The sequence below is a fragment of the Pongo abelii genome, chromosome 5, assembly GCF_028885655.2.
Source record: "Pongo abelii isolate AG06213 chromosome 5, NHGRI_mPonAbe1-v2.0_pri, whole genome shotgun sequence".
NCBI classification, from domain to species: domain Eukaryota; kingdom Metazoa; phylum Chordata; class Mammalia; order Primates; family Hominidae; genus Pongo; species Pongo abelii.
The window spans coordinates 86,094,267-86,166,355 of NC_071990.2; the positions used below are offsets into that span (position 1 = coordinate 86,094,267).

Here is a 72,089-nt window from a genome sequence, read left to right on the forward strand (position 1 = left end):
GAAGACACAGTGTGTCAGAACAGAAACAAATGAACAAGGGTAAGAACCCATGAACCAATGAGCAAGCACAGAGCAACAGAAGTGGGGCATGAGGGAAACACGATCAAAAACCCCACTGCTTAATAAAAATCTATTACATTTGGGTGCACCTTAAATTTCTAAAGTGTGTTCTCACCTTTCATCACAATTTAGATCCATTCTCATCATTAACCCTAAAGGCCCTGGCAACTTGAGGCCATTCCCTTTTGGCAAACTACAGTAGAGGCAAACTATTGTTAAGTGGTTAGTTTTATCAAGTAAGCTGATACCTGGGTGGGATGTGTTTCAGAAAAAAAAGGTCATCAGGTTCAGGGGCAGAAGTGTGACAGACATGTCAGGCACTAAATAAAAGTTTGTTGGATGGATGGATGGATGGATGGATGGATGGATGGATGGATAAACGGATGGATCGATGGATTAACAAACAAATGGAGGGACTTGTGAGAACAACTCCAGGAAGACAGAAGGCTGCTGAAGCTTTCAATGACATAATAAAGTGTTTAATGAGCTCTGTGTTGGACCATGACTTACACAGGTTTGCCTTTTAAAAACTAGAATAGGTTTAACTGTTCATTACCAAAATTATCAGGTAATCAGAACAATGTGTGTTCAGTCTCACAATGACTTCATGTCATTATGTGTTTATGTGTGTGTGTGTGTGTGTATGTGTGTATGTGCTAATGATCTCGATCTATGTGTAAATATATTGCTATTTCTGGATTGATTTGTAATTATAGTCACGAGTAACTTAATAACAAGAATATATCCTGAGAAATGTATTGTTGGGTGATTTTGCCATTGTGTGAACATCAGAGTGTACCTACACAAACTCAGATGTTATTGCTTGCTACACACGTAGGCTATATGGCATACCCTATTGCTCCTAGGCTACAAATATGTGCAGCATGTTACTGTACTTAATGCTGTAGGCAATTATAACACAACAAGTATTTGTGCATCTAAACATATCTAAGCAAAAAGGTACAGTAAAAATAGGATATAAGAGATAATAAAGGGTACCTTTATATAGGGCACTTATCACAAAAGGAGCTTGAAGGACTGGAAGTTGCTCTAAGTCGGTGAGTGAGTGGTGAGTGAATGTGAAGGCCTGGGGCATTACTATACACTACTGTAGACTACTGTATAAACACTATACACTTAGGCTACACCAAATTCGTCTTTTTAAAATTTCTTCAATAATAAATTAACCTTAGCTTGCTGTAACTGTTTTACTTTATGAGCTTTTTAATTTATTTGACTTTTGGACTCTTGTAATAACACAGCTTCAAACACAAACATATCGTACAACTATTCAAAAATATTTTCTTTCTTTATAAGCCTATTTTATACGCATTTTTTCTGTTTTTAGTTTCTTTTGTTTTTACTCTTTAAACTTTTTGCTAAAAACTAAGACACACACACACACACATCAACCTAGGCCAACACGAGGTTGGGATCATCAGTATCACTGTCTCCACCTCCCATCTTGTCCCACTGGAAGGTCTTCAGGGGCAATAACATGCAAGGAGCTGTTTCCTCCTATGATAACAATACCTTCTTCTGGAATACCTCCTGAAGGACCTGCCCAAGGCTGTTTACAGTTAGCTTTTCTTATAAGTAGAAGGAATACACTCTAAAATAATGATTAAAAAATAGAGTATAGTAATTTTACGGGACCACCTCATATATGCCGTCCATTATTAACCAAAACTTCATTATGCAGCACATGATTATATAGTACTATTGCTGGATTTATTTGTAAGTACATTTGTTACTCCTTGGAAGATGATTAAGCTACCACCATATTTCAGAAAGTTACCTCTAACTTGATGGCCTTTAAGAATACTTTTATAGCTGGTCCCCTTGCTATTAATTAAGCTAAGAATATTTTTAACCTTATAATCATATAAATTCAAAAAGACACTGAGCACTATACTTCTGTACTCTGGGTAGATGATACAACAGATTTCAAGGCAATGTAGCCAATGCTGGGCACCTGGGGGTTTCGGTTCTAGTTCTGGATGTGTGAGTTGGGGCAGATGGCTTAGCCTATCTAGATCGTAGTGTCCTCACAAGTAGAATCCTGTGGAGTGTATTAGAATAACTTCTTAAATAATATTAAGAAATATTTCCGTATAGCAAAAAAGTAATATAACAAACACCATGTGCCTAAAGCCCAAACTTTACAAATGTACTGGTACCCCTGTGAACCAGACTCATTCCAAAAGGCTCAGAATTATAAGGGGAGGCCCAGGATGAAGCCTGCCCTGCAGAGCAAAGGCACACATACCTATGGCTGGAAATTGCAGATACAGGATTCTAGACAGAGATCTCCCATGTGGAATTACATTTTTGCAAAGGCATAGACACTTACCCAAGAGGTAAAATAAAAGATGTATGTGCTGGTCCATTCTAAGAGAGATACAAATACCTTCTTCTGGAATACCTCCTGAAGGACCTGCCCAAAGCTGTTTACAGCTAACTTTTTTTTATAAGTAGAAGGAATACACTCTAAAATAATGCTTAAAAAGTAGAATATAGTAATCTTATGGGACCACCTCATATATGCCATCCATTATTAACCAAAACTTCATTATGCAGCACATGATTATATAGTACTATTGCTGGATTTATTTGTAAGTATATTTGTTACTCCTTGGAAGATGATTAAGCTACCACCATATTTCAGAAAGTTACCTCACTGAGGTAAAACTTACTAAAGGTTATCCAAAATATGTTTCACCACCTTATGCCCAACAATGTCCAGGCTTTAAAAGAAAAGGCTAAATATTCCCTAAGATTGGTAGAGAGGATCCCTTTGGAGAGCATTTTTAGAGTGCTAAGCCTCCTCCACTTGCCATGGGTGGTAGGTCCCCTCCAACCTATTCCCATGTGAGGGCCACTTGACAAGATTCCCTGGAGCCTGGAGGACACAGTGGCTGATAATACCTGGAGGTGCCAGGAGGGGAGGAGTTTTCAAGATAGGGCAGCACTACCTCTGACCATAGGGAGATATAGTTCCTAAAGCCAGAAGGAACCCCATGTAAGATAGCAAGCTTGCAACATCCAAAAAACAACTCCACCCAAAATGTCTATCTGCCGGGCTAGAGGGTCTGTGTGGGGTGTACCACCAGAGGCAGGAGTGGCAGACAGTGTCAGAGAAAGGTACAGAGACAGGTTCCCTCAGGGAGTAGAGGTCTCCAAATAGCTCCAGATGTGTTCCCACATCACACGGTCATCTGCCACTGCAAGAGGGCATCATCCCAAACTGCAAACTGAGCCAGTTATGTACCTTGAAGATCAAGGACAGCACAGAGCAGGTCAGAGAAGTGTAGAAGAGGCTGATGTCTGAGCCTGTCTAGTCCAAGCCAGGCAAGGGCAGGGACGTTTTCATTTGAATGAGAAATTAAAGCTTTTGTTTAGATCACTCTGGACATTTTAAGGGCTTTTAAAGGAAGCTATAAATTAATACCTAAAAGCGACATCAAAATTTATGGGATCTGCTCAAAAAATCAATAAAGGGTTGGGAAGTGAGATTTCCACATGGCATATGTGAAAGAAGTGGCATGAGAACATAAAATTATTTTTAATGACACCCGCCCCACAAAGGCCAAATATTACATAAATATTTTGCCATATTGGCTTAGATCCTCCTTTTAAAAAAAAAAATAAGGCATTACAGATACAGTAAAAGTCCCTCCTTCCCATTACCACTTACCTCCCTCCCTTGCCAGGTGCAACCTCTATTCTAAAGTTGGTGTGTACAGTTCCTGCCTATGTTTTTATATTCTTCCAATGTAATTATGTATTTGAAAACAGTATATAGTACGTGCTGGAAATTTTTAGCATGATATCTACAGTCCTTTCTAACTATAATTCTATGATAGTGTGTGACTTTTTTATTTTAGTAAAATAATAAAAGTGAAGGGACTTTTCCAATTCCCTCTCTCTACACCTGTGCCTCACTGATCATGAAATACTGCAGCTCATGGAGTGATTGATATACAGAGGTCTGTCTATCCTTAAAAAAAAAAAAAAAAATTATTAAGAGATGGGGTCTCACTCTGTCACCCAGGTTGGACTGCGGTGGCACAATCATAGCTCACTGCTGCCTCAAACTTCTGGGCTCAAGAGGTAACTGCTGCCTCAGCCTCCCGAATAGCTGGGATTACAGGCATAAGCCACCCCGCTCAGCTGCGCTGTGCTAAATTAAAGGAAGCAAAGCAAGAGGGTTGCAGTGGGAAACAGCGCCCGGTGCAGATGCAGCAGATATCCAGCAGAGGGCGATATCATCTAATAAAAGTGCATATGCCTGGGTGGTTGCTTCGAATAATTGAGCCACTGTATACTTTTAAGATAACATTTTAAGTTCTAGAAGATAATATTCTTAGAAAACACAAGCCTGGTCATATGAATTATTTGCCCAAGGTGACAAAGCTAGTTAATATTTACTACTTCTGCCTTCCAGTCCAGTGCTCTGGTAAGTCTGTCGGCTGCCCTGCAAATGATTCAACAGATGTAAGAAATCAAATTGGTCTAAATCAAATCACAGATAATATTTGCATTTTTTATTAAATGTGTTATGATTTTTTGGTGCCAGTTTTAAGCCTGCAACATGCTCAACAGGGCACTTTAGTCACCATCAAGATGATTTCAGAGTTTGAGGAAAGAACAAGAAACAAAGAATTTGCAAGTGGATAAAATTATTTAAAAATTATAAAATCATACTGACGCAGGAATATTTTTAACCCAAAAAACAAACTTTAAGTTCCAATTCTTTACATTTGTTCTAAGCATATGTTGATAATGTTTTATATGACATTTTTAGAATGATATCAAATGTGCATTCTATTGACTACCCAGTTGGGATAGAAATATTAGTCAGATTAGGACAGTTTATGCTGAAGTTACAAAGAAAGCTCATCATCTCATAGCCAAAACGATAAAGCAGGAGTCAGAAAACAAGGCCAGAACCTGCTTTTGCAAACAAAGTTTTACTGAAACACAGATACACCCATTTGTTTGCATATTATCTGAGGCTGCCTTTGAGTTTCAATAGCAGTTGAATAGTTGCCACACATACTTCAATGTCAGTGGCCTCTTGGCCCATAAAGCCTAAAATGTACACTACTTGTCTGTCTTAGTCTATTCGTGCTGCTGTAATAGAATACCACAGGTTGGATAATTTATAAACAGAAATGTATTGGCCCGCAGTTCTGGAGGAACTGGATCTTGATATTGGGAAGTCCAATATCAAGGCATGACAGGTTTGGCCATTCCGACTCTATGATGACACATGGAACACTGCATCCTCTGGAGGGAGAATGCTTGGCTTCACATGACAGAAAGGCAAAGACACCAAAAGGGGGCCAAACTTGCGTTTTTATCACAGCATTAATCCCACCCATGCGGGTGGCACCTTCATGACCTAATTGCCTCTTAAAGATCAAGCTTCACAATACAGTTGCAATGGCAGTTAAATTTCGACATGAGTTTGGAGGTGGACAAACATGCAAACCATAGCACTGATCTTTTATATAAAAAGTTTGCCAATCCCTTCTATAATGCAGTGCTGTCCAATAAAACTTTCTATGGTGACAAAAATGTTCTATATCTATACAGTCCAATACGGTAGTCACTAGCCACATATGGCTATTGAGCACTTGAAATATGACTAGCAGTTACCAAAGTGGGAATGGATAGTGAGTAAACAACTAACCATGTTTGCCAATTACTGTATGTCTTAAGCTCCAAGATTATCCTCTGATATTGGTTCGCTAGGATTTCATAAATAGGTATGTGTTCTTTGTATTCATTCCTTAATATTGAATAGTAACTAAGGAATAGAATTTTTAATTTCAATTAATTTACATTTAAATGAATTAAAAGACAGGAGCTTTGAGGAACTAATAGCCTAATGGCATTCATTAATCTCTTGGCATCCCACACTGTTTTTTTACAAAAACAGGCTGCGGGGCAGATTTGCCTAAGGGCAGTATTTCATTGACCCTTGCTTTATAGTGTTGATACTGAGATGTTGGGCTTTCTTTGTGACTTCAACATAAACTACCCTATTCTGACTCATACATTTCTACAGCTCCCCACGTCCTTCAGAAAGACCATAACTCAAAAATTCTTTTAAGGAAAAATCAGAGAACGCACAACCCACCATGTAAAGTTGTCCTTCATTTCTTTGTCTTCCATTTATCTCTTCTAACCATTATTTATGTATCACTTAGGAATACTTTGACTGCAAGTAACAGAACAATGGCCTAAACAATCAGGGATTGTTTTTTTCATATAACAAGAAGTTTGGAAGTAGACAACTTCTGGCATCAGTTCAGCAGTTCAGCAATGTCAGAGCTGGTATCTCTACAATTCTCCTGAACTTTCTGTCGTGGTTATAAAATGGCTGCTGCCACATTTAAGGCAGAAAGAAGTGGAACTAGGTATTTTACTAAATACATCTGTCTCTTTTATAAGGAAAGAAAAAGATTTCTAGAAGACACTCTGGATATAAAGCCTTACCTTATTGGTATCTGGGAACAACCAGCACTGAGTCGTATGACCACCAGAGACATAAAATAGTCTGGGAAAGCAGGAAACCACTTTCCAATAATGGTTGTCACCTAGGGCTGGGCACACTGCCCCCATAAAGGTGGAAATAAATATTGAGTAAACAACTAATCATGTTAGCCAATTATAGCATCTTAAGCAAAAAGATTATCCTTTGATGTTAGTTTTCTAGGGTCTCGTGAATAGGTATGTGTTCTTTGCATCCATTCCTTAATTCAATGATTATTTTCTGATACCTATTGGATGTCAGGCATTGGACAAGCTGTCAGGAAGGGGCAGATTATGAGGCTGGAAATGATTATCTAGAATATGCAGGGTCTATGTAAAAGTATAAATGGAAAGTTTTATGAAGTATCATAAAGACTTATGCCCAATATGCCACAAGTTTACATTTTTACTTGAGAGTTTCAGTACATTAAACCTGCAAGCTCTTCATGAGTGACCTAGCTTACTATGACATTTATTGCAGATTCAATAATATAGTTCTTCTGGGGCCAGGTGCAGAGGCTCATGCCTGTAATCCCAGCACTTTGGGAGGCTGAGGTGGGTGGATCATGAAGTCAAGAGATCAAGACCATCCTGACCAATCTAGTGAAACCCCGTCTCTACTAAAAAAAAAAAAAAAAATACAAAAATTAACTGGGCATGGTGGTACGTGCCTGTAGTCCCAGCTACTCAGGAGGCTGAGGGAGGAGAATCACTTCAACCCGGGAGGCGGAGGTTGCAGTGACCCGAGATCGCACCACTGCATGCCAGCCTGGCCAGCCTGGGCAACAAGAGCAAAACTCCATCTCAAAAAAAAAAAAAAAAAAAAATATATATATATATACACATATATAGTTCTTCTGGGTGATATTTTTAAATCTTCTAATAGGTACAAATCTCAGTGACTCAGATGTGTAAGAAATATACTAGAGCTTTTGCTACTTTTCTATGTAAATATTCCATTCTGCTGAAGTAGCAGAAACTTCATGTCAGTGATTTGTAGTTCTCTAGATCTGTGCCTAAATCCAGGAGGTGGGTAGACACCTGAAAGAGGGAAATAGTCTGTCCATTGATGGCATTTGTACACACCAGCATCCATTAGGATTGTATTCTGTCAGCCTGTCTGCTTGTTGAAGACAACCAACCTCGTGGTCCCTTTGGGACAATGCACAGCTTGGTGGCCTCTCTATCTGGTGAAGTCTTTCTGCCGCTCCCCTACATTATGGAGTTTAACTGACTGTGGGGCTGCTAAGTCCCCTTCAGGCCCAACAGTCTCTGTGGTGATTTACTCTGAAGTTCTGCCACCTTCATAGCCTCTAGCAGGAAAACTGGGTACAGCCCCCTCCTTCATGTTCTTGAATTCTACAGTTCAAACTGAGGGCTTTGCTGCCATCTGGGACTCAGGGAGGAGGAGGGGCATGAGACCTCTCTCTATGAGCCCACTTCTGTCTCTGTTCTCAAAGCTTCCCCTTTTCTTCTCCCCTGGAAATGCTCAGCAGGTTATGTGTTGCTGTCAGCTTTTCTACATATATTTATTGTAGAAAGTGTTTTCCATCCCAAATCATTCAAATTCCCATCAGAGTCATCACCAAAAGAGACAGAAGTCCTCACCAAAAAAGAGACAGAGTCATCACCAAAAGAGACAGAAGAAACTATGGACGTATGTGAGAATGTATGCAAAATGCAGGAAGCAGAAAATAAAGCAACCTTGTCAAACTGTCCCTCTCCTCCTGCAGGGATCTGCCTCATCACCAAAGCAAATCAGAGGACTGTCGCTCCTTTCCACAGTAGCACCACCTGCACTTCTGAGATCTTGCTTCCCCTTGAAATTATCCTTCACTGTCATATGAAAGCAAGCATATAAATATACACAATGAGTTGTGGGTGAATCACACTCTAAGCTAAGTGACAAATGAATTTATAAATTATGCCTTAATGAATGAAAAGGGGCTGGGAGGCTGAGGAGCTGGAGAGAAGTTGGCCAGACAGACAGGTGAAACTCTTAGGCACAGAATACTCTTCGACACAAGTACACATTGGCACTTTGTGTGTTTAAGGAATTATAAGGCCGGGTGTGGTGGTTCATGCCTGTAATCCTAGCACTTTGGGAGGCCAAGGTGGGAGAATTGCTTAAGTCCAGAGGTTTGAGATAAGCCTGGGCACATAGCAAAACCCTGTCTCTACAAAAAAAATTTTTAAATTAGTAGGGTGTGGTGGTGCGTGTCTATAGTCTCAGCTACTCAGGCAGCTGAGATGGGAAGACTGATTGAGTCCAGAAGGTCAAGGCTGCGGTGAGCTATGGCCATGTCACTGCACTCCAGCCTGTCTCAAAAAAGGAGAAACACTGTCCCCCCAACAAAATTATTATAAGTCATTTCACAGGCAGTTAATTCTTGTTATATTCAGTAGTTTTATTCTGTAAAGTCTCACAAACACTGAATGAGTAAATACTGAACCATTGCTCCTAGGGGAAATACAAGTTTAGATTCCTGAGAGCGACTGGTCACAACATTTTCATTAACTGGTCAATCCATGCCCTTCTTTTATTTATATTTCTGTCTAAAGACACCTTATTTAATACATATATAGTTGATCCATGAACATTGAACTCACAGCCAACAGCACCATAGCTCATGCCTGAATGAAGCTTATCTAACATGTATATATTTCCATAAGGCACACCACAGCCTTCTTGCACTTAGAAACTCTTGACAGCACTTTGGCACTGTACTTGCAGGCCATTTTAAACAGCCAAGTCACCAACAAAAAGCACAAAATATGGAAAACATGGTACTAAGTAGACCTCAAAAAAGACATTTTTATAGCATAAGAGCTGAAAATAAGAAGGCAGAGTGTCAGCTTGTTTGACCTCAGTGGAAACATGAACATCAGATGACTCAGATGTTTCACATATGCAGGCACGTGCTCATGGATGACAGCCAAAGCACCACGAATATTGATTTGAGGGTTAAATAAATAAATTTTAGTGAGTAGGCAGATTTGCAAATTTCAAATCCATGAATAGTAAGGATCAACTATAGCTGGAGCAAAGAGTAGGTGCCAGTGTGCACAACTGCTTTAGGGTATAAAGCCAGACAGGCCAGAAAACAAGTTATCAAGGGCCTGTGTGTCAAGCTCTTGAGCACACCCTCCCTCAGGGTGGTTGTTTGGAAGGAGCAGCTTGGAGGCAAGGACAGTGAAGTGAGTCACTAACTTCAATGATTCAATTCCCTAGTATGAGGAACATGGACGCTGCTGGTGACCAGTAGGGAGACATTATTTTGAGTTTACCTAATTAATACCATTCATACATACTCTGAATTCATCAGAATGCTAGGGGAGAAAACTAAAAGAAGGGTCAATATCCCTTTATATGTGGCCATTACATAACTAGCACATTCCGCATTTATGAAGAAAATACTGTGTCCAGCAGCACAAGCAGAAGTCGCAACTGCCCATGTGGGCCACAGTACTGAACAGCTTTAACAGTGAAGGCAGTAGTAAAGCTGGTGGCTGCCCAGGGTGGACCACTCAGGAAGCCTGCCAGAGGACCAGAGATGGTGTGTGGCCCCACAGATTCTTTGGGTAGGACTTAAGGGGTTTCTGATATCCCTGTGATTGTTACCCTGTCCTGATTGTCCTCCCCAGACTCAAACCTGGGGAAGAAAAGGATACCCTGTAAATCATCACAAATCAGTTAGCAACTTCTACAGGACTTTTTAGGGGTTGCCATTTAGCACTTCACATCTCAGTAAATACATTTTAAAGCTTTTTAATTCCTGGAAAAAGTTATTTTTTTCCTGGAAAACAACTGTTTTCTACAAGGTTCATTAGGTTTTAATTTTAAGCTTAAAAAAATGCCAGCCAAAGCTGTATCATTTTTGGAAATTGCTTTCCATTTTCAAATCTTAGGTATGTAATCTTAACAGCTCTAGATTTCAAATTATTTATCTGTAACCTAAAAACGTTGTTGTAGGTGCTGTCTTAACTCTCTTTGTTTCTGGAATTCTAGAATTTCTACTCTTTGAAGCTTAGAACTTTTGACAAGGTCCACATCACATTTGAAACAACCATTCAAATCCTGAGTCTATAATTTTCATTGACAGATGAGAATGGATTCTCATATGAAGCCTCATAGAACTCAGATTGATCTTTGTAATAGCTGGAGGCTATTGAAAAATGTATTGCTGGACTTTGGAAGAGGTAGATATAGAATATTGCCAAACTGGCTGAGAGAAATTTGTATTAATAGGTAGGAAGTGATAACAGCCTAGGGAAAAATGGAAAAGAGGGATGGAAAGCCCTTCTCAAAGCATCCACTCAAATGAAATAGACTCTGACTGCAGAAAATTCACAACTCCTGACTGATTTGATTCAGCATCTTAACATCGGAGCCCACCCCTTCTCACTGCAGGACACATTCCCTGAGGATGGAGCAGAGGGAGTGGCCAAGCCTGGACTCTGTCTTTGGCTAAACTGGAAGACAGACAAGAAGGACTGGTTTAAGTGCTACTCATTTGGTTGAGAACATAGTAACTAGAGATGGTAGGAAAGAGGCCAATCAAAATAATCTTTGCTTAGATTCATGAATGAATAACCTAATCTGTTTTTTATCAACATAAAACAAAAGCTAGACATGGTAGTTAAAGAATTGTGCACAAGAGTTCAAAATGTAGTTGGGAGGTTCTTGAGCTACCTGCTGTCTTGAAAGAAAATAACCAAGAAATTGGCCTTTTGGACAGATCACACAGCAGCATCACTGACACAGCCACACCCCAGTGAAGGGGCTCAAGGTGGCCTCTCCTCTGTAGAGTGGAGCAAAGATGGGTATATCAGACCCCTGTCCTACTGCTGGAACACACTTGGCAGATAAAGTTATGCAAGTAAAAGTAGCAATTACAAACATTATGGGAAAAAAAATAAAACCTAATGCCTGAAAGTCTATGGAACACAGAATAGAAACCATAGCCTGCTTCAGATAATATGTGTCTTATATTATCGAAGCTGAATTTTCAAAAGGATTTTAATGTGTATTTTATAAGTGGGAACCTAGATTCAGCCTTACAAAAATTCCAGTTAGACAACTACATCCCTGAGACCATCTCATTTTGAAGGGGCAAGGAAGGGTTTGAATTAATGAAATAAATCATATGGTAATGCAATTTTATTATTTTTTGACATAGACAACAAAAAAATTAATTTCATAGGCAGTTTTCAGTAAAGGTTTATAATAAGTCCCTGAATTTTTTAAATTTTTAATTTAATTTTACATATTTGTGGGGTACATGTGATATTTAAATACATTTATATAATGTGTAATGATCAAATCAGGATCATTGGCATATCTGTCACCTCAGATGTTTTTTGTATCGGGAACATTCAAAATCCTCTCTTCTTGCAATTTTGAAATATATAATAAATTATTGTAATTATATTCACCCTATTATACTATCAAATACTAGAACTTATTTCTTTTATCTAACTATAGTTTTATACACATTAACCAACGCTTCCCTGTAGAAATCCCTGAAATATAAAAATTACTGGAATAAGCACATACATATACTTTTTTGTTATGAAGATATTTCATAGATATCAACAGATTCTTTCAAAGGAGCTCAGAATGCAAAAGGGTAACAATCCTTAATGATAGTGGCAGTGAACCATCATCTCCAAAAAATATTAATAATAAAATATTAATAAAATATTTTAATTAATAATAAAATATTAATAAGGGGAGTCAGTGTTTTCAAGAATTGAGATAACCAGAGAGAGATGATCCTGTGAATGTGAGAAAACAGTGTTTGGTGGCTCATTTGTAGCATTTTATCAACTAGTTATCCAGTGTTGAACTACCCAGAGAGTGGGACCCCAGCTAATCCAGAGAGATCTACTGATAGCAGAGATTTGAGTAAAATCACATTAGGGACCCAGTTCATGATGATAAGATCTGTACAAATTAAGGTGCTGATAAGTAGAATCTCGAGATCCCCATTGTAGAAAAGAATGAAAGCCCTGACAGTGATGTAAACCAGCTGAATTTTCAAAAGGATTCTAATGTGCACTTTATAAGTGAGAATCTGGATTCAGCCTTATAAAAAATCCAGTTAGACAACCACACCCCTCAGGCCATCTCACTTTGAAGGGGAAGGAAGGAGTTGAATTAAAGAAATGAATCATATAGTGATGCGTCATTGCTCCGCTCTACAGAAGAGAGGCCACCTCAAGCCCCTACACTGGGGTGTGGCTGTGTCTGTGATGCTGCCATGTGATCTGTCCAAAAGGCCAATTTCTTGGTCATTTTCTTTCAAGATACCAGGTATCTCAAGAAGATTGGCTTTTTTCTGCAGCCACATGGACGTAAATGAAAACATCTTTTCTTGTCAGGAAGACAGGCACCTTATAGGTAATCAATAAGTGATGAGATGATGGTGGTGGTGGTGTCATTTATTTAAAGAGGGATAAAAGTGGATGGCTCAATTATTTTCACCCATTACAAGTCCTCCTCACCCCATCCAAATCTTATTCACATCAAATACTTTCTTCACAAGGACTTCTCACAGAATAATAGAATTAAATATCATTAACACTGAAAGGAATGTTAGACGTTATTGACTCCAATGCCCTTGTTTTAACAGATGTGGAAAGAGTTAAAATGAACCTTCTCAGAGTTAAAGGCAGGGCTGGACTTCCACATAACTCTCCTTCCTCTGCATTCTTCTAAATCTGTAGTCTTTACAGTTCACCAGGAAATTGCTCACATTCTGTTTTGTGACGCCTTTTCTAACAAGCAGGTGTTTAGGTCTTCTGCTTTCATGTCATCCTGTGTGGTTAAGTCTTATTCTCAACATCTAGGTTAGGTTTTCTAACAGCTTTGTTCAGAGCATCAAATAACTGTGTACTAACCTGATTTAATTCCCAGCTCCTGAGGGACACCGCCAAGCTTATGAAGCATTTGATTTTTTTTTTATTATTATTATACTTTAAGTTTTAGGGTACATGTGCACAATGTGCAGGTTAGTTACATATGTATACATGTGCCATGCTGGTGCACTGCACCCATTAACTCGTCATTTAGCATTAGGTATATCTCCTAATGCTATCCCTTCCCCCTCCCCCCACCTCACAACAGTCCCCAGAGTGTGATGTTCCCTTTCCTGTGTCCATGTGTTCTCATTGTTCAATTCCCATCTATGAGTAAGAACATGCAGTGTTTGGTTTTTTGTCCTTGCGATAGTTTACTGAGAATGATGATTTCCAATTTCATCCGTGTCCCTACAAAGGACATGAACTCATCATTTTTTATGGCTGCATAGTATTCCATGGTGTATATGTGACACATTTTCTTAATCCAGTCTATCATTGTTGGACATTTGGGTTGGTTCCAAGTCTTTGCTATTGTGAATAGTGCTGCAATAAACATACGTGTGCATGTGTCTTTATAGCAGCATGATTTATTGTCCTTTGGGTATATACTTAGTAATAGGATGGCTGGGTCAAATGGTATTTCTAGTTCTAGGTCCCTGAGGAATCGCCACACTGACTTCCACAATGGTTGAACTAGTTTACATTCCCACCAACAGTGTAAAACTGTTCCTATTCCTCCACATCCTCTCCAGCACCTGTAGTTTCCTGACTTTTTAATGATTGCCATTCTAACTGGTGTGAGATGGTATCTCATTGTGGTTTCAAAAGCAATGGCAACAAAAGCCAAAATTGACAAATGGGATCTAATTAAACTAAAGAGCTTCTGCACAGCAAAAGAAACTACCATCAGAGTGAACAGGCAACCTACAAAATGGGAGAAAATTTTCACAACCTCCTCATCTGACAAAGGGCTAATATCCAGAATCTACAATGAACACAAACAAATTTACAAGAAAAAAACAAACAACCCCATCAAAAAGTGGGCAAAGGATATGAACAGACACTTCTCAAAAGAAGACATTTATGCAGCCAAAAGACACATGAAAAAATGCTCATCATCACTGGCCATCAGAGAAATGCAAATCAAAACCACAATGAGAAGCATTTGATTTTTATCAAGAACGTTTATTCAGAATTCCAGATCCTCAGATATATTCCTATTAGTATGAGTCACTAAACTACTTTGCAATTATGTGTAATGTAAATGTAAATTTGGATGCATCATATTTGACTTTAATAAGACTAAACATCTAATAGACCAAATATTTTTTAAATCTTTATGACACTATTAGTAGTTGCTAAAATTACAAATTTTGTTCATACATAGAGGTTGCTTTCCACCTCACTTCTGTAGCACCAAAATTCTTCCCTTTATTCAAGCAAAGCTATGATGTGTCTCAACTGCAAGGGAATTATGATACCTGTCAATGCTAACACTTTTTTGTTTTTCTGAGATGGAGTCTCACTCTGTTCACCCAGGCTGGAGTGCAGTGGCACTATCTCGGCCCACTGCAACTCCCCCCTCCCAGGTTCAAGCAATTCTCCTGCCTCAGCCTCCCAAGTAGCTGGGTCTACAGGCATGAGCCACCATGCCCAGCTAATTTTTTTGTATTTTTAATAGAGACAGGGTTTCACCATGTTGGTGAGGCTGATTTTGAACTCCTAACCTCAAATGATCTGCCTGCCTTGGCCTCCCAAAGAGCTGAAATTACAGACCTGAGCCACCACACCCAACCCCAGATGCTAACACTTTTTAAAGAGTTTGTTTATTGCTTTTTTCCCCCATTATGAATGCAATTGCTGCCTTCTAACAACATGGATTGCTGGGCCAGACACCTAGTGAGCACTCTGAATCAAAAAAGGGCCAAGTCTCCATGTTCCCAGACACCAAGAGTCCTTTGCCTGATACCTTCACTTTTTGACTGAAAGCTCATTATTTTCATTCATTCATTCAGTCCGTTTTTCAACAAATAATTACTTTGCAGAATGCTTTTATTCTCATTTTAGAGTTAAAAGTAGCATCAGCAGGTAAAAATGACACAAAATTTTAGCTCTATAGAAATAAGAACTTCCCAGAATTCAAAGGTATCAAAAAAATCAAATGGTCATATTCAGACACAACCAAATAGAGGGTTATTCTGCAAACCACCAATCTGACCCTTCAAAAAGAACAATGTCAGCCAGGCACGGTGGCTCATGCCTGCAATCCCAGCACTTTGGGAGGCCAAAGCAGGCGGATCACAAGGTCAGGAGATCGAGACCATCCTGGCTAACATGGTGAAACCCCGTCTCTACTAAAAATACAAAAAATTAGCCGGGCGCGGTGGGGGGCGCCTGTAGTCCCACCTACTTGGGAGGCTGAGGCAGGAGAATGGCGTGAACCCGTGAGGTGGAGCTTGCAGTGAACTGAGATGGCGCCACTGCACTCCAGCCTGGGCAAGAGTGCGAGACTCTGTCTCAAAAAAAAAAAAAAAAAAAAAAAGATCAATGTCAGGAATGAAAAAAATTAACAAGCAGAGAAAATGTTCTATATTAAAGGAAACTACAATAGCTAGGTTAACTACAGACTAGATTAAAGGAACTACAACACAAAATATTTTACTGAATCCTGGCTTTTTTTAAAAATGCTATAAAGGGCATTATTGGTACAATTAGAGAAATTTGAATGTAGACTTACAGTTCACATTAGATAATAGAAATATATCAATGTTATATTTTCTAAGATTGATAATGAGTAATTGGGTCACCCAAGGTCCCTCGTGGGAGATAGGATTAGAACACAGCAGTTTGTCTCCAGAGCCATCTTAATAGTTTCCAGTCACTAAAGGTGTTTAAACAAAGACTAGCATCACCTGGTAATGATTGTAAGGTAAGATTCAAACAACGAATGGGATGGAAGTGAAGGGATAAGCTCTTCAAAAATGTTAATATTGTAAAAGACACTCCCCAACCTCAAAAAAAAAAAAAAAAAAAAAACAGGAAACAGTTCTACCTTAAGGAAAATAAGAAGGCTGGGCATGGTGGCTCATGCCTGTAATCCCAGCACTTTGGGAGGCCGAAGTGGGTGGATCACCTGAGGTCAGGAGTTCAAGACCAGCCTGGCCAACATGATGAAATCCCGTCTCTACTAAAAATACAAAAATTAGCCAGGCGTGGTGGTAGGCCCTGTAATCCCAGCTAGTAGGGAGGCTGAGGCAGGAGAACCGCTTGAACCTGGGAGGTGGAAGTTGCAGTGAGCCAAGATCATGCCATTGCACTCCAGCCTGCGAAATAAAAGTGAAACTCCGTCTCAAAAAAAAAAAAAGGAAAGGAAAGAAAAGAAAAATAAGAAACAAGACAAACTCTCAAGCCGTGAATCAAATGATCTTTATGGCCCTGTATCAGGGACTCCACTAGAGGGAAGTGATCACACAGCCTTCTGGGTTGGCTAGGACATACTCCCACGTACCTCGATTCAAATATTTGCATCAGAATCACAAGGTAAAAGAGTTGCTCTAGAAGTCAAGAAAAAGTACTGACACTTGAAATAACTCCCTTAAGATATATGTTACTTTCTTTGACCAAAACGACTAATGGGTCCTTCATTTTATTCCAAATTATTCTGGTTAGGTAAGAGCTACACAGACAACACCAGGCACAAGTCTCAAGCCAAAGGCATCTTCCCACCCCATCTTTGGGCACCCCTCTTTGCTGTTCTAAGTACTCCTAAGTAAAGTTTATGGGAGACCATTGATTTGGACTGAGTTCCTGCCTTACGCCTCAACAGATCAACCCAAAATGGAGTCACTCATGCTAAAGTTCCCAGTCACCAAACTGAAACTAAGTTGCTTATCTGGCCTTCAAAAAATCAGGAGAAAGATAATAGCCAAATCTCCAAACAGTCCAGTTTTAGCCAACACGATAAGGAAGTCCCCTCTGCTTTAACTCTTACAAGAAAAGTAACCTGAAATAACTTGTAAACCAATCCTCTTTGTATTATGCTGATTCTTTGCTGCTGCTCAAGCTAACTGATGAAATTCAACTGTTCTGCCATCCGATGGCATGCTCATCTGTTCTTTAGATAAGATGCTGCCCGATTCATGAATCAGTAATAAAGGCCAATTAGATCTTTAAACTAAATGTGTTAAAATTTTGTTTCTTAACAGTATTAGGCTGCAGTTCTCAGCAAACATTAATTAAGCTGCCTCTGAGAGCCAGACACTGTTCCAGGCTCTGAGGATGCAAAGGTAAGAGTGTTGGTGTGAGCTTTTGTATCCTTGAGACCAGCTTTTTTCATTTATGTTCAAAGGAATAGAAAACTATTTTATTTATTTTTTTCCTTATTTTCTTTTTTCAACTTTTATTTTAGAATGAGGCCAGCTTTTGAGCACATAAAATATTTTTCTAGGCCAGGTGTGGTGGCTCAAGCCTGTAATCCCAGCATTTTGGGAGGCTGAGGCGGGTGGATCACCTGAGGTCACGAGTTCAAGACCAGCCTGGACAACATGGTGAAATCCCATCTCTACTAAAAATACAAAAATTAGCCAGGCATGGTGGTGGGTGCCTGTAATCCCAGCTACTCGGGAGGCTGAGGCAGGAGAATCACTTGAACCTGGGAGGCAGAGGTTGCAGTGAGCCAAGATTGCACCATTGCACTCCAGCCTGGGCAAGAAGAGTAAACAACTCCGTCTCACAAAAAAAAAAAAAAAGACTTTTCTAGAGTCTACCTTTATTAAGAATTAATATTAAGTTTACTAAAACTACAAATTCGAAAAGTTTTTTCTTAAGCTTTCAAATTAAAACCCTATTATTCTATTTATAATTTGGTAAATTTTAATTTTCACAAAAATAAACTTTGATCTACATTTGGTCCCATTTGTAAACACAATTTATTAACTCTCTTTAATATTTTAAACTGAATTTACAAAAGAAATATATTCAAATTTCTGCGTTCTTCAAATGTCTACCAAGCAAATGCTTCCCAAGTATTCAATTTTAGTAAAGTCTAATAAAATTAAATGTCTGAATGTAGTTAATCTTATGTTCTTTTAAACATTGCCATGCTATTTGTAAACAGTAAAATTCTGAATGAAAAATTATAAATCCAGCCAGGCACAGAAAGACAAACCTCACATATTCTCACTCGTCTGTGGGGGATAAAAATTAAAACAATTGAACTCATGGAGATAGAGAATAGAAAGATGGTTACCAGAGGCTGGGAAGGATATCGGGGGAGAGGGGGAATAGGGAGGAGGGATGGTTAATGGGTACAAAATAATGTTAGAAGGAATAAATAAGACCTATTATTTGCTAGCACAACACGGTGACTATAGTAAAAAATAATTTAATTGTTCATTTAAAAATAACTAAAAGAGTACAATTCAATTGTTTGAAATACAAAGATAAATGCTTGAGGTGATAACTACCCCATTTACCCTGATGTGATTATTATGCACTGCATTCCTATCTCAAAACATCTTAAGTAACCAATAAATATATACACCTATGATGTACCCAAAAAGTTAAAATAAAACATTTTTCTAAAAAAATTATAAATCCAAAATCAACTAATGTTTAAAATTTGGATTAGAAAGTTAATTGGATAGATACACTTGTATACTAAATTATTGTAAACATTAACACATTTTAAATACCAAACATACACAGATTTTTATTTTTCTCTCTTTGTTAGTTTTTAAAGGTGTGATATTATTCTGTTGCCCAGGCTGGAGTGCAATGGTGCAATCATAGCTCAGTGCAGCCTCAGACTCCTGAGCTCAAGCAATCCTCCTGCCTCAGCCTCCCACATAGCTAGGACTCCACGCCCAGCTAATTTTTTAAAATTTTTTGTAGAGATGAGGAGGTTCTCACTATGTTGCCCAGGTTGGTCTTGAACTCTTGACCTCAAGCAATCCTCTCACCTTGGCCTCCCAAAGTGCTGCAATTACATGCCTGAGCCACCACTGCCTGGCCCAGATTTTTCTAGTAATTTTTCTGTAGCCAGACAGACAGACTGAGACCCTTTTGCAACTCTTTAACAAGGGGAATTTCATGCTGGTATCTGACAACTCCCCACCCAGATTGCTCATCTACTTGATTCAATATTCATAATAATATGTTTCCCATCTATCAGGCTGTCTTAGGTTTGGAAAAGTTATCTGATGGATTCTGCAAATCTGTGCTGGAGGATCACAACACTGAAATCATGCTGATAACAGAAGGACCTACTCCCTGCATGCTCCAAAGGTCCCTAACTACCTGCTTTTCCATGCCCAGAGCCCAGGCCCTCCATTCACTACCACCCCTGACTTTTGCTTCCAAGCTGTCCTGTCCACATACAAATGGGAATGGTCCTCTCATAATCTCATAATGTTGACATTGCCAAAAAAGTGTTAATATGTGGTCACTCTCAAGGGTTTGAGCATTGTCTTGGTCAGTTCAGAATGCTATAACAAATATACCATAGACAGCTGGGCATAGTGGCTCACACCTCTGGTCCCAGCTACTCAGGAGGCTGTGGCAGAGGATGGCTTGAGCCTGGGAATTCGAGTCCAGAATGAGCAACATAGTGAGACCCTATCTCTTAAAAATTTTATTATCTATAGCGTGTAGTGTGTGTAACACTGCATTGCATGTAACACTTCACACTACAGATACATAATTTTTTTTGAGATGGAGTCTCACTCTATTGCCCAGGCTGGAGTGCAGTGGCATGATCATGGCTCACCACAACCTCTGCCTCCCAGGTTCAAGTGATTCTCTTGCCTCAGCCTCCCAACTAGCTGGGATTACAGGCATGCGCCACCACACCTGGCTAATTTTGTATTTTTAGTAGAGATGGGGTTTCACCATGTTGCCTAGGCTGGTCTCAAACTCCTAACCTCAGGTGATCCACCCACCTTGGCCTCCCAAAGTGCTGGGATTATGGGCATAAGCCACCCCACCCGGCCTAGATATACAATTTTTAAGATACAGGGTCTCACCATGTGTATGTGTATAAGTGTATATATGTATACACATGTACCATAGATTGGGTGGTTTAAACAATAATTATTTCTAACAGTTCTAAAGACTGGGAAGTCCAGACTGAGGTGCTCGCAGATCCCATGTCTGCTAAGGGTCCACTTCCGAGTGTGCCAATGACAACCTTCTCCTGGTATCCTCACTTAAGGGAGAGCAGAGAGACAGGGGAAGGAAGCTTTTATCTGTTTCTGGTAAGGGTGCTAATCCCATTTGTGAGGGCCTCACCTTTATGACCTAACCACCTCCCAAAGGCCCTACTACCTCTAAATACCATCACGCTGGAGATTAGCCTTTAACAAATGAATTTTGGGGAACACAAACTTTCAGTCCATAGCTAGTATCTTAATTGATTACTCCTAAATAGACATGGCAAACTGACAGTCCATGAGACAACTTAAGTTGAAGACATATTTATTGGCCCAAGTAATGTTGATCTAATGCTTTAAAATTAGGATATTTCGCAGAGAATCAGGACATCCCACATCTCTTGAAAACTTAGACTATTGAAATCTGTAAACCACTATTTCTGCATGGCAAAAACTGGCTGGAGGTGAGCAGCAATTTTCTTCTTGGAAAGACACTGCCCTCCTCTATTTATCCAGGCCCATCACCTGCTTCACTCCAACTCTCCTCTCTATTTACACTGCCCTACTGGAACAGGGTTTGAGTTTTTCCATGTTTCTTAATGAAGGCAAGGTCAATGGTAGAAATTTCAGACATCATAGATATTTTTGATAAAGTTCTCAAAGCTGTTAATAATCACACCGCCACTGTCTACTAATGCTTATGGGTGAGATCAGCCTGCATCACAGTTTCAAAAGCCATGCAGTTCTGACCATCACTTTAAGAATGACACATAATCATTCCCAGCACTTTGGGAGGATGTAATCCCAGCACTTTGGGAGGATGAGGTGGGTGGATCACAAGGTCAGGAGTTCGAGACCATCTGGCTAACACAATGAAACCCCATCTGTACTAAAAACAGAAAAAAAAAAAAAAAAATTAGCCAGGCATGGTGGCGGGCACCTGTAGTCCCAGCTACTCAGGAGGCTGAGGCAGGAGAATGGCATGAACCCAGGAGGAAGAGCTTGCAGTGAGCCTAGATAGAGCCACTGCACTCCAGCCTGGGCAACAGAGCAAGACCCTGTCACAAAAAAAAAAAAAAAAAGAATGACACATATTATTACTCAAAATATTATATTCAAACTGCAAATATTCTTTGAAGCAGAAGATTAAAGATGAATGAACCTGAGCCGAATAGGAACAGCTCCAGTCTCCAGCTCCCAGTGTGAGCGACACAGAAAATGGGTGATTTCTGCATTTCCCACTGAGGCACCGGGTTCATCTCACTGGGGCTTGTCGGACAGTGGGTGCAGGACAGTGGGTACAGCCCACCGAGCGTGAGCTGAAGCAGGGCGAGGCATCGCCTTACCTGGGAAGCGCAAGGGGTCAGGGAATTCCCTTTTCTAGCCAAGGGAAGCTGTGACAGACGGCACCTGGAAAATCGGGTCACTCCCACCCTAATACTGTGCTTTTCCAATGGTCTTAGCAAACGGCACACCAGGAGATTATATCCCACGCCTGGCTCAGAGGGTCCCACACCCATGGAGCCTCGCTCATTGCTAGCACAGCAGTCTGAGATAGAACTGCAAGGTGGCAGCGAGGCTGGGGGATGGGTGCCCACCACTGCTGAGGCTTGAGTAGGCAAACAAAGCAGCCAGGAAGCTCGAACTGGATGGAGCACACCGCAGCTCAAGAAGGCCTGCCTGCTACCATAGACTCCACCTCTACGGGCAGGGCATAGCCTAACAAAAGGCAGCAGAAACCTCTGCAGACTTAAATGTCCCCGTCTGACAGCTTTGAAGAGAGTAGTGGTTCTCCAAACATGGAGTTTGAGATCTGAGAATAGACAGACTGCCTCCTCAAGTGGGTCCCTGACCTCCAAGTAGCCTAACTGGGAGGCACCCCCCAGTAGAGGCAGACAGACACCTCACACGGCTGGGTACCCCTCTGAGATGAAGCTTCCAGAGGAATGATCAGGCAGCAACATTTGCTGTTCAGGAATATTCACTGTTCTGCAGCCTCCGCTGCTGACACCCAGGCAAACAGGGTCTGCAGTGAACCTCCAGCAAACTCCAACAGACCTGCAGCTGAGGGTCCTGACTGTTAGAAGGAAAACTAACAAACACAAAGGACATCCACACCAAAACCCTATCTGTACGTCACCATCATAAAAGACCAAAGGAAGATAAAACCACAAAGATGGGGAAAAAACAGAGCAGAAAATATGAAAATTCTAAAAATCAGAGCACCTCTCCCCCTTCAAAGGAACGCAGCTCCTCACCAGCAAAGGAACAAAGCTGGAAGGAGAATGACTTTGACAAGTTGAAAGAAGAAGGCTTCAGATGATCAAACTTCTCTGAGCTAAAGGAGGAAGTTCAAACCCATCGCAAAGAAGCTAAAAACCTTGAAAAAAGATTAGACGAATGGTTAACTAGAATAATCAGTGTAGAGAAGTTCTTAAATGACCTGATGGAGCTGAAAACCATGGCACAAGAATTACATGATAAATGCACAAGCTTCAGTAGCCAATTGGATCAACTAAAAGAAAGGGTATCAGTGATTGAAGATCAAACTAATGAAATGAAGTGACAAGAGAAGTTTAGAGAAAAAGAATAAAAACAAACGAACAAAGCCTCCAAGAAATATGGGACTATGTGAAAAGACCAAATCTACATCTGACTGGTGTACCTGAAAGAGATGGGTAGAATGGAACCAAGTTGGAAAACACTCTTCAAGAGATTATCCGGGAGAACTTTCCCAAACTAGCAAGGCAGGCCAACATTCAAATTCAGGAAATACAGAGAACACCACAAAGATACTCCTCGAGAAGAGCAACTCCAAGACACATAATTGTCAGATTCACCAAAGTTGAAATGAAGGAAAAAATGTTAAGGGCAGCCAGAGAGAAAGGTCGGGTTACCCACAAAGGGAAGCCCATCACACTAACAGCGGATCTCTCGGCGGAAACTCTACAAGCCAGAAGAGAGTAGGGGCCAATATTCAATATTCTTAAAGAAAAGAATTTTCAACCCAGAATTTCATATCCAGCCAAACTAAGCTTCATAAGTGAAGGAGAAATAAAATCCTTTACAGACAAGCAAATGCTGAGAGATTTTGTCACCACCAGGACTGCCCTAAAAGAGCTCCTGAAGGAAGCACTAAACATGGAAAGGAACAACAGCTACCAGCCACTGCAAAAACATGCCAAATTGTAAAGACCATCAAGGCTAGGAAGAAACTGCATCAACTAACAAGCAAAATAACCAGCTAACATCATAATGACAGGATCAAATTCACACATAACAATATTAACCTTAAATGTAAATGGGCTAAATGCTCCAATTAAAAGACACAGACTGGCAAATTGGATAAAGAGTCAAGACCCATCAGTGTGCTGTATTCAGAAAACACATCTCACGTGCAGAGACACACATAGGCTCAAAATCAAAGGATGGAGGAAGATCTACGAAGCAAATGGAAAACAAAAAAAGGCAGGGGTTGCAATCCTAGTCTCTGATAAAACAGACTTTAAACCAACAAAGATCAAGAGACAAAGAAGGCCATTACATAATAGTAAAGGAATCAATTCAACAAGAAGAGCTAACTATCCTAAACATACATGCACCCAATACAAGAGCACCCAGATTCATAAAGCAAGTCCTTAGAGACTTAAAAGGAGACTTAGACTCCCACATAATAATAATGGGAGACTTTAATACCCCACTGTCAACATTAGACAGATCAACGAGACAGAAAGTTAAAAAGGATATCCAGGAATTGAACTCAGCTCTGCACCAAGCAGACCTGATAGACATCTACAGAACTCTCCACCCCAAATCAACAGAATATACATTCTTCTCTGCACCACATCACACTTATTCCAAAATTGACCACATAGTTGGAAGTAAAGCACTCCTCAGCAAATGTAAAAGAACAGAAATTATAACAGTCTCTCAGACCACAGTGCAATCAAACTAGAACTCAGGATTAAGAAACTCACTCAAAACTGCTCCAGTTTTTATATCCAGATATAATATCCAGAATCTACAAAGAACTCAAACACTTCTCAAAAGAAGACATTTATGCAGCCAACAGACACATGAAAAAATGCTCATCAAAACTGGTCATCAGAGAAATGCAAATCAAAACCACAGTGAGATACCATCTCACACCAGTTTAAATGGCGATCATTAAAAAGTCAGGAAACTACAGGTGCTGGAGAGGATGTGGAGAAATAGGAGCATTTTGACATTGTTGGTGGGACTATAAACTAGTTCAACCATTATGGAAGTCAGTGTGGTGATTCCTCAAGGATCTAGAACTAGAAATACCATTTGACCCAGCCATCCCATTACTGGGTATATACCCAAGGGATTATAAATCATGCTGCTATAAAAACACATGCACACGTATGTTTATTGCAGCACTATTCACAATAGCAAAGACTTGGAACCAACCCAAATGTCCATCAATGATAGACTGGATTAAGAAAATGTGGCACATATACACCATGGAATACTATGCAGCCATAACAAAGGATGAGTTCATGTCCTTTGTAGGGACATGGATGAAACTGGAAATCATCATTCTCAGCAAACTATTGCAAGGACAGAAAACAAAACACCACATGTTCTCACTCATAGGTGGGAATTAAACAATGAGAACACTTGGACACAGGAAGGGGAACATCATACACTGGGGCCTGTCATGGGGTGGGGTGAGGGGGGAGGGATAGCATTAGGAGATACACCTAATGTAAATTACGAGTTAATGGGTGTAGCACACCAACATGGCACATTTATACATATGTAACAAACCTGCACGTTGTGTACATGTACCCTAGAACTTAAAGTATAAAAAAAAAAAGAAGAAAACCACAGGAACAGAAAACCAAACACCGCATGTTCTCACTGATAAGTGGGAGCTGAACAATGAGAACATATGGACACAGGGAGGGGAACAACACACACCAGGGCCTGTCGGGGGTTGAGAGTAAGGGGAGGGAGAACATTAGGACAAATACATAATGCATGTGGGGCTTAAAACCTAGATAATGGGTTGATAGGTGCAGCAAACCACTATGGCACATCTATACCTATGTAACAAACCTGCATGTTCTGCATGTGTATCCCAAAATTTAAAAAAAAAAAAAAAAAGAAGTGTGTTTGGAAAAAAAAAAAAGGTGACTAGGTTAAAAAAAAAAAAAAAAATGAATGAAACTTGGGTATCATCTAATCCAATCTCTTCTTTTTATCAATGTTTGAATCAAGGCCCAGAAAGACAAAGTAACTTGACTGAAGTAACTTATTTTTGTACTTCTTGTATTTTACTGGGTTCATTCATTTATTCTTAGATTGCTTCAAACAATTCAAGAAAACTGGTACTTGAGAAATTAAAATATGTTGAAAAAATAATTTTTTTACCTGAATTTAGAATAAAAGAAAAGGAAGAGGAAACTCAACAAAGGTAGACACTCATTAGACCTCTAGTTCTGGCCTACCTAAAATATTTTTATGTAAGTGAGAACTGACATCAAAGAAAAAATTAAAAGAGCAACATTACCATTATTTTGGACATGACCTTGAAATGTCAGTAAATGAATTCTCTACATTTAAGCCTTCAAGCTCCAATTTACATACTTAGCCAACAGACTTGTTTAAAGGTAAGATTTTATTTTAATTTGTTCAATCTCAGTGACAAACTTGTAGCCTAAAAGCATCCTAGCCTGATTTTCATATAATCTAGCCATTAACTTAATTCACTGGCTTTAAACTTATGCCATAGTCCTCATGTGATTGATGTTTATAAATTTGCACTAGTTGGCCAGGCGCAGTGGTTCACGCCTGTAATCCCAGTAGTTTGGGAAGCCAAGATGGGCAGATTGCTTGAGTCCAGGAGTTTGAGACCATCCTTGGCAACATGGCAAAACCCTGTCTCTACAAAAAATACAAAAATTAGCCAGGTGTGATGGCTAGCACCTTTAGTCCCAGCTACTCAGGAGGCTGAGGTGGGAGGATTGCCTGAGCCCAGGAAGTCAAGGCTGCAGTCAGCCATGATCACACTACTGCACTCCAGCCTCAGCGACAGAGCAAGAACCTGTCTCAAAACAAACAAACAAACAAAATTGCACTAGTTTACTGATCAGTTTGCCAGTTAGTTATTTGCATGCCAAACTCACTTTCTTACTGCTACTTGACCCTCAGTTCTACTGCCTCTCCTTTCTGGGTTTCAACCTTTCTCTCTCTCTTGGACTGTAGACATCAACTCAACTCATCTACCCAGGAAATTCCTTGCTATGGGCCACCGGTTGTAGTGACCTCACTTTTGAAAGAATGCAAAGAAAGGAGGTTTCAGAGACATGAACAAATATATACTCAGGATATATTATGTGCCAGACAGGAGGCCATGCACTTCCACATATTATCTCAAACTCTCGGTAGAGAATTAAAGAAATGAAAAATACATCCTTGTAGGATGGGGCATTAAGCTTAGTGCTATGCAACGTAGAAAAGAAAATGGTGTCTCATTTCAAGGCAGAAGAAATCTATGACTCCCAAGGTGATAAAATCCATAACACTATCTGAAATACTTGGCTCCTAACCACAAGCAGCCTTGCAGCTTCTCTTGTATTGCTTCTCTGTGCTTGTCATGTTCATAATGTATACCTTTTCATCCTGCTTCTGCCTGTGGCTTATCTCCAGACTACCTTATAAGTCTTTGAGAGCTGGAATTGAGCTCTGCTCTCATCCTGCCCTTCCATAGCACTAGATAGATGCAGTCCTCTGTTAAGGGTTGAATAGCTGCTCAATCGATGCTTGTTGAGAGAAACTGCAGTCAAAGAAGGTAAAAGGGCATTTTAGTGGAGACGGTGGGAATAGCAGTCCTGAAGGTTCAGTCCAATTACCTCAGCAAAATTGCTTAATTGGAGCAATGGGTACTTAACAACCTAATTAGACTATTCAAGTATATCCCAGGAGATGGTTGCAGCATCTTTCCTTGCTACAAAGCTAAAATAACTTTTTATGACTCCATGTAAAATGTGTTTGTCAACTCGGGTTGCTTTTGTGCAACTCTAAATCTAAATTTCAACCAATCACCTCTACCAGTGCCTTATCTAGGCCCATTGACCCTGCTGTTTAATTTTTAAAAAGGCTTTTGCAACCACATAAGAATGTTCATAGACTTGTTAATGTTTTTACTATATGAGCTAGATCTGGACTAATCCCTCTTCCCTCATTCTTTCACATTTCCTAGTGGGCACCTAGCTTCAAGCTAGAATGGGTTTCTACTCTTTGATTTCAGGTTTGAGAGCTAGAAACTGTAAGATTTGAATTACATGTAATTCTCCTAAGTACCACAATTAAATCTAATTATAAAAATATGTTGATAACACCATGTCATAAACATTACATAGTTATTTTATAGTTGTAAAGACTTAAAAACGAAAACTCTAAATGGGGGCTTAGATTTACTGACATTGAGTTTTATTCGTTTATCTCAGCCCTTGACATTTGGACTACTTCTTCTCCTAGAAGTTGTATGTAGGAACATTCAACAAGAAGTAGGACTGTGATAAACTAGAACTGAATTTTTTCTATATGCATTTTCTTCTGATTACAATAGCAAAATACTCATTTGTTCACTGATTCACTCAACAAATATTTTTTGAGCACCTACTGTGTGACAGCCATTCTGATAGTAGTAGGATGCTATGGTGAACAACTGACACATCTCTGATCTTATGGAGCCTGGAGGCAGTTTTGTTTGAATTGAAATCACAAGAAGAGATATAACTGGGGAATGGTTATATACAAAGGACAAGAAGGACATTTCAGGGAAACTAAACAGTATAAACAAAGGTCCCATGGCACTTCTTTCAAGAAGGCAGCTGATTAGGTGCGAGAATCTCCACTCCCATGGAGATACATATATTGTTCCACATTAAGGCACAGTTGCGCTCAAAAAAAAAAGGACATCTCTATATGACAAAAATTAACAGGGCACTAAAAATTACAAAGATAAGCAGTTTTTGAAACCACCCAGACCTTGAGAGAAATTGGACCAGACATATATTTTAAGGGCTGGTGTGTTCATAACTTTGTGGAAAAGGAATTGATTCCTCAGGCCCCAAATACATCAAGGAGTAGAAAAGGGGAATCCTGCTTAGCACTAATTGCCCAAAAATGTGCTGAAAATCTTATGAACATTACCTGGAAATTTTCTCCAGCAGGCCAAGAGTTATAGGAAAAAGTAAGCTGACTTCCTGGGGCTCTCAGAAGCAGAGATTCCAAAAGCTGTCCTACCACACACTGAGAAGTTTGAATCTTGAACCCACATCATGCACTGTCGCAAAATCAACCACCTTTTTATTGCCCATTCACTATGGGAATCAGGAGCTGAAAGCCTAGTTTAAACAATGGTTTGGAATCAGTGAACTCAGTAGGACTTGGGCAAGGGCAATGGTGAACCTCTGTCATGAAGAGGCCTCCGCAATCTCTGGGACATGGACAAGACTCCCTCTAAAGGTAACTCCTCCTGAAGATAAGCTTGTAGACCTAAACTATGAAACACATGAAGAAATACAAAACAAAAAGGGAAATTTGGACAAAGAATTTATGTCTGGGAAACCAAAAATATGAGTATTGTTAAATAGATTTTTAAATGAATATTTTAACTGTACAAAAAGAAAAGAAAATGTAGAATCTAATTTTTTATAAGATACAAAATAAATAAGAACAGATTGATTTCAAAATGAACAAAGTGGAAACTTCCAGAAGTGAAACATGTAGCCAAAATAGAAAGAACAATAAACAGGTTAAACAATAGACTCAGATAAAAAAATAATTCATGAATGGGAATATGGATCTGAGGAAATCACTCAGAACACAGCTCAGATCAGTAAAGAAGCGGAAAATATGAAAGAGAAATTAGATGCATGGCAGCTGAAATGAAAGGCCCTGACATGTTTAGTAGGTGCCCTAGAAGAAAAAACTAAAGAGAATTGGGAAGACGGAACTTTGAGGTAATAGTGGAGAATTTCTCAGATTTGAAGAAAGCTATGAGATGTCATATGAAAATACACAAAATTGGCCAGGCATGGTGACTCATGCCTGTTAATCCCAGCATTTTGGGAGGCCAAGGTGGGTGCATCACGAGGTCAGGCGTTCAAGACCAGCCTGGCTAAGATGGTGAAAACCCACCTCTACTAAAAATACAAAAATTAGCTGGGAGCGGTGGCAGGCATCTGTAATCCCAGCTACTCAGGAGTCTGAGGCAGGAGAATTGCTTGAACCTGGGTGGCAGAGGTTGCAGTGAGTCGAGATCACGCCACTGCACTCCAGGCTGGGCGACAGAGTGAGATCCCATCTCAAAAAAAAAAGAAAAGAAAATACCCAAAATTAAACGACATAGTAACAGAGTAACAAAGGCTTGCCTATACACCTCATTATGAAACTAAAACTAGAGAACCATCCAGAATAAACAGGAAACCTTGGAAGCTATCAGTGAGGAAAGGCAGGTTACCTAAAAAGGAGCAACAATAAGACTGACAGAATGCTTCTCATCATCAACAATATATGCCAGAGACAACAGGTGAGTATCTTAAAGGAAGGAGGGAAAATAATTCTCAGTCTAGAATTCTATATCTAGCTTAATTATACTCCAAGAAGTTAGGGGAAAAAGGCATTTTAGGACATACAAAGACAATGACATAACTGTCCACAGACCCTCACTGAACAAAACCTACTGAAGGACATACTTCCATGAAAAGGAAATGAGTAAGGCACAGGCAACAAAAAACAAAAATAGGCAAATGGGACTCAATTAAACTCAAAAGCTTTTGCACAGCAAATGTTCAATAGAATGAACAGACAACCTGCTGAATGGGATAAAATATTTGCAAACTATCTATTTGACAGGGGACTAATATTCAGAGTATGCAAGGAACTCAAACAACTCAATAACAATAATAATAATAATAATCCTATTAAAAGGTGAGCAAAGAACACAAATAGACATTTTTCAAGAGAAAACTTACAAATGGCCAACAGGTATATAAAAAAAAAGTTCAACATCACTAATCAGAGAAATGAAAATTAAAACCACAATGAGGTATCATCTTACTCCAGTCAGAATGTCAATTACTAAAGAGTCAAATAGTAACGGATTTTGGTGACAATGTAAAGAAAAAGGAACTCTTATGCACTGTTTATGGGAATGTAACCCTTATGGAAAACAGAATGGAGATTTCTCAAAAAATGCCAATCACAAAGAAGCTAGTATGGTTATATTGCAATGGAACACAATAGACTTCAAAGCAAAAACTATCACTAGAGATAAGCAGGGACATTTCTTAATGATAAGAGAGAATGAAAAAATGGGAATAACAAAAGAGAAATAAAAAAAGAAAGTATAACAATTATGAATGTTATGAATCTAATAACAGCTTCAAAATACATAAAACAAAAACAGATAAAACTAAAGGAAAAATTAGACATGTCCACAATCAAAACTAGAGATTGTAACATTTTTCACTCAGTAGCTGATAGACCATCTAGAAAAACCATCAATACAGATATAAAATATTTGAAAAAAATTATCAAGCAACTTGGCCTAATTGACATTTGAAGAAAACTATACCCAGTAGCTTCAGAATTCCTTTCATGAACACATACAACATTCACCAAGATATACCATATGCTAGGCTATAAAGTATATATATAAATTTCAAAAGATTAAGATCTTTCAGAGTATATTCTCTGAAAACCATGGAATTAAATTAGAAACCAACAACACAAGATACAAAAGCACCAGACATTAGTAAATAAATAATACAGTTTCACTAAATGTATTATAATACACTTTTCAAAATTTATTATAATAATTCATGAGTGAAAGGAGAAATCACAAAAGAAAATATAAAATATTACAAACCAAATAATAATGTAAATAGAACATATCGTAATTTGTGGGATGCTATTAAAATAGTCCTTAGAACACTACTTAATAGTAAAAAGAAAATAAACTACTGATGCATACAACAGCATGAATGAATACCACAGATATTATCCTTTGTGAAAAAAGTCAGACACTACCAGTGAGTACATTCTGTATGTTCTCAGTTATATGAAATTCTAGAACAGGCAAAACTAGCCTAAGATGAAAAACAAAAGCAGAGCAATGACCACCTCAGAAATAAAGAGGCATTAACTAGGAAAAGACACATGGATCTTGCTGGAGAGATGAAATGCTCAATGTTGTGATAGAGTCATTGGTTACACAGGTGTATCCACATGTCAAAAGTGTACAGCTAAGATTTGTGCATTTCAGTTATATAAATGTTATCTTAAAAACTGTAAAAAAAGATGAGAATATTCAAGTAGGGGATGGGAAGGAGGTGAGGCATAAATGAAACAAGAACAGTAGAGTGTCGATAGTTGTTGAAGCTAGGTAACGGTACTTGAGGGTTTATTACACGATTCTGCCATTCCTTCTGCTTTAAGGATACATGTCCTTAGTTGCAAAAGGAGGAGAAACTGCTCTAATATCTCAAATATTGTACCTACTAGATTATGAGCACTTTGAGAACATAAACATTTTTTTTTTTGAGGCAGGATCTCACACTGTTTCCCAGGCTGTAGTACCATAGTGTGATCACCTCATTGCAGCCTCAGCCCTTCGCACTAAAGCAATCCTCCCACTTCAACCTCTCAAATAGCTGGGCCTACAGGTGTGTGCCACCATGCCCAGCTAATTCTTAAGAAATTATTATTTGTAGAGACAAGGTCTTGCGATATTACCCAGGCTAGTCTCGAATTCCTGGGCTCAAGCTATCCTCCAGCCTTGGCCTCCTAAAATGCTGGGGCTATAGGCATGAGCCACCATAACCAGCCTTGACCATCTTACCCATGTTTTGCGCTTAGTACCAAGAACACTAAAGGACTACCCAACCAACTAATGACCCTTTAGTGGTAGGAATACACCTGTACCTGCCCCAATTTCAGATATGAAGCACCTAGGTTCCAAAGCATTTTTTTGTCTTTAACACCTTTCTGGTGACTCCAAAATTATACTTTGAAGTAATTAATTAGACTCTCCCCTTGCTCAAAACACCATTTAAATTTAAACTGTCCTATTGTATGCTCAACTTGCATGCTGAAAGCATTTTATGTTAGTAGTTAGGCGATTGGGATCCTTGTTCTGACTGTGCCACTACAGAGCTGTGAGAACTTCAGCAAGTTCTTTCATCTCTGTGGTCTGAATGGAAAATGAGGGAGTGAGACTAAATGATTTCCCAGATCCCTTTCAGCTCTCAGTCTGGATGCCTCTATGTAGGGCGCTTTTGATTTCGCTGTCTGTGATGGACTCCTGTTCCTGTTCCTGAAGAGCTTTAGAATAGTTCTGTCCTGGAGAACAGAGCTCCTTTTAGTCCAAATGCAAATTATGAACATGAGCGTGAGCATAAATGAGCAGCTGCTGTCTATTCACCCCACTGGACTGTGGCAAAGTGCTAAGAAGGCAAGGACATTCTGGTTTGATTACAGAATAAGATGCTGAAGATTTCACAATGAAAAATAATTAGTGTAACACTTATGTATTGAGGTGTGGCAAAACACCCCAAAAGTTAGTGTCTTTAAACAACAACCATTTTATTTGCTTACAATTCTGAGTTGGCATTTGGTTTAGATTTAGCTAGAAGGTTCTTCTGGTCTTGCCTAGAGTCACTCACAAATTGCAGTTGTCTAAAAGTTCACCTGGGCAGCATGGTCTAAGACAGCATAACTTGCATATCTGAATGTTGTTATTGCCTGTCGGGTCATCTGTGTGTCTTCAACAGGCTAATCGAAGCTCCCTCATTTGACAACAGCATATCCACAGGGTTAGACTCCTTGAGCATAGCCTTGAATGTTGAAGGCTGCATTTCATTTCTCTGCATTCTATTGGTCAAGCAAGTTACAAGCCCAGCCCAGATTCAAGGGGGAGGAGAAACAGTCTCCACCAATCGACGGGAGAAGTTGGCAGAGTGACACTGCAAGGAAAAGTGAGTTAGGGGACAGGAGGGATTTTGCAAACATCTTTGTGAGCAACCGGCCACACTCAATTAAAGCATGAAGAAGTTGCCCAGTAAACACTTGTCTGAAGGATACATGTCCTTAGTTGCAAAGGCTTCGGGGGTTATTTCCTTTCCTAGAAGAGAGGAACAATGACACAGATCAAATGTCTTACTAATGGAAAATCAGTTGAGTCACCATTGAGTACAAATTCTGGTATACACCAGGGAGGGTGTGGGCGGGCAGCAGGGTTTGGTTTTTGTTTGCAGTAGCTTTGTCATTCTCCCTTGCTCCATGGATATAAAACATACTGACATGGAATGTCGACCCCATAATAACATCTTTAAAATGACAGTTACATTTCTATAAGAGAAATACTAGAGGTGAGATTGTTACTTTCTTATCTTCATAAGTAAACAAAAAAAATCTGTCAAATCAATTCAATAAATATGTATACAATATCTATTTGGTGCCAGGAACATAGTCCCTGAAAATAAAAATTACACTGAAAAAAGGTGTGTACCTCTTTCCCCGTGCCTGGCACAGCCCAACATAGGAGGCTTCATTAGACCCTTGACATGCAGAATATTTCTTACCATTCTTACTGTTGCATCCTCAAGAATTACAACCACCAGCATTGGCTGCTTCAGCTACTCCACTTTTCAGATGAAAAGTTGTGAGCAAGACTTAAGCAGCAACTTGCTTTGAATGGTTGTGGCACATTTGCACATGCTGTTTCTTCTGAGCAAAATGACTTTGTCCTCTTTTCTGCCTGATTTGCTCTTCCAATGCATTCTTCAAGTCTTAGTCCAGTGCTTCCTCTCTGAAACCACACCCTAACCCAGCCTGCTGGTTTGTCATCTATTTTCCAGGCTCTTCGTAACCCTGGGCATATCTCCATATACACCCATCACACCTGCTATTACTATTGGTTGATGTGTCCATCTCTCCCAGGACTTTGAGCTCCTGCGACTGAGAACAGATATAACTTAGTATTTATCTCTATAACTCTAGACAAATTCTCCATAAATGTTTGATAAATGATTTAAGAAATGACTGGAAGAAAAAGCAAATGAATAACAAGCCAAAGAACAGTAGACAGCCTACGCTAACACTTTGAAGCTTACAGTGCAAATTGAACTCTGCCTCTCCTCTCAACGACTGAATCTATTCCACTTTGTTTCTGCCTCCCTTACTTTCTTATTCTAACAGATCTGAAGCAAATTTTAAAATCTATAATTAACTTTTTTTATATTACCCTCAAGGGATCATAGATCAATGACTTTCCAGAAAAAGAAAGATCCCCATTCTTACCTTTGCATAATCTCTTTTTTAAAAAAACAAGAGATTACATTTCATGTTCAAATGCCTAAATTATCTCTTCTTAGGCCACACAGCAATATTATCTCCCATTTTGACAATTGCCATTGGGTTTACTTCAATTGAAATGAAACACACTTTCATTGTAATTCTGCAAGCACACTGATGAAGTTGTTTTCAATCAAGTACTAAAACTCATCTAGGGACAGTTATGCTTAGCTAAACCTTTGGAATGTGCTAAGTCATGGTTAAGTTGTGCTGAGGGAAAGAATGCTGGGGAACTTATGCCAGTCTCTCAAGATGGCAGCCACAAAGCAGGCATTAGAGCCATAGAACTGAGGTAACTGACCCCGAGTTCAGTTATCACTAGTATATGGATCATAACAGTCAAAACAACCAAAAAAATGATAAATTTCCATGGAGCAAAGGGGAACAACAATCCCACTACAAATTTCCAATGATTGGATTTTCTTTCAGATAATAATGTGGTAGTATGAAGAGCTAATGCCTTTGACAATCTAACAAAGAAAGTCCCTGAACTCCTTGGGGGAGACCTTATTGCACTCTTCTTTATGTCATCATCATCAAACATGACAGCTACACTAATACAACATTCAATGCCTGATAAATATTTATATTTCAGATAGCAGCATGTGTGTCAGAAATTATTTGGAACCTAAGTCCAATAGACACAGCTAATTAAATTATAAAATGTGGAGCAAAGTGTGTTGGATGCTTTAAGAGCTTATATATACATGCAGAAATGAAAAGCAATGAAGAAGACAGAAAACCACATGGAACCAAATAAAAGGAAACAGTAAAGTTTCAAAGTGGTGCTTACTAGGTGTAATCTTTCTGAGGTTCCCTGAGCAACTACCATTGTTTCATTCAATTTGATCTTCCCCGGTACAGTAATAAATAATGCCAGGAGTTCCTTATAAGGGTCATTCTCAAACCTCACTAATTATCTCAATTATCTAAGGTTTTTTATTTTGAGTCATGGTCTTACTCTGTTGCCCAGGTTGGAGTATAGTGGTGTGATCATAGCTCACTGCAGCCTCCAACCCTTGGGCTCAAGTGACCCTCCCATATCAGTCTCCCAAATCACTGGGACTATTGGTGTGAGCTACCATACCCAGGTCTTAAAATATTTTTTACATGTAAAGATTTCCAGCCCCATTTCAGACCCACTAAATGAGAGTCTCCTAAGGAGGGGCCAGGAATCTGTATTTTTAAATATCTCCAGGTAATTCTAGTGATCAGCCACTCAGCTAATACCAGTGATTTTTAAAAAGAAAAAAAAAATTGTAAGATATACTGCTAGGGGCTGAATCGTGTTCCCCTAAAATTCATATGTTGAAATTCTAACCTCCAATACCTCAGAATGTGACTGTGTTTGAAGACAGGGTTCTAAAGAGCTAATTAAGTTAAAATGAGGTGATTAAAGTGGGCCCTAATCCAATATGACTGGTGACCTTATAAGAAGAGAAAATTAGGACACAGAGCGATACAGTGGGAAGGACGTATGAAAACAGGGAGAAGGTGGCCATCTGCCAGCCAAGAAGAAAATCCTCAGAAGAAACCAACCCTGCCGGAATCTTGATAATGGGCTTCCAACCTCCAGAACTCAGAAAGTAAAATTCTGTTGTTTAAGCCATACAGTCTTAAGTACTTGGTTATGGCAGTCCTGGCAGACTAATACATGTACCTCCATGGTTAATGATATGGTTTTGTTCTGTGTCCCTACCCAAATCTCATCATGAATTGTAATCCCCATAATCCCCACATGTCAATGGCGGGACCACGTGGAGGTGATTGGATCATAGGGGAAGTTTCCCCTATGCTGTTCTCCTGATAGTGAGTGAATTATCACGAGATCTGATGGTTTTATAAGCATCTGGCATTTTCCCTGCTTGCACTCACTCCATCCTGATGCCCTGTGAAGAAGGTGCCTGTTTCTCCTTTGCCTTCCACCATGATGGTAAGTTTCCTGAGGCCTATCCAGCAATGCAGAACTGTGAGTCAATCAAACCTCTTTCCTTTACAGATTACCCAGTCTATGGTATTTCTTCATAGCAATGTGAGAACAGAATAATACAGTTAACTGGCACATCTGAAAAGCAAGAAAACGTTGTGAAGGATGACCTGTGTGATAAAGAGACATTATCTTATATCCCAAAGGGAAAATAGTCCCTATTAAAATGGCTGATTAATTGTTACATTTTACTTCTAACTTCAATGGGGAGAGAAGTTGCTGAAAGAGAAGGGAAAGAGAGAAAAGAGTCTGAAAGTGAAAGGGAGTAACAAGTTGCTGGTAAAATGAGAGAAAGGAGCAACATTCAGGAAAATGGAAACCATATCCCATAAGGAATGAACTATAATACAATGACATTCTGAGGAAACAGCCTCCCCAGGAAAAACAATGAAAAGTAATGCCCAGGAGCACCTTTAGAAGTCATGGGGAATTTTGTCTGAGTCTTTCCTTGCCAGAGGGAAAAGTTTTCTTTCTTTCACTTATTTCATCAACAACCATTTATAGGCTGCCTCCTACATCTTAGACACTAGGCTACAGCCTGGCTGTGCAAAGATGATCAACACAGGAGCTGTGCTATCTTAAGAATGTCAGTCTAGAAAAAGGAGTTCTCTTTACAAGCCTCCCTAAAGGTCCAATCCCAAGACACACTTAAACCTCCTTTAGAGATCTTAGGTTCTTCAATTCTTATCTCTTTATTCAGCCCCCAGGTTCCCAGGTAGGAAATCCACAGCCAATTCCTGTTCCTAAGCACCCAGGAGGCAGGTGTGTTTCCAATTACTATGCTCTCTTCGGGCTATAATTAGGAAAAGTACCTCTCTGACATTTTGACTCTAGCACAGGGCCAGGCACATAGTAAGTATTCAATAAATATTTTTGGAATTAATTAATGCCTTAATCAAATCTATCAATCCTAGAAGCCCTCCTGGTGAGTCTGGTACACCTTCCCCTCCCCTGCTCCCTAGATCTTTCCCAGAAGCAGCTTTGCCTTTTTGGAATCTCCCAGAAGAAGCTTCCTAAGGTAGTGTTGAGGAAATATAATTAAAAGCAAAATCCCCTCCCAGCCCAGAAAACCTCTCCACAAACATAAACAAGAAAGAAAACAATTTTACTATTGAATAAACATTAAACCAGAATGTAACGTGTATCACAAACAATTCACTGGAGAGATTGCAATGGTGAAAAGAAATCTTTCATAGAGCAAAGTGGATATAATCCATTACACTCATGTTTTCAAGAAAAAATCCCTAAGTTTATTGTATCATTATAACTAGAGGCAGGGGTTTGCCATTTCAAGTCAGGGGAGAGTTGAAATTAGGCCCATTTTCTCCCAGGAAACTGAGAGATGAGGCCTTATCTTTTTTGACGATTACATTTCAAGAAGATGAGGAAACATGAGGAAGTGTGTCAACCAATGTTGCCACAAATCCATGAGGAAATATTCTTGAGTTGTGTCAACCAAAGAATCATGAGGTTTCCACATTTGGACAGGAGAACTTTATTTCTTATAAAAGGTTGCAGCCTCCAGGGTAACAATCCACAGCCTGGGAAGCATAACCTCCAGTAGAAGCAGAGAGGAAATGGTGACACAGGAATTTAGGCCAAATGGGTTGGCTAAGCATACATATTCATCAGATTACAGGAGCAATAAATATTCATGAAAGAGGGCATGCATGCATGCATGCATAGTAAACTAACATGCATGTCACATACATCCCAGGTTCACTTTTTGGTGGATACTTAACATTTAAATGCATTAAAATTAGGCTATACACATTATAAGGTGAAATGGAGGACACAGAGGCATCCAGTGCATAGGTTCCATAAACTGACCAAAACCAGTTCATGGTTAGTTGTCTCTTATCAGGAAAAAATGCTGGTTGATTGTTGGGTCAAAACAGCAAAAATGGAGGGGAGTCCACTGAGTCTTTTGAAATGGCTGGTTTCTGTTAAATCCTTGGGAAAGAAGGTTTAATGGCAGCTACTGAGAGAGAAAGTATAATGAAGCATATCCAACCTCCCCCATAATGGGCCAAAACTTGGTTTTTAAGGCTTCTCTGGGGTCTCCTTGGCTAAGAGGGGGTAGATTCAGTCAGTTGGAGGGTTTAGGATTTTATTTGTATTTCTCAGGTGTAAAACTCACAAGATGTTTATTTAGCATTTGACCTTAATAGTGGCAAGGCAGTCTAGTCTTCCTGGAACACCATACTCATCAGCATCTCTTTGAGACTGGCCTACCCTCTGAACAGGAATGCACAGAAACTGCCTGCTGGGACTGCAGGTGCTCTGTTAGCCAGGTCTCCTGGCCATGGCACTGTGCTCTAAGGCCAACTCTTGGGACAGAAAAGTGAAACCTCTTTCTGTAAACCCATTTAGTAAACCCTTTGACCTTGAACATTAAGCATCAAAACACTCAAAGAACAGACTTTGAAATTACACAGACCTCTGCTAAAATCCAGACTACTTCATCTGTGTTGTCTGATCTTGAGTTAATTGGTTGGTTAATTTTTCCAAGACTCAATGTCCTTGTCTATAATAGGGAGATAATATCTTCCACAGAGAGCACAGCTGAAGAGTTGTTAAGTGCTCTTATTACTATAATTGAAGCAAGAAAGTAAAGAAGTTTGGTGCATACAGTCTGAACCCAAATGCCTGGCTTTCATCCCAGATCCACTTTTGGCAAAATCACTTTTCCTGTTCCTTAGCTTCCTCTAAGTAAAGTTGTTTAGAAGAATTGCTAGCCCACATAAGAATTTAATAAATGTTGGCTATTATTTTATTTTTTTCACCTTCATCTCCATTTTGCCAATGGAGATTGGAGAATTGTTTCAAGTCTCTTTCATTTTTTAAACTAAGTAGAATCCTTTGAATTGCAAGCTCTGTAGACAAATTATTATCCAGATTAAATTCATTTAAAAGCAAAGGGAAATAATTTGAAAACCTAAAGAAGCATGAAATTCCAAATTGCAGTAGAGAGAAGGCCACTGGTTATTATCCCTGTTTAATGCTTATTGTCTTCCCTCTTTATCTTTTTCTTTTCTTGGCAGTTTCTGAATTAAAAGAGAAAGGCTTAGCCTTTCATGTCTATTTAATATTTATTTAACAATTTACATGGCTTTTAAGAACCAACTACATCCCCAGCAGGAGAGTTACTCTAATTGCTCTCCAAATGTGTAACAGTCATCATTCTTTTCTGTTACTAGGCTAAGATCAGATCTGAGGGCAAAGTTCAGTTAAATAAATCACCCTAATCAAATCAACTCTAACAACTGATAAACTAGCATATTAGGTAGAGTATTTTTAAAGATCTACATTGATTGATCAAATGCAAACTATTTATCTTTGTTTAAGCTAAATATAAATCAAAGTTCTAATGCCTTTTATAGTGTCTACTGAGACAGAAATGAACTGTCTTTTCATCTCAAAATAATGCAGCATCCTAGACTTAAACATGATTAAAATTGTCTCCAGATTTGATTTGGGTAAATAATAAGTCAGATCACGGCAAAAGAGTGCAGCAGATGAATAATGAATATCATTTTTGGTGCTATAGTCCAACAGAAGACTGTTTAATCTTTCACTTTTCAGCCAGCCGTGTTTACATTCACTTTCCAGGATTGGCCCCATATAGATTTCGATCCTATATCTGCCATTTACTAGCTATGTCAATTTGAGCCAACCAGTTAAGCTCTCTGGCCTCAGATTTCTATTCTATAAACTATGGATGATGATACCTTTCTCAGATGGTTATTATTTGGGGGATTAAATATGATAGTGTGTGTAAACTGTGTTCCCAATCATTGTGCCCACTTCAGTCCTATATAACCTGTATGACTCATAGCCCCACTTCAGCAAACATTGTTTCCCTTCCCTCTACCTCCCCCTCCAGATAAAGGCTCTATTTGTCAGCCCCAGACCACAGATCCAATGCTATCTTCCCAACTCTGTAGAAAAATAATTTAATTCCAACTCATTCTGCGGATCCTCACTTTATTCGACTTCCTCCTGTCAACCTAAAAGGAAGAAGCTAAGGCAAAATTAATATAGAGAGTTTAAAATCAGTAGCATTTCTATACACCAACAACATCCAAGCTGAGAGCCAAATCAAGAATACAATCACATTCACAATAGCCACAAAAAGAATAAAATACCTAGGAATACAGCTAACCAGGGAGATGAAAGATCGCTACAAGAATTACAAAACACTTCTCAAAGAAATCAGAGATGACACAAACAAATGAAAAAAACATGCCATGCTCATGAATAGAAAGAATCAACATTGTTAAAATGGCCAGACTACCCAAAGCAATTTATAGATTCAGTGCAATTCCTATCAAACTACCAATGACATTCTTCACAGAATTAGCAAAAGCAATTTTTTTTTGAGATAGGCTCTCACTCTGTCACCTAGGCTGAAGTACAGTGGTGCAATTGGCTCACTATAGCCTAGACCTCCCAAGCTCAACCGATCCTCCCACCTCAGCCTCCTGAATAGCTTAGACTACAAGCACACACCACTATGCCTGGCTAATTTTTGTATTTTTTGTAGAGATGGGGTTTTACCATGTTGCCCAGTCTGGTCTCAAACTCCTGGGTTCAAGTGATCCACCCACCTCAGCCTCCCAAAGTGTTGGGATTAAGGGCATGAGCCACCATACCCAGCCAGAAAACACAATTTTAAAATTTGTATGGAACCAAAAAAGGGCCCAAATAGCCAAAGCAATCTTCATCAAAAAGAACAAAGTTGGAAGCATCACATTATCCAACTTCAAACTATACTACAAGGCTGTAATAATCAAAACAGCATGGTACTGGTACAAAAACAGACACATAGACCAATGGAACAGAATAGAGACTGCAAAAATAATGCTACACACCTACAACCATCTTATCTTCAACAGTCAACAAAAACAAGCAACGGGGAAAGCAGTCCCTATTCAATAAATGGTGCTGGGATAACTGGCTAGTCATATGCAGAAGATTAAAACTGGACCCCCTTCCTTACATCATATACAAAAATCAATTCAAGATGGATTAAAGACTTATATGTAAAACCCAAAACTATAAAAACCCTAGAAGATAACCTAGGCAATATCATTCCGGACATAGGCCCTGGCAAAGATTTCATAACAAAGATACAAAAAGCAATTCCAACAGAAACAAAAATCGACAAATGAGGCCTAACTAAAGAGCTTCTACAAAGCAAAAGAAACTATCAATGGAGTAAACAGACAACCTACAGAGTGGAAGAAAATATTTGCAAACTATACATTTGACAAAGGTCTAATATCCAGAATATATAAGGAATATAAATAAATTTACAAGCAGAAAACAACCCCATTAAAAAGTGGGCAAAGAATATGAATGGTTTTCAAAGAAAGACATATATGCAGCCATGAAAAAGATGCTCAAAATAACTAAATATTGGAGAATGCAAATAAAAACTACAATGAGATACCATCTCACATTAGTCAGAACGGCTATTGTTAAAAAGTAAAAAAATAACAGGTACTGGCAAGGTTGTAGAGAAGAGGGAATTCTTATACACTGCTGGTGGGAATGTAAATTGGTTCAGCCATTGTGGAAAGCAGTGTGGCAATTTCCCAAAGAACTTAAAACAGAAGTACCATTCAACTCAGCAATTCCATTACTGAGTATATACCCAAAGGAATATAAATAATTCTACCATAAAGATACATGCATGCAAATGTTCATCGCAGCACTGTTCACAATAGGAAAGATGTGAAATCAACCTAAGTGCTTATCAATGGCAGATTAAAGAAAATATGGTACAAATAAACTATGGAATACTATACAGCCATAAATAGAGACAAGATCATGTCCTTTAGAGCAACATGAATAGAGCTGCAAGCTGTTATCCTAAGCAAACTAATGCAGGAACAGAAAGCCAAATACCACGTTTTCACTTATAAGTGGGATCTAAACATTGAGAACATGGACACAAAGAAGAGCACAACAGACACTGAGGCCTACCTGAGGGTGGAAGGTGAAGGGTGAGAGGAGGGAGAAGATTAAAAAACCACCTATCAGGTACTATGCTTATCACCTGAGTGATGAAATACTCTGTACACCAAACCCCGGTGACACACAATTTACCCATATAACAAACCTACACATGTACCCCTAAACAGAAATAAAAGTTAAAAAAAAAAAAAAAAAGAAAGAAAGAAAAGGAAAGGAAAGGGGAAAAAAAATGTAGAGTTTATCCGGGCCAAGTTTGAGGACCGCAATCCAGGAGCACAGTTTCAAATTGCCCTGAGTATACACTCTGATTAGCAGCAGTTACAAGTGGATTTTTAAAGGGAAAGAAGAGGCAGTTCCAGAGTTGTTTACCAAAAATTCACATTATAATGACATTATTGATTGGCTACGCATTGTTAAGCTGTAGAATGTCAGTTATAGTGTCCTGGGTGGCATTATTAGGTTAATTTGTAGTTACTTGTGGCAATAACAAGCAGTTTCAAAAGCTGAAAACATAGCTCAAAAAAGAGGAGAGTAGGACACGATTGCTGTTTCATTTTAATGCCTCTCTGGGCCTGATAATTTCAGTGGACTCACATAATTTTCTTATTCCATTGTCCTGTTTTTTCCAAACTGAAACTATCTCCCCTTTCTTTGAATCCCTCTATAGCTGTCATTTTTGTACCATTCATAGTACAGGCCATGTTCTGCTAGTGGTCCATTTTTCTTAGTCTCTTCTGTCTCTATTACTAGATCTTTAAGAGTTTCGCTGGTCTAGCATGGTGCCTTAGTCACAGTTTGTCTGCCTCTGAGTTCCTCTGAAAGCGAACCCCAAGGCAACCCTGGGTTAGGTAGTTTATTGGGAATATGATCCCAGGAAGTGCAAGTGGGGAGATCAAGGCAAAGAAAGGAGGAATGCCAATAGTGTGTGCATCAGTGAGTCGATGGCCACTGTGGGCAGATGAGGACCCTATGGGAAGCATCCTTCAGAACTGTTCCACCAAGGGATACAGAAGCTGCAGTATTTATTCACAAACTCTCATACCTCATTGATTAAGTGTTGCCCCTGGAGCATCCATTTCCAGCATTGCCAGCAGCCCCGCACATGGCTGAGGGAGCTCTTTTTGTTGCAGGGAGAGAAACAGAGAGCCGTGGACAGGTAAGAGGGGAATCTACCAGTGCACCCTAGAGCTCTCTGCTGTAGCTGCAGGTGAACTCAGGGTTGGTTATCCATGCCATCTACTGTAGAGTTCAATAAAAATCTAGTTAGTATTGAATGATTGGAAAAAATAAATGTTTCAGAAACACTGCTTATTTCTCAACACAAAGTCACATATCTGGAAGAGTTACACCTATTTCTTTTTATACCACTATTCTATTTAACTCGTTTACTACACAGTGTTTAAGGACCAATTCTGGAATGTTCTAGAATACAGATCATGGCTATTTTGCTCCCTGGTTCTGTTTGGGAGACTGTCGAAGTCCCTGGGTATTGCTGTAAAAGACAAAAGGCAATGTAGCAAATAGCTATCAAGAAGCTTTCTCAAACATTTCTCAAATATTCTTTACAAAACATAGAGTAACTTGTCCAGGTTTAAATAGTAAGTCAGTCCTCAGGCTGGAAAAACAACTTGGAATTTGTCAAGTTTTCCAAAAGCCCAATCAAGAAAGGCAGGTAATTAACCACTCACACAGCCCACATCCCAGACCCTCCACCTAACTAACCATTCCATCTGTGCTTCTACCGTGTTTTCTTTACTCCTACAAATACCATGACTTTATGTTTCCACAGAGCTGTTATTCCAGGAGAACCACAGGTAGTACAAACAACTCTGTGATTCTAAATAACTTCTCTTTGTCCCTCACTGCTTTTCCCAAACACCATGGGTGGTAAAAGTAAAGGCCCATAATTTTAATGCCAACATGTAATATTTTTAATCAGGCTACAGAATTCACACAGGAATTTCTTGGGGGAATGGCAACCTTTGCATCTTACATTTTTCCACATTAATAATGATAAGATTAGCCTAAAATCAACTAATAAAAAAGGTAAGAGCAGTAATAGAAGCCAGAATTGCTTATTAATTCTTATCAATTCCAGTCATGTTGTTTTGCAATGTCTTTAACACCTGAAATTAGAGCAAACTTTCCCAGATCAGGCTCAGAGTCTTCAATGAAGCATTAAAATTTGGCCAGAGCTTAGTGCAGAGCCCTACTCAGAAAGAGGCCTTAATAAATAGGAACAACTCTGGGAAGATTGTGTATATTCTCAAGACTGACAACTAAACCAAAAATGACAATCTCCATGAGCAACTGTTCCAGGACAAAATAAAGGTCTGAAAAGTTTCCTTGGGATTAAAATTTTTAATTGTTCCTGCCTAAAATGTTTCTTTCAAAAAAAAAAAAAAAAACTGGATTAGGGCACTAAGCTTTATTTAGGTAAACTCTGATCTCCTACCAATTTTATTCACAAATATAAAACCACCTGAGTAGTGCCAAATATTCTCAGTACCCAAGTTTTACAACTATCTTCCAAGAACAGAATTTTCAAAGCCACATGAAAACCAGGAAGCTCAGGCCTTTTGGTTGTGTACATTTTTAAGAAGCAGAAGAGAGAGGGAGGAGGACCTGAGAGCACAAAGAGAGAAAAACAAAAACAACGTTTAGTACCAGATGCACTCAGGAAGGCCTGAGCGCTATCCAAGTGGGAGTTTTGAATGATCCTCAGCAACTGTGAGGACCTTTGAAAGGTTTAAAAATATAAATTGTGGCCACTAAAAAGAAATACGTTCACAGCTGCTTCAGGAAGAAAATAGTATATATTTTCTGAGTCTGAATAGACTCAGACCCTTACACACAGCAGACTTTAACCTTGTGGGTCCTTTTCCATTTCCTCGGGGGCAAACAGGAAGTCATTTCTGTCCTTGCTCTCAAAGTGGTTACAGCCTAGCTGGGGACTGAACTGAAACATACAGGAAAAGAAAGTGAACCCCTCCAAACAATCCCAGCCTGGAGGACTTCCAGACTAGACACACCTAGAGGGAAGGGGCTGAGTCAGTTGCTCACCCAGACTTTCCAGTCTCTGAGGGAGTCTGGCTCCCCTTAATTGCCAGTTAACTGAGAACCATTTCCCTACCAATGAGGACCCTAGTGTGTGTGTCATGAGAGTTTTCTTTTGACAGTGCAGTGTAAGTGCTAAATAAACAACTGCTTTTATTCATTGTTATTACTATTTGTATTTGCTTCCTTCATTAGCAGTATCTTCCTAGAGGAAGAACTTCCTGGAGGTTAGGAAAATGCCCTGTGACTCCCACCTGGAACTGAAATCCACTTTCCTACTGTTGTAAATAGAACTTAGGGGATACTGAATACTAATTAAATGTTATTATTTGCCATCAGACTACAACTATAACAGATAACGTTCTTTGAGACACTGAAACCAGAATTCCTGACAAGGTCAACTTTACAGCTGGTTGGCAGACAAACAGGAAACATTTGGAGCCACATCCTTGATTACTAGTGTCTACCAATGGTTAATAGGAACCAGACTGGTGAAATAGGCAACACGTGCTCAAAGTCACCCAGAGGAGGGGAAAACACAGAGACTGAAACCCAGGCCCCACCCTGCCCCGGGACAAAACCCTGCTTCTGTGACTACAACCACAGCCTTAGTTTTCTTTGCATGAAAAAGCTTCTAGGGGCCAAGGCCATGGTCCAGGGGGCTGTGCTGCTTACGGGAGGAAACTTTCTCTAGTTCCTCTGTCCTGAGAAGGCACAGAGAATTAGGTGAACCTGGCTCAAGCCTCCCAATTGCACCATCTTGAATGAGCCTTGTATTCTCCCTGTGAAAGATGTAACATCCTCAAGATACCTTCATTTGCTCTAGCTTCTGTACAGGGGTTCCACTGTAGGCCAACCCAGAAGCAAGATCTACCCCTCTTATTTTCCACAAGAAGAAAGCCAGTCTCATGAGCACATCATGATCATAGTTGTTGGGCCAAAGATGAGTGACCTTGGGGGTAAGGGTACTTCCCACAGGACAACCCAGGTCCCAGCTCTCCTATTTTTCTTGCAGAGTCAGCCCCATACCTGGGCCCTGGTCTCTAAAAGCCCTAGCCCAGCCATCACCCTGTCCACTGCACACAGCAACTTTGGGAAGGCCTGTCCAGCCCTGTCCTCCTCAGCCTGCTTCTCTCCCGTGGGCCAGCCCTTGTCCTTTCCAGTCCTTTCCAGAATTCTAGTGAATAAGATGTCTCCACACAAATGAATAATTCAGTAAGCACCTGGCACGTAGCTGGCACTTACCAAATATTGGTGGAATATGCAAGGGAGGGAATGAATACATGAACAATTGGAGCCTCATCATGTGTATTACCTAAGAAAGCTGAATTCCGGGTTGAGGTGGAATCGAGTGTTTCTGCAGCCTGTTTCAAAATGGACAAGTCAGCACAAGGCATCTGGCTCCTCAGCAAACTTCCTAATCATAGGAAATAAAAGGTTATACGGCACAGAGGTTACCTACAGGCTGGAATGTTTTCTAAACAAAAGAATAAAACACCATGCCTGTGAAGGAAAAGCAAAGCTAGAGCCAGGAGCCAGGGAAGGGTCCTTGGTAAAGAAGACTAGAGCGTCATGCCTTTGACAAGGAAAGAGATGGCCAGCAGACCAGATGCCTGTCACTGAAGCAAGTCCCCTTCCTGCTTCACTAGACCCCCATGGCCAGCCTTGTAACAAGGCACAGAGACGTGGCTTTAGCTGTGAGTCATCCCATTCAAGGAATGTACATCTCCAACTCCAAAAAGAGCCTGCCTCCCTGACTTCACTGAACAGCAAGTCTCTGCTTTCCTCAAAGTCTCAGCCTGGGCAGGAACAAGCTATTCTCACACCTCCAATTGCAGCCCCTGAAACATCATCTCTATCTCTTGGCCCAAAGAGAAACGGTAAAAATATCCACTTCACACCATAGGACTGTTTGCCAGAAAGAATAGAGTTTTACCCACCCTTCATTAAGTATGTTTTCAAATGTTATTCTTTCCCTCTCTGCTGGGTATGAGTGAATCACATCCTCAGGAAATACGACTGGGTATGTAAATTAGCACTCTGGAATGTCTTAAGACATGAAGTTAGTTCAGCTGACTCCCTGGTTTTATGTGGCTTTGAAGTGAACATTTAAAGCCTTTAAACAGGTATGACCTGTTACTAATTCAAGATGGGTAATGTTGGTGCTCAGGTGTTTGTCCAGGTAAAAGGCAAATCAGCTTAATGTAAAGCCCTTACTCCACGGTTTTGACACACATGCTGTTGCCTAAATAAATGAATCTTGCGGATCACTTCTAAGGCTGGTGAATGAAGTCAAAGCAGGTGGGGACCCAGCTTTAGGAAACAGCATGGCTTATGTTACCCTTAAACCACTTTTGTTTTAAAAAAAAAAAAGATAATAGGGACCTAACAGAGAGGCTGTGTGTCCTTAGAGCACCTTTTATCAATGTAGCAGGAAAAAGAGGTTAAGAACTCTGAATCTGGAGGTTGTCAGGCCTCTGAGCCCAAGCTAAGCCATCATATCCCCTGTGACCTGACATATACATCCAGATGGCCTGAAGCAACTGAAGATCTACAAAAGAAGTGAAAATAGCCTTAACTGATGACATTCCACCATTGTGATTTGTTTCTGCCCCACCCTAACTGACCAATGTACTTTGTAATCTCCCCCACCCTTAAGAAAGTTCTTTGTAATTCTCCCCACGCTTGAGAATGTACTTTGTGAGATCCACCCCCTGCCCGCAAAACATTGCTCCTAACTCCACCGCCTATCCCAAAACATGTAAGAACTAATGATAATCCCACCACCCTTGGCTGACTCTCTTTTCGGACTCAGCCCACCTGCACCCAGGTGAAATAAACAGTCTTGTTGCTCACACAAAGCCTGTTTGGTGGTCTCTTCACACAGACGTGCATGACAGAGGTAACTTTAAGAGAAGGAACAATATAATCCTTGTATGTTCAAGCTATTTGCTCCTGTGTTCCAGCCTTGATGGAAGAATCGGGCATCACTGTGGGGGCGGTGAGTCAAGCTGGCTGGCAGTGCTTCAGGAAATCGGGTGTGAGGCCTGTCCATGCTATGCAAATAAATAATACTCCCAGACGGAGGCAGGATTTTAATTCAATCTTCCGGAATTTGTATGAATCGTAGACCTAAAAATGATGGGCAATGAAGCTGAGTCACAGTATAATCTGAGTGGATCCTATAAACTCAGTTACTTCACTCTGTCTTTTGTTTGTATCAGCCCAGAGAGATCTTACTGCAAACCTAGAGGAAGGGCTCTCAGAAACCAGAACACAGGAGCTCGTTTGTGCTTCCAAGTTGATGGAAGGGAATCACAGGTGTCAGTCCTGATTGGGCACAGAGAAAACTCACACCAAGTTACAAGAGGAAATTTCATTTGTTTCTCTAAGATAAAACAATACATCCCTCCAGATGCTAATTTATAAAATGTCATTGTACTCAATGTTTTTTCAGTCCAATTCAAGCTTGTGGCTATGAATTCAAAATAAACAGAGCTGATCTGGGGAGCCACAAAGCTTTGCAGAGAAAAACAAACATCAGTTATTGTTAAGGGAAAAACCACACACATCTTTGCCTCAAATCAGAAGAAAGGTGAGGCTAAAAGCCAAGTGGTTTAACATTTGAAAACTTCCTTTTTCTAAGGGCGCGTTTGTCTTAATAAGTTAATGCTTGATATGCCTGTGCAAAGTCCAGGATGGATAGCTGCCCCAACTCTAACCAATGTCTCCTCTGTGGCCCAACCCTGATTCTGACTTGGGGAAATCTGGGGGCTGGGGAAGCCGGGCTCTGTGCAGACAACCTCCAAAATCCCTCCTGCTTTCTGGCCTTTCTCCACCTGAACTGCCCACTCCAACACAACTTTATCCACTTGTTCTCTTCAGCAAGAAACTCCTTCACGGAGAAACCACCAGCCCGTTCAGCCCCTTTGTGGGAAATATGAAAATGCACCTCACAGTACCACTGACCCAGGGTGCCTCTGAGAGGCAGGGAGCACCCTGTAGCGAACCAGGTAGGGCTCCTCTCCCCTCAAAGGGTTACAGGCTACACACACGTGACCCATGCCCCATCCTCATTCTCCCCCTACTCTAGATCGAAACCCAGCCTAGGAACCACCTTCAGCATGTCCCATGTCATCTGGTGCTTCATCACTTCCAAAGAGCCCCGGTGACAACTTCCTAATCTCATCCTGGCTAGAATGCTGATAAAAATGTGCTAAGGGGAAAACCCAAGCCCGGGCCTTTCTTGCTCAGACCTTTTTTCTATGTTGTTCCTTTATAATTCTAAAACAATGCCTGTTTATTGTGCAAAGCCTAGCCTACCTCTTTTTAATTTGGGATCAAAATTAAATAGAAGCTTTGGGCTTTTTTGTGTAATAGATCATACTTATTTTCCCATGACATTAAAAACTTTTTTGAAACATAATGACAGCATAATATCCCCTTGCATAGAAATACCTTCAGAGTCCACCTGACCCTGACTGTGATATGTTCATTTATGCATTACTCATTATTGCCTGTGTTTTGGGGTTTTAGCCGTTGTAGGAAAAGGCAAGGAGTGATTAAACCCTTAAGTTATCCTATTCTGTTTCTGTCTGGGGCCCTGACTGACACAGCAAAAATGTGCAAATGCAAATGCCCCTTTAATTATAACAGGACTGTGTGATACACCTACAAGAAGGGCAAGCCCCAGGTTTCACAGACCATTTTGCTTTTTTCCAGTCCTTTGAGTCCTAGAAAAACAAGTTAGAGAATGTGTCAGCCCATGATACACGCTGTGTGGATGGGACAAATGATGTGCTCTACAAGCACGTGGGAAGGACAGGGACAACTGATGGATTCCACAGGAGATGGACCCCCTGAGGCCACATCCCTGAGGGTAGGAACCATTTCAGTTGCATGAGACAGCCCCCACCTGGATCAGAGAGCCTCCCTGCCCATATTAAACAAGATCAGACACAGCCTGCGACTTGCAGCCTGTTCTGGCAACACAACAACTTCTACCAAAGGTAGTTATATGAGATCCAGCACTTCATTTATTCATTTGACAAATGTTTGTTGAATATTTGTTAATTTACTATCCTCTATATGCCAGATCATGTTCTAAGTGATAATCTCACTTTCCAGCATGCCTTTCATCTTGGTGGTACTAAAAGCAAGTGTTTCTCTCTCACACACAGACACACACATCATCATCATCATCATCATCATCATCTTTGGTTCCCACCTTGAAAACCACATCTTTCATCTTTCACTACTCAGGACTCTTCCTCCTCATGAGTTTTCTGTAAGATACCCAATATCCCTCTCTGGCAAACTCCTAACTTTCATCCATCTCATTTCCTCACTCCCATAGGACCTTCCCTTCCACCCCATAGAGACATGGGGACTTCAATCCTCCATTTATTTCCATTCATCTTTTCCCTCCTGGATCTCCTCCATGCCTTGCTACTGCCACAGCTTCCTAATTGGTCTCCCTGTTTTCAGTGTCTCTGAAATTCAAATCATTCTCCACCCTGCCATTGGAGGATGTATCTAAAATTACCTCTGCTCATACTGCTCCCCAAAATCTTAGCAAAGCATAACCATCTTGAACTCGCTCCCCTTCTTCAAACTTGACATGATCCCTGAGGCCTCAGCAACTGTGGCTCCTGTGTTCTCCTGTCCATGGTGTTCTTTTCTCTCCTTGCTTTGGTGACTTCCCATTTGACCATACAATTCCAGTCTGTCATCACCTCATCCTGGTGGGCGAGGCTGAGGAAGAACTTAAAAGAGAAGAAATATTTATAGAAGGAGGATTTCATGTTTCTCTTGTAAGTTGAGCCCTCTCCTACAGATCACCTACATTGGCTAATGCTGCTCTTATGGGCACAGAGTCTTCCAGAAATAACCATGATAGGTGTGAGGTTTTGCCTCTAGCCAGCACAGGTTGACATGGCATGTTCCCAAGGCAGAAGACAAGTGACCCAGTTGGCTCTGCTGCATCGCTACAACCAGCACCCTGGTTCTCAAGCCCACCATCATTTGCTACATACTGGGGCAACTCCTCTCTACCAGAAAATGCTTCATGGATTTTTTTGCTTGTTTATTGTATGCTTTCCCCACTAGAGCAGGGTCTATCATTTATTTATTTATAGCACTTAGAACACTTTCAGAAACATAGTGGTTCAATGAATGTTGCCTAAATGAAAGCAGAAGGAAAGTCTCCTAACTCTTCATACAATCACTAAGTCATCTGTGCTCCAGGCTGGAGAGGCCAGGGAAATTTGGGTTAGATACTCAAGTTCAAATCAGACCACATCATTTTGCTTCTCAGAAGTTTCAAATGCTCCTGGGCTTCTAACTGGCAATGGTGGAAATGCTATAAAATGCAAACCTCTTAACAGGGCAGGGGAAGGTCCTTGCTCTGGCCCCTGCTTGCCATGCTGGTGTCATCTTTCACCACTCCTGGGCTCACATTTTATCCTCCAGAGCACTGAGGAGCTGTTGCTTCTCCCACATATCCTGTGTCCCTCATTCCCTGATACTGCCCACACGGTCCCCTTCCCGCCCTTCCCTGTTCTTTTCATCTCTCTCAGATCCAGTTATTCTTTGAGGATTCACTCAACTCATATCTCTTATACCAATTATCCCCTCTCATCCCTAGTCCCCAAAACAAGTTTGGGAACTTGCTCCAGGTCTTGGGAGAGGCTTTAGGGAACTTACGAGGCAGGCTTTTTTTTTTTTTTGGTTTTTTTGTTTTGTTTTTGTTTTTGTTTTGAGACAGAGTTTTGCTCTTGTTGCCCAGGCTAGAGTGCAATGGCATGATCATGGCTCACTGCAACCTCCGTTGAGGCAGGTTTTAAGGGGAGAGATGCAAGTATGAGAAAGAACGTCTGCAGAGACTGAATGCCTCAGCATCTGTGGCTACACTGAGGGAGCTGGGGTTTTATTTTTTCTAAGTAGAATATTCTTCTGATAACTTTCATCATTGAACTTAATAAACTGACTTTACAAGGTTTTTTCCTTGCAAATGATTATAACAATAGCAAAAAAAAAAAAAAATCTCCTATCCTACCCTTCCATATTCCAAGTAGATTCATGTTGCCACCATCTCAATCACTATACAAGACAGTTCCATCATCACGAAAATGCCCTCATACTATCTTTTTATAGTCACACCCTTTGCCAACCTTTTTCCCTTAACAATCATGAATCTATTCTCCATCACCATGGTTTTCTCTTTTCTTTTCTGATCTTTTTCTGAGACAGAGTCTCGCTCTGTCAACCAGGCTGTCATGCGGTGGTACAATCACGGCTCACTGCAACCTTGACCTCTCTCGGCCTCAGGTGATCCTCCCATCTCAGCCTCCCCAGTAAATGAGAATACAGGCACATGCCACCAGGCCTCGCTAATTTTTTTGTGTTTTTTAGTAGAAACGGGGTTTCACCATGTTCCCCAGGCTGGTCTCAAACTCCTGAGCTCAAGCAATCTGCCTGCCTTGGCTTCCCAAAGTGCTGGGATTACAGGCGTGAGCCACTGCATCCAGCCAGTTTTGTCATTTCGAGAATGTCATATAAATGGAACCATCTGGTATATAACCTTTTTTTTTTTTTTTTTTTTTTGAGACGGTGTCTCGCTCTGTCACCCAGGCTGGAGTGCAGTGGCACAATCTCCCCTCACTGCAAGCTCCGCCTCCTGGGTTCACGCCATTCTATTGCCTCAGCCTCCCAAGTAGCTGGGACTACAGGTGCCCACCACCGCGCCTGGCTAATTTTTTGTATTTTTAGTAGAGACAGGGTTTCACCATGGTCTCAATCTCCTGACCTCATGATCCGCCTGCCTCGGCCTCCCAAAGTGTGGTATGTAACATTTTTGAGACCAGTACCTTTAACTCAGTGTAATGCCTTTGAGAGCCACCCAAATCATTCATTGGATCAATAGTCTATTCTTTAATATTGCTGGGTAGTTTCCATTGTATAAATGTACCGAAGTTTATCCATTCACCCATTGAAGGACATCTGAGTTGTTTTCAGATTTTAGCAATTATGAATAGAGCTGCTATTTATATTTGTGTATTTTTCTCTAGAGTAAATACGCAGAAAAGGAACTGTTGAATTGTAAGTGTACGCTTAACTTTATAAGAAATTGGGAAACCCATTTTCTTCCCACAACATATGAGTTCTTTTGTTTTGTTTTACTTGCCACCACGCCCAGATAATTTTTGTATTTTTAGTAGAGACCGGGTTTCACCATGTGGACCAGGCTGGTCTTGAACTCCTGACCTCAGGTGATCTGCCCGCCTTGGCCTCCCAAAGTGCTGGGATTACAAGCATAAGCCACTGCGCCCAGCCGCACAGCATATGAGTTCTAATTGTTCCACATTTTTGACGGCACTTGCTATTATCAGTATTTTTAATTTAAGCCATTCTAATAGGTGTATAGTGGTATCTATTGTAGTTTAATTTGCATTTCCCAAGGGCTAATGAGGCAGAACATCTTTCTATGTGCTTATTTCTATCTTTGTACTCTCTTTGGTGTAGTGCCTATAGATCAATTAGGAGAGAACTGATACCTTTTCTATGTTGAATCTTCCAATCCATGAGCACAGTATATCTCTCCACATTTTTTTTTTTTTTGAGATGGAGTCTCACTCTGTCGCCCAGGCTAGAGTACAGTGGCATGATCTCGGCTCACTACACCCTCTGCCTCCCGGGTTCAAGTGATTCTCCTGCCTCAGCCTCCCTAGTAGCTGGGATTACAGATGCCTGCCACTGCACCTGGCAAATTTTTGTGTTTTTAGTAGAGACAGGGTTTCACCATCTTGGCCAGAGGCCTTGAACTCCTGACCTTGTGATCCACCTGCCTTGGCCTCCCAAAGTGCTGGGATTACAGGCATGAGCCACTGCACCCGACATCCACTTTATTTTGTAAAAGAATATGTTTAGTATAATTTTAATTAAATTGTTAATATTTATGACCCAGAATATGGTCTTCCTTGCAGAATATTGTATATGCACTTAAAAATAATCCATATTCTGCTGTTGGATAGAGTGTTTATAAATGTCAATTAGATTCAGTTGGTTGACGGTGAGATTTAGTTCTATATTCTTGCTGATTCTCTACCTATTGGTTCAATCTATTCCTGAATGAGGAGTGTTCATCTCTCCAACTATAATTTCAGATTTGTCTGTTTCTGTTTCTTTTCTTTACCTCTGTCAGTTTTTGTTTCAGGTATTTTGAAGCCCTGCTATTAGGACATACATATTTATAATTTTTATGTCTTCTAGGTGAATTGACCTTTTTATCTTTATGTAATCAATATGTAATGTCCCTTTTCATCTCTTTCCTCTGAAGTATACTTTGACAATAATAAAATCACTCCAGCTTCCTTTTTATTAGTTTTTGCATGGCATATCTTTTCTCATTCTTTAATTTTTAACTATTTTATTACATTTGAAGTAAGTTTCTTGCAAACAGCATATGGTTAAGACATGTTTTTTATTCCTTCTAACAATCTCTGTTTATTAATTGGTGTATTAAAATGACTTCATTTAGTAAAATTTTTATGTGTTTGGATTTATGTTTACCATTTTATTATTGTTTTCTGTTTGTTTCTTCTGTTTTTCATTTCTCTCATTCTCTTCACCCTTTTCTGCCTTTTTGAAGGGATTATTGGGTATCTCTTGTCATCCTATTCTTTTTGCATGTTTGTGTTGTTTTAACTTTTTGGTGTTGGAGAGCAGGGGTTGGAAACAGGATCTTGCTCTGTAACCCATGCTGGAGTATGGTGGTGTGATCATGGATCACTGCAGCCTCGAACTCCTGGGCTCAAGTGATCCTCCCACCTCAGCCTCCTGAGTAGCTGGGACTACACGTGCACACCAACACCTAGCTAATTTATTTTATTTTATTTTTTGTAGAGATGGAGTCTCACTGTGTTGCCCAGGCTGGTCTCAAACTCCTGGGCTCTAGCGATCCTCCCACCTTGGCTTCCCAAAGTGCTAGGATTACAGGCTTGAGCCACCATGCCCATCCTATTCTAATATATCTATTGTGATTTTAGCAGTATATGTTCACATAATTTTTTTAGTGGTTGCTCTAGGAATTACAAAATATATACTTAACTTTTCACATCTATCTAGAAACAGAAACCTTAACACCATAAAGTCTCACCTTTCCCTCTTTATGTTAGAGTTGTCTTAAACATCACATCTATATGTACTGAAAACTTCATCAATGTTATACTTTTGCTTTCAACCATAAAATATTTTAAAGCACTAGAGAGGAAAAGATAGTCTGTTATATTTACTTGAACATTCCCCATTCTGTCACTCTCTTCATTCTTGAAGTTCCCATTTCTTTCTAGAATTATTTCACTTCTATCTAAAGATCTCCCTTTAGCTATTCTTTTCTTTTTTTCTTTTAATAACATTGGTACCAACTTTAGCACTTCTTTTAGAGCAGGACTGCTGGATTAAAATTGGGTCTTCATGTTTCTTTACTCATATTTTATTTAACTTTCATTTCTGAAAGCTATTTTTCCTTATATGAAATTCTGAGGTAACAGTTCTTTTTTTTCAACACTTGAAAATGTTGTGTTACTTGTCATCAAATCATTGTTCTCCTGTAGATTTTGTATTGTTTCTCTCTGGATGTGTCAAGAATTTTTCCTTGTCTTTAGTGTTTCAGAAACTTGAGTGTGGTGTGTTGGACATGCATTTCCTTGATTTTATCCTATTTGGAGTTTGCTCCACTTCTTGAATATGTACATACATGTCTTTCTCAAAATGAATGAAGTTTTCAGCCACTATTTCTTCAAATCTTCTTTTCAGTACCACATTCTTTCTTCTTTCCTTACAGAAAACTCATGACAGAAATATTAGACCTTTTGTTGTTATTCCACAGGACCATGAGATTCTGTTCTTTTTTTACATATTTTTTTTCTCTCTGTTGTTGAGATTGGATGACCTTTCATTGATCTATCAAGTTCACTATTTCTTTCCAATGTTATCTTCATCCTGCTAGTGAGTCCCTCCAGTGAATTTTTGATTTTAAGTACTGTGTTTTTCAGTTCTAAACTTTCCATTTGATTATTTTTATATCTTCTATTTCTATTGTAACTTCATTCCAAAAGTGCTCACAATTGCTTCTTTGGCCATTTGTATGATAGTCATTTTAAACTCTTTGTCAAATAAGTCCAACATTTGTATTGTCTCATCATTAGCATCCATTCTTGCACAAGTTGAGAATTTCATTGTTCTTTGTATGCCAAGTAATTTTGGATTGTATCCTGGATCTTTTGTAAAAAGCAAAAGATTTATACAATTGGAAGAGAAACAAGAGTATGTATCCTGGATATTTTGAATATTACTTTATAAGACTGTGAATCATGTTTAAATCCCAGAAGAGAATGTTGATATTTGGGTTTTAGCAGGCACTTGCCTGGTTAGGTTCCAGCCCACTTTCTGGGTGCTGTGATTACAATGTCAGTTCAGGTTCAAAGGCTTTAAGTGCTATTGAGATCAATTTTGTGGAGAATGTTACCCACGGATCTGTCTGGGCCCTAGGAAGAAGTCTATCTGGTGGCTCAGTTCTCATCATTTTTGGAATGCTAATGAGAAGCAGATCCACCTATAGGCAGGTTGGAGATCAGTACAGATGTTAATAAACAGTTTTATGTGATCCATTTCCTGTGCACTTCCCTCTCTGCTATCTTCCTAGTAGTTTCTAGTTCCCTGGGTCTTCTTGTGTTCAGTCCATCAGCCAAAATCCACCCACTTCTGTGGTTGAGCTACATTTGGGGACCAAATGACAAGGGAGAGAGGGGACATTATAAAGGGGATTTGGGGTTGGAACTGCAGCTCCACCAAATGAAAAATGAAGGCTCCCCTCCCTTAGAGTTTTAATTCATGTAGTTTTCCATGATGAACACTGCCATCCCCATAAGGTTGTGTAGGGCTGGGATAAAAGAGAATGGAGAAAAAGGAGGTGGGGGGAAAAAAACTCAGGTAAATCCATCTCTACTCTTTCTGATCTTTAGAATTCTTTTTTTTTTTGAGACAGAGTCTTGCTCTGTTGCCCAGGCTGGAGTTCAGTGGCAAAATCTTGGCTCACTGCAACCTCCACATCCTGAGTTCAAGTGATTCTCTTGCCTCAGCCTCCCAACTAGCTTGGATTATAGGCATGCGCCACCACCAGGCCCAGCTAAATTTTTGTATTTTTAGTATAGACAGGGTTTTACCATGTTGCCCAGGCTGGTCTTGAACTCCTGGCCTCAAATGATGCACCCACCTTGACTTCCCAAAATGCTGAGATTACAGGCATGAACCACCATGCCCAGCCAAGAGTTCTCTTTTAAGAGTTCCTCAAGCCAGAACTAAATGTGTTTCCTTGGCTTTCTTTCTGTTCCACAGTGATACTTCTAGATTTTGACCATGTTGAGAGCCAGCTGGAGATCCTGGAGGAAAAAAATATTGTAAACTAACTGCTAGTTTGGTGTTACTTGAAATTTTTCTATTCTTCTGCATTGGCCTACGACTGCAGGTAGAGGGGCAGTAGCACCATCCTCTGAAGAAAGGAACCAGCCACTTGGTAGCAGGTTGACTTTATTTCATCCTTCAACCCTCACAGGGGCAGTCATTCATCCTGACTGCTAACCTTACTTTTGTAAGCTCCAGGAACACACATCACTAAGAATTCTAGAGGAGCTATTCAAACATACAAAAACAGAAAACATACAAAGACTGCAGATCCAAATGACTAAAGAGGTGAAATGTAATGTATGCTCTGGTGTACTTCTCAGATGCCTTCACCTTAGGTCTGAAATACTCATTCCCCAACAATGCCTCCATGCTAAAAGTGTTGGTAACTAATGGGTCTCAGCTGAGCCCCTCTCTAGGCGTTACCCTGGAGAAGCAAGCCAAAGGCTACCTTACCCAAGACCACACCGTATCCCTGGAGTCGGCTCACATGCAGTGACTGTACAAAGCCAAGCATAAAGCTGGGGCAGCATTAACACAAAGAAGGACAACTCTGAAAGGCCAGGATTCCCTGTGGAGCTGGCTAAGTCTTTAGTTTAACGCCTTCCTTTGTCCAGTCCCACTTCCTTTATTCCTCCACAAGTGTTGATAGGAGGGTACTCGCCAATTAACCTCCTGCACACAAATTGTCCCAGAGTTTGCTTCCTGGGGACAACCTTATATACTAGGTCTAAGCATGGTATTTATGACAGGAATGGGTTCAGTAATGGGCAAGTAACTTGATTTAGGTAAATACAGTATGAGGAGGTTTGTTCTGGGATCTTCTGGGAAATTTTCCTGACGCTAGAGAAAACCATAGGAAGAGATTATCTCTCCTTGAAGTTAAATCTGAACAAGAACTCCTGCAGCTTCCATTGCTGCTGACAAACATATTTTGACCCCCAAAACAACCAGTCTCAGAACAAAGATTATACTGTGATTAGCAGAATGGAGAGATGGAAAAAACCTGAGTTCTTAATGATGCCGAGTTGCAAGATCAATGCACCCTGAAGGCCACCCCATTTTTAGACTTCTCATTATGTAGACCAGTGAATTTCTTTATTATTTGAAGCGACCTAGGGGTCTCTTTTTTGTCTGTTTCTGCTACTTACAGCCAAAACATCTGACTGATACAGGTGTGCATCTCACTGACTCTTCCTTCCTATACTGCTTCTGGAGATTTTTATAAACATTCAAAAAATATTGAGAAATTCACAACCCAGACAAAAAAACTGAACTGTAACTAAGAGCAGTTGGTGGCTGATGGTAAGTTTTCTTTTCCTTTCTTCCTCCTTTCTTTCTTTTCTTTCTTCTATGGGGCACCAATAATACATTTTCTTAAAAAGGGGACCTAGCTAAACAAATATATTTTATGTAAAAAAATAATAATTAAGACCACAATGATTTGTGTAACTGTTTGACAAAAATTATCTTAAATTATACTTTTAGAATCAAAGTACAATCTAGGCCATGAATTTGATATATAATTGGAACTTCTGAAAGCTCCCTCTGTAATAAACAGGTAAAGTCAGACACCTGGTAATTGCAAAGGGTATTTATATGCCTTTGGAGGAGGAAGAAAGAGATTTTTGCAAAATTGTTTCAGAAGGAAAATGCCAGTAAAACAGATATAGTTCAAAAAATGAACTGTTTACAACTTAAAAGATAAACGATCCATTATGAAAAACCAAAAAAATGTTACTCATCCCCACACATGGTATCTTGACTCAAACTCTGAAGGTCAGAATAAACTGATTTTTGTCAGGTCAGAAAGGAAAGAGTTTTCAAGAAGCAAAGTGTTCTGCCCTTTCACACAGAACAGCATATTGCCATTCCTTCAGATTCAAGATTATGACAATGGAACACTCTTTGTTCTGATTTTAACTGTTTTACGAGTCTCTGGTATCTGCTGGATTGATTGCGTTCTTTTCTTCCTCAGCACTAGTCATTCCAAAACTGTTTCTTTAAGCGTTTAAATACAAAATCTAAAGATTCCATCATTGTGGATCATAGACAAATCACTGGGCTGAATTTAAGACACAGGCTTTCATGTCATGCCCACCAACGAACTGGGTGGCATTGAACAAATCTCTGTCTCTCTGAGCCTCCATTTCATCATCTCCAAAATGATCTCTTCTCGCTCCATGATTGTAGATTTCTTGAGAAATGAGAGGAGCTGCCTGAGTGCTGGGTGACTTGTGGCAATGATAGCCCATTTTTCTGTCTACCCACCCCCCAATATTTCACACTTCAAAGTCTTAGCCCAATCTATAGCCTGGTCAGTCTGTTATGGGGAAGCTGGAGGCTGAGGAGATTTCTTCACAAATATTCAAGACAGAAACAACAAATCCTCTTCTTCCAAGTCTACAATCAACCTCTATTTTACTTTTGGTGCCTTGAGAGTTAGCCCACATCATCAGTGCAGAAGAAAAATGAACCAAACACTTCTGTTCCTTTTCTGCTGTGAATTTTAGAAATGATCTCAGAGGTCATTCTGTAGTGAGTCTGACTGATTTTGTATAAGTTAAGGTGGTGGTGAGTAAGGACTGAATAAACCTAGAGTCCTTCAGAGGCATATTAATAAGTTTGAATCTTCAAATCTATACAAAATTTGCTCTTTGTTCTCTAAGTCTAACCCCAAATACCTAGCAAGATCCTCAGGCCACAGCATCAAAGCCAACCCCATGACCCACAGCACCATAGATAGAAAAGCTGGCTCAGAAATGCAATCTAACCAGGAAACAGTGACTGGAATCCATGGAGTACTTTGCAAGATACCTGGCTTGGCCCCTTCAAAGGTTCCATGAGAAAGAACAGAGGGAAAAGGGAAAGCTGCTCTAGACTAAAGGCTGTGAAAGAAACATAGCAGGCAAATGTAATGCATTAACCTTGACTCTAACGACATTCTGAAAACAATTTACGAAATTTAGTTATTGACTATGTGTTGGGTATTATTGAATTAATGTTCCTTAGATGTGAAATGTTCCTATTCAATTGTGATTGTTGAATAGGAAAATTATATGGGAGTGATGTGTCATTATGCCTGCATACTACTTTCAGATGGCTTACAAAAGGAAATGTGTGAGTGAGTAAGTGTGTGTGTGTGTGTGTGTGTGTGTACATGAAGATGCTGCTAGCTTTAAATCTAGGAGAGCAGTATATGGGTGTTAATTTTTCTGAGTGTTTTTTTTTCCAATTTTTTTTCAAGCATTTAAAAACTTTTTTTAATTTAAAAAAGTTAAGAAAGATATACAATTCAGCCAGCCTTGGTCAGAGAGCATGTGGGGTTCCAGGGTAGCTCATGGCTATACGCCCTTAGGATGTTTCTTTTTCCCAGGTGCCACTTTACTTCTAGTTCTCTGAGCAAAAATCATTACTGACATTTGTCAGGTCCAACCACAGAGATTTAAATTGCAAAAAAAAAGGAGGGGGGTGGGGTGGGTGCAGGTACTGCAGTAGGGACATATTTATTCTCCATTTACAGAGGAGAAAACCAAAGCACACTTAAGTTAGCTAACTTGCCGGAGGCCCCTGCAGGAGCCACACTGATTTTCAACTCAGATTCTCCTGAATCCCTTTGACCAGTTCTCTGTAATCTTGTAGCTACTATATCCTTCACTTCCAACAGGCCTCACAGGCAGAGGACTAACACCTGGCCTGCTGGAGCCACTTCACCCAGACTCCAAATTCAGGAGAACCAGAAGTGCTAAGGACTTAGGTCCTTCCAGAGGAACCCATAGCAATGACTGCCTCATCAGTCTCAGGAATTCCTTCCATTTCAATGCAGTCCCAGAAAATAAATCCTCCCTTCACTGTTGTCATACTTTCAAAGACCAACTGCTTATTCCCCAAATCAAACCACTTCCCTCCCAAACATCCTGATATCCCACATGCATGCTTGTCATTGCCTCCCACACCATCTTCCATTGCCATGGATGAACAGTACTTCAAGATAAAGTTTCATAATTACAAGTTTATGTTGTATTTGGTCTCTTTCAGAAAAAAAGAATTTTGTCTCTAAGTTGTCCCAGTGTCCTTCTTTATGAGGAACATGTATGAGCACAATGCCTGGACTTTGTGAAATCTATTCTTATGGTTCTGGGATTTCTTCTGTTTTCTTCCAGAATCTTGGCTGAATTCCAGAACTAAGATTGGCTAAATAGCCATACAGTCTGGGTTAATATTGTTATTAGCAGGAGGTGAAGACCAAAATATGTGATAACTAGTACAGCACAGACGGCGCCACCTAAGAGTGGGTGGGTGCAGGCAGATGGTGCACCAAAGCAGGATCCTGGAGGGCACTCCTCTCACTATGCCGCATATGAGCCCTTCAGAAGCTGGACTGTGAGGAGGGCTAGGGGGTCCCTTGGCATCAGAGGAGCACTCAGGTGGGTCTTGTGGCAACAGTTACTTGCCGTCAGGTACAGAAGTATTTCTATATTTAACAGTCATGATAGCTGTGCCACTGAGGACCACCTGACCATCAGTTCTGATTGTGTTTTCATGATGAAAATAACAGGAAAAAATTATTCTGAAGCCATGTAAGAGAGGATGAGAATGAATGAGTAAATGAATACAAATAGAGGATAAAAGATACTAAACACAGATACATTAGACTCTTTCTCTCACTCTCTCTCTCTCACACACACACACACTTACACCCAGGAAAACAAGTGAAGTGCCACACCTACAGCAACAAGAATTTTGTGGTCAGTGTCTATTTGCACTCAGCTTTAAAACTTCAGTTCTCCTTTCACTAAAAGTTTTCCCTTTTAGTGAAAGGGCTGTTCTGGTGCTTTCTGCCGTTGAGGTTCCTGGCCAGTCAGCCAGGAGCTGACCTCAGGAAAATGTGAAACATTTTTCAGCCAGTGGGGAGGAGCTGGTCAAAGTAGGGAGGAGTGCACTAATGAAAAGCAATAATATTATTCAGGAAAACTTAAAAGGGGAAGAAGCAACACTAGGCATGATAAGCATGGAGGAACAAAGAGGCCTGGGAGAGCAGAACGTTCGCTTCTGAGCTATCTAAAAAAATTTTCCAAGTTCTTGGGCCCTAAAAATGTCCTGGGTCAGCAGAGGTTACACTGACCAACCCTGTCACCTCAGCCCTTGGTCAGCAGGTGCCATGAGCACAGCAGCACTGTAGGACCTAAAGGAAAAAGAGGCTTGATTTTGAGAGACAGGTTTAATCATGTTTTCCAATTAGAATTAACAAGGATTTTTCCTTTGTTACTTGCTAATGAGTAAATTAAAATCCAGACATAGTGAGAGAATAGGTTAACTAAGCAGAGAATGATCTTCCTGGCCAAGAGGTGAAAATATTGCTACAAATTCTAGGTGGGGACAGCCAACCACAGGGTCACCACACAGAAGACAAACCTACATAAGCAGAGAGCTCCAAAACTGAACAAGTGAAAAAGTTAACTTTTGTGACTGTCTTAGTCCATTCCTGCTACCATAACCAAATACCACAGACTGGGCAAGTTATAAATAATAGAAATTTATTTCTCATGGTTCTGGAGGCTAGGATGACCATCCAAGATCAAGGCACCAGAAGATTTGGTGTGTGGTGAGGACTCACTCTTTCCTTCACTTATGGCACCTTGTCTATGCATCCTCACATAGAGGAAGAGGCAAATAAGCTCCCTCAGACCTCTTTTATATGAGCACGAATCCCTTGTGGAGCCCTCCTGACCAAATCACCTCCTAAAGGCCCCACCTCTTGATGCTATTGCATTGGAGAATAGATTTTAACATATGACTTTGGAGGTGGGAAAGGACACAAGCATTCAGATGATAGCAGTGATGCTTCATCACACCATCTATTCCATGGTTCTAAGATTTATCTCCAACCGAACTTGTCATCAGAAAGGATTTTCCTGATTTTATTATGATGCCAGTAAAATAAGAAAAATGAAATGACTTACAAAAGATTGTTTGTTCTCCTGATGACCTCAGAGACAGAAAGAATACTAAATGCAATCAAAATAGAGTGATGGTATTAGTAGACATTAACCTAAACAACCACAACCAACTTTGTCAGTAGTGAGACAACCTGAGCAGAGGACAAGGATAGGAAAAACAGCTGTGAACCTAAGACAAAAGCCAGAGGGTTGGAACTTCTGGCCTTCTCTTGGGAAAGTGAAGTGAGGTCTGTACATGCGGAAGTAAATCAATTTACAAAGAAGAAGCCATAAAAGCAAGAGTCAAAAGAAGCAAGGACAAGGAGAAGGAAGGCTTTCCAACTTGACTCCAATTTCTAGGATACAGAGGCTGTGCCAAGACTTATGCAGAAAGGCCTAAACTGATCACTGACTTTTGGGAAAACTCTTCCCAGGTCCTACTGATAATGAAATCATTGGCCGATGTTGCACTGGTTCCCCTGTAATATTCACTCTTTTTTCTGGAGGGTCCTTAGGGAAGAACGTAACAGCTCTAATTTGACACTAGTTCCAGGTCCTAATAAGAAGATATTCAACTAAAACATAGTCCTTTACCTCCAATATTTTAATGTAGCAAACAGCTCACAACTTCAGTATACTTTATTTAGATAAGAGGAAACAGTAGGGTCAATTACACATCTGGAATTTTAGACAGGATGCTTTCTTTGTGAGCCAATATGAGAAGTTCAAATGAATTAATACATGCTTGGAAATTTAAGTTTAGATCTTCAATTTGCAGTGAAAATTACTAATACTTGAAAGAATGTTCATAACTATCTATTCTATATATATTATATTGAGAAAATTCTAAATATAATCAAAATCTGTTCTACAAATCTAATATTTCACTTTGGACTAGAAAGAATGTAAAAGAAGGAGGAATGGTAAGTCCAGGAGGAATTAGTCCAGGCCTCAGCAACATTTGTTTGTTTTGCTTCAAGAAACGTCAGTAAGACTATCTTAGCTTATTATTGTTCAAGTTTCACCTGCCTTGGAAAGTTTTTTCCTCTGACCATCAAAGAGAACGGTGATCCAGCATTATATCTGATACATAATAGATGTCTACTGGATAACTGATACAATGCTCTGGGGATCCTAAACATAAGTCTGTGGGGGTAATGAAATGGAGAGAGAGGTGGAAGACAAAAGAAGACAGGAACAGAAGAAGGGGAGAGAGGAAGAGGAGAGCTATATACAATGGGGCCTGATCCAGGATCTGAAATGTCGTCTCAGGGGGTCCATTTAGTGGCATGTGTGATACAGGAGATCTAATCCAGATCAAAGCAATCCCCTGATTCCAGGAAGGTCTGATCATAAAGCAACCTAAAAAACACCTAGTTTGTAGGAACTTAAAGGAGTTAAGTTAGTCAAAACCTCCTCTCAAAATTTTTCAGATGTTTGTGGAACAGGCATTGCCAATTTCTCACACACATGCCAATTGAGTAGATTGTTTGTGTCAAGCTTCAGCAATATGAGGATTCAGTCTTATCCAGGGTATTGGCTGGACCAAGGATCAGCATTTTTTTCTGAGCTAAATGAGCAACACGTTTGCTGAAGGCACTCCTGATCCTGGACATGATGAAGTTGCCTTCCTGGGTAACTTGATAGGCCCTACAAGAATGAGCTGCCATGGTTTATCCACTTCTTGCTTGTCTGGAAATTCCCCTCTGCCAGAGATATTTCCAGAGTTATTATGCACAAAAATGAAACGCAACAGCCAGGAAATCCAGAACACTTGCCATGTTTTTAGGTGTAACACAATTTCCTTGAGAAAGGTCATTGGTCTGGCATGATGAGAATGTAATATATTTTTATGAATTACTTCTGCAAAGCCCTAATTCCTGAGATGCATACACTAGCTTGACTTGTGCCCAATCCTAACCTTTCAAGCTCCTCTGTGGCTACCAGCTTGCTGGTCTTTCCCTGCCCTCCTTTCCTCTGGTTTCCTGGAGTTGCTCTGCTGCGAGGGAGAAAGAATGCACTGCTTGTTTCTTGCCATTGATGTTCAGCACAAGGGCTGGCATCAGTGCTTCGTGGCTTGAGCTCAAACCAGAGCATCACAGAAAAACATACAGACAAAAACATTGTTATTACTTTGATTTTGCAGTTCAGTGGGGGTGTGACTATGTCTGCCTAGTCTGCAGAGCCAAAATCCTTGGGTCCTAATTCTAAAAGTTAGCAAGCTGTAGAAGGGAGGGTATATGGAAGAAAAGATGACATCAGAATGTCGTTAGGAGCCAGTCCCAGCTGTAATTAGGACCTCAGAAAAGTGGTGGCAATTTTACACTGTATTCAGTGTCTTAACTTTAAAAACTTGCTTTTTGCTAGATTATAATGAAAGATGGATTTCATTTTAAAAGTGCAACATTAAGAAATAACATGTGATGTGGAAGACATTCACAATCGAATTAAATGTTATGATTTAAAGTATGAAATTCTCCAGAATTTTAATGTGCACATGGATCACTAGTAGGTCTTGCTAAATATGTAGGTTGTGACTGTAAGTCTGGGGTGGGACCTGAAATTCTACATCTCTAACAAGCTGCCTGGCCAGGTCAGTGCTGGTGGTCTTGGGATCACATTTTCAAGCAAGCCTCTAGACTGCATTGGTTAAGAAAGGGTACATACTTGAAAGAACATGGCCTGCTTCCCAAGCTATTCAGCTGACTTAATGTCAAAAAGGAACATCCTGGGCCAGGTGCAGTGGCTCATGCTTGTAATCTCAATACTTTGGGAGGCTGAAGAGGATGGATCTCTTGAGCTCAGGAATTCAAGACGCACGTGGGCAACATGATGAAACCCCAGCTCTACCAAAAATGTAAAAAATTATCTGGGTGTTGTGGCGCAAGCCTGTAGTCCCAGCTACCTGGGAGGCTGAGGCGGGAGGATCCCTTGAGCCTGGGAAGTGGAGGTTGCAGTGACCCGAAATTGCACCACTGCACTCCAGCCTGAGAAACAGAGGGAGACTCTGTCTCAAAAAAAAAAAAAGAAAGAAAGAAAGAAAGAAAGAAAAGAAAAGGAAAAGAAAGGAACATCCTACAGCAAATAGTTTAAATCACATTCCTTGATATCACTGTGATAAAATTGTAAAATAAAAGAACAATTAAGAATGAGAAAGTAAAAATGATTACCAATAGTGAGGTAATTTAAACTCCTTGTTAATAAGTTTGAAAATCCAGAAAAAAAATTTTATAGCTTTTGAGAAGGATACAAATTTTTTTTAAAAACCCAAGTAGGCAGACAATCTACAGAAATTTATAACCCTGGAAAATATTTTTCAAGTTACCTAAGACTAAATATCCTCCAAAGTACAAGGATTAGAGCATTTTCCAGATGAAGTCTTTCAAATCTTCAAGGAATAAATATTTAAAAGTTTGTTAAATTTTCCAGAGGAAAAAGGTGGAAAGATTTCCAATTATTTGTATAAAACCATGCAACACTGATTCTAAAACTTAATAGAAAACTATATCCCAGGTTGACTCATAAATATTGATGCAAAAATCCTAAATAAAATATTGGAAAATAAAGTCAAACAATATTTTAAAATACCACAATCCTATGATTAAAGACACTTTAGTCTGGGAATGCAAAGTTTGTTCAATATTAGCAAAACATCAAGTTAAAATGTCAAAAAGGAAAAATAGTTAATCACTTCAATAAATGATTTTCTTAAAAAATCAAACATCAGTTATTTTGAGGGTGAGGGGAGGGGACAGGGTCTTGCTCTGTTGTCCACACTGGAATGGAGTGACAGGATCAAAGCTCACTGCAGCCTCCCATCTCAGCTGGGACCTTGCAGTCCCAGCTACTCAGGAGAAGAACTCAAGAGATGCTGAGTAGCTGAGACTATAAGCAGGTGCCACCACAGGCAGTTAATTTTTTTTTTCTTTTTTAGACATAGAGTGTTACTATGTTACCCAGGCTGGTCTCAAACTCCTGGGTTCAAGTACTCCTCCTACCTCGGCCTCCCAAAGCACTAGGATTACACACCTGAGCCACAGTGCCCAGTCAATTCTTTTTTAATTAAAAAAACAGGAATCAAAGGGTACTGACTTATCATAATCAACCTATAATCAACTGATATTTATCAAAATTAAAAAAATAGGCAATGGAGAAAGGACTTCTATTCAATCAATGGCGCTGGGAAAACTGGCTAACCATATGCAGAAAAAACTAGGCCCATACCTATCACCATACACAAAAATTAACTCAAGATGGATGAAATAATTAAATGTTAGATCTCAAATTGTAAAAGTCCTAGAAGAAAACCTAGGAAATGCCCTTCTGAACATCAGTCATGGCAAATAATTTATGACCAAATCCTCAAAAGCAATTACAAGAAAAACAAAAACTGGTGGATGGGAACAAATTAAACCAAAGAGTTTCTGCACAGCAAATGGAACTCAAAACAGAGTAAACAGACAACCTACAGAATGGGAGAAAACATTTGTAAACTATATATCCAGCAAAGGCCTAATATCCATAATCTACAAAAAACTTAAATAAATCAACAAGAAAAAAACAAATAACCCCATTAAAAAGTGAGCAAAGGACAGACACTTCTCAAAAAAGACATAAAAGTGGCCAACAAACATATGAAAAAATCCTTAACATTGCTAATCATCAGAGAAATGCAAATCAAAACCACAATAAGATACCATCTCACACTAGTCAGAATGGTTATTATTAAAAATTCAAAAAGTAACAGACATTGATGAGGCTGTGAAGAAACGAGAACACTTACACACTGTTGGTGAGAATGTAAATTAGTTCAGCCACTGTGGAAAGCATCCTGGGAATTTCTCAAAGAGCTGAAACAGTGACCATTTGACCTAGAAATTCCATTCCTGTGTATATACCCAAATTGTTCTACCAAAAAGTCACATATACTTCTATGTTCCTTACAGCACTATTCAAAATAGCAAAAACAGGAAAACAACCTAGGTGCCCACCAACTGTGGATTGGACAAAGAAAATATTGTGCATATACACTATGGAACACCATGTAGCCATAAAAAGGAATGAAATCATGTTCTTTGTAGCAACGTGAATGCAGCTGGAGGCCATCGTACTAAGCAAATTAACACAGGAGCAGAAAACCAAATATCACATGTTCTCACTCATAAGTGGGAGCTAAATCTAGACATAGAGTTTGGAACAATAAACACCAGGGACTACTATAAGGGAGAGAGAGGGAGAGGGGTGAAAAACTTCCTACTAGAAGTTGGGATCACTGAGTGTTGGGATCAGCGGAAGCCCAAGCCTCAGCGTCATACAATATACCCTTGTAACAAACCCGCACATGTACCTCTTGAATCTAAAATAAAATGGAAATAAAAATAAATAAATAAATGAAATAAAAATAAAACATGACTGCATAAAGTAATAATTAGATGAGCCTATAATGTATAAAGATGTAATTTATATAACAATGGTAACACAAAAATGGGGCAATAGAACAAACATATAGTGGCAAAGTTTTTGTGTATATTGACATTAAATTGGTATTAATCCAAAGTGCTTGTTATAATTGTTAATTATAATCTCCAGGGCACCCACTAAAAAAATAAGTCAAAAATATAGTGAAATAAAAAAAGAAGGGGAATTAAAATGATACAATAAAAAAAATATATACGTAACAGAAAAGAAGGCAATAATGAAGGGCTAGAGGAGCAAAAAAGGGCATAAGAGAAATATATAATACAAATTGTAAAGTGGCAGATATAAATACTTTCATATCAGTTATGACATTAAATGTAAATGGATTAAAATTCCAATCAAAAGGCAGAGATTGGAAAATAGATTAAAAAACATGTTCCAGCCACATGCTGTCTACAAAATATATACTTTTTTAAGCAAAAATTCTTTATTTTATTTTATTTTATTATTATTATTTTTTTGAGATGGGGTCTCCCTCTGTGGCCCAGGCTGGAGTGCAGTGCTTCGATCTCTGCTTACTGCAACCCCCGCCTCCCAGGTTCAAGCGATTCTCCTGCCTCAGCCTTCTGAGTAGCTGGAATTACAGGCACATGCCACCACACCTGGCTAATTTTTTTTGTTTTCAGTAGAGATGGGGTTTCAGCATGTTGGTCAGGCTTGTCTCCAACTCCTCACCTCGTGATCCGCCTGCCTTGGCCCCCCAAAGTGCTGGGATTACAGGCATGAGCCACTGTGCCCAGCCAGTTTTTAAGAAAAATGTGTAATTTCTCATTTTCTATTCTTGGCATAAATTTTAATTATTTCCAGTGGAACCAAAACCTCCTGAACCCCTTTCAGTGTCATCCAAAGCTTGAACTTCTTCTATTTCTAGATTTAAAAAATCCATTCAGAACTGAACTGTACAATTTAATCACTGTTTTTGACTTCAAACTTTGCCAAAATTAAACAGTACAACACCAACATTTCCTCTATAATTTTCATCTATGACACCAGCTCCTACATCAATAAAATGTTTTGCAGCCAAGCCAGACCATGGACACTCATAACACCCAGAGAAGGAAGAGCTATCTGAATGTCTATTTTCATGAGTGCTTTCTCCATAGGTGGTATTGTCTAATCATAGGCATTGTACAAGTTGTAGCCTGCACTTCTCACAGACCCTCAGGTTGGAGCCATGGCATGCTCAGAGAGCTGGGCAAGGCACAGCTGCATGTCACCCTCCTCCACAGGCGAGCCGATTTGCTGGGGGAAATGGTGGGTGTTTCTTCAGAGCAAGTTATGGCAGAGCAAGAAAGCAAGCAAAGAGAGAGCCCAGGGAACTAGGGAGCACAGGATGGCAGGGAACTGGCCAAAAATGTCAACATACACTTTAGATTCAAAAACTTTTCTTTCTTTTTTTTAGACAACCTACATGACATGTTTTTCTTAAAAACAATGCCTCCACTCCAAATAAATCATGGTCAAAATAAATGAAGAGCTCAAGATCTCACATCAGTCCCATTTGTCTTAAGTCCTGGTGTTGTGTGGTTGACAAGCAGAAGCCAGTTATGATGACAGGTAATAGATCCAAAGTCATTGCCAAATTTGTTAATTTTTTTTCCATTTCTAAGCCATCCTTAAAGGAAATCCCATATGGGTTACACCAACCTCACGGTAGTCCTGTGGAGCAACCATGCCATCTGGATTCACGTTTTCACCAGCAAAGAAGTGGTAGCTTTTGAAATTAGCAAGGATGTGCTTGATTTGTTCTGCAGCCCCTGTCATAAAAGGTTTTACTCTTTCTGGTCTCTGTTCTTCAAGTTTGCCTTTGGTTGATTTCATGTAATCTTTGGTGTATTATACTTCTTGTAGGCTTCTTTTGTGAAGCTTGTTTCCTGCAGGTGATGGTTCATGACAGTAAGGATACCAGTGATTACTGTGCTTTCGGTACCTTTGCTTTCAGTACCTTCAGCGGAGGCATTTCCACCAATGAGCGAGTCATCAATGTTACCTTCTGTCCTACTTACCAATTTCCCCTCCACCTCCAGGCACAGCCCATCCACAATCTCCCGGATTTTGTAAATGTGGGAAAACATCTCATCATGGCTGATGAGGTCCCAGTAGATAAATCATGATGGTGGCTGAAGGGAGACGATGGCGGCATTAGTTTAGCAGGAGCCCAGAGCTCGGAGCGAG

General features: G+C 39.8%; 1 protein-coding gene, 1 long non-coding RNA gene and 1 pseudogene across 3 annotated transcripts; all 3 read right to left on the reverse strand.

The window, feature by feature from the left end:
- Positions 1-31,437: 31,437 nt before the first annotated feature.
- LOC103890941 (uncharacterized) lies at positions 31,438-48,034 on the reverse strand. Of its 2 annotated transcripts, none has more exons than XR_010140250.1 (3): positions 47,976-48,034; positions 34,238-34,613; positions 31,438-33,777 (listed from the first exon to the last, which is right to left on the reverse strand). It is a non-coding gene; the product is annotated as an uncharacterized LOC103890941 (long non-coding RNA). The 2 variants fall into 2 exon arrangements; XR_655216.4 differs by lacking the exon at positions 47,976-48,034 and adding an exon at positions 34,956-35,151.
- Positions 48,035-70,693: 22,659 nt separating this feature from the next.
- Positions 70,694-71,141, reverse strand: LOC103888499 (deoxyuridine 5'-triphosphate nucleotidohydrolase, mitochondrial-like; annotated as a pseudogene).
- Positions 71,142-71,312: 171 nt separating this feature from the next.
- LOC100457076 (translationally-controlled tumor protein-like) lies at positions 71,313-71,989 on the reverse strand. The gene is made up of 2 exons (XM_024248890.3): positions 71,753-71,989; positions 71,313-71,657 (listed from the first exon to the last, which is right to left on the reverse strand). Exons 1-2 carry the CDS (start codon positions 71,987-71,989, stop codon positions 71,520-71,522), a joined length of 375 nt encoding a protein of 124 aa, XP_024104658.3. The 3' UTR covers positions 71,313-71,519.
- Positions 71,990-72,089: the final 100 nt, after the last annotated feature.

Excerpts from the sequence above, each read along its gene's own strand:
- LOC100457076 (XM_024248890.3), bottom strand. The coding sequence starts at position 71,989 with ATGTTTTCCCACATTTACAAAATCCGGGAGATTGTGGATGGGCTGTGC. Across the intron at positions 71,658-71,752 it reads AAGAAGCCTACAAGAAGTAT|ATCAAGCACATCCTTGCTAA; the intron begins AATACACCAAAG and ends GCTGCAGAACAA.